Consider the following 72,089-nt stretch of genomic DNA (forward strand, 5'->3'; position numbering starts at 1 on the left):
TTGCAACCTTCTCTAATACGAGCGACGTTGACGGTGGTATATATTGTGCAGACAGGATATTTATTGGACAATATATATATAGAGTGTCTTTTTTTCTGACTCTGAATCACGAATGTAACCTGTCCTTTGTAAAAGAAGGGGATACCCTTTGAAACGCGTGATAATAAACTCATTGTATATTCCTGTAATGATCGTGACTCGAAGTTTTAGCCGGAGAATTGATTTTATAGAATTAAATCGACAAAATTGATTAACGGCAGGCATATGCGAGAAGCTAATTTGTCAATGTGAATTCGTTCTTCTTTCTCGGTTATAATAATGGTAAGGCAATATCACATTTCGCCACGAGGCGCGCAACACCGCCACTAAATTAATATGATTGGAAGTATAATGGCGCAAATCGTCAATCTGAAAGCGCCTACATTTGTGCGCGTTGTAAACGCCACACGATAACATTTGAACATATGTAACATTAAAAGTTAATCGATTATTCCTGGCGAGATGAGAGACTTGTGATTGAGTGCCTCCAATCTCACGCGATATGCCGTTTACCGAGCGTCTCCGATCCATCCGTCCTTTGATACATCGATTGATTCGTTCTAACTCTGATTAGACGTAGCGATTTAGCACGGAATTTATTGTCGCTGATAGACTCGCTCTCTCGCCATAACGGAATATTTCTTCTTATAACCTACAGTCTGTTCAACAAGAAAGTGACCGCCATAATCTGGAAACAATAACAATTTAGATTAAATTTTTTTTTAATTGAAGTACACATTATTAGCTATTGCGCAATTACCTAATATTTCGTCCAATCACCTCCATTACTGATTATAGCTGCACACCTTTTTTCCATGCTTTCGACGAGGTTTTCTGCATATTCATTTGGCAAAGATCGCCATATCTTCTTAATTTGAAATGACAGCTGCTTCACCGTGTACACTGGCTTTCCTTTGAGCTTCATTTTCATGTACGACCACACATTTTCAATTGGATTAACATCTGGGGACATTGCCGGCCATTCCATCGTAGTGACGTTATTTTGTTGTTTCCACGCACTGCACAGTTTGCTGCGATGTTTAGGGTCATTGTCTTCTTGCAGCACCCAATTTGTTCTGTCAAAACCAAAAAACTTTTCAGCAGACTTCAGCAAGTATTTCTGGTAGATAGTGCGGTCTGGTAGAACAAGTTGGGTGCTGCAAGAAAACAATGACCCTAAACATCGCAGCAAACTGTGCAGTGCGTGGAAACAAAATAACGTCACTACGATGGAATGGCCGGCAATGTCCCCAGATGTTAATCCAATTGAAAATGTGTGGTCGTACATGAAAATGAAGCTCAAAGGAAAGCCAGTGTACACGGTGAAGCAGCTGTCATTTCAAATTAAGAAGATATGGCGATCTTTGCCAAATGAATATGCAGAAAACCTCGTCGAAAGCATGGAAAAAAGGTGTGCAGCTATAATCAGTAATGGAGGTGATTGGACGAAATATTAGGTAATTGCGCAATAGCTAATAATGTGTACTTCAATAAAAAAAAAAATTTAATCTAAATTGTTATTGTTTCCAGATTATGGCGGTCACTTTCTTGTTAAACAAACTGTACTCAGCGAGCCTGCGAACGCAATTTACACGTACTATACCGTATGTGCTTTTAATAATAAAATAGAGTGCTTCGTAAGCATATTGTTAATTAAGATATTATTACATTTAAAAAGAAATCTCTGTAAATAAACTTAAATAGATCAATCAACTTTACAAATAGAGCTATTTGTTGCGTAATATAATACTAATGCAGCACACATTCAGAGCAAGTCTATACCGAATTCGTTATATAGCTGCGTGTTCGATGAGCATGCTGTCAGCGCTATTACATCATTCTATCCTTGTTTTACATATCATAAATAATAAAGATAGAATAAGGCCATAGCGCTGATGCATATTCCTTGAACTCTGAGTCCGAATCTACAATGGATATCATAAGCTTTAAGCCGTACGCAAATAACCAATCAGTCGATAATTTTTTAAATAATCCATTGAGCTTGGTTACTTACGGCTTACGGCTAATATTTGTACTTCGAAGAAATCGTTTATCCAACGGTACATTTGAAAAACTATTTTAAAAAAACAAAACCTTATAATTTAACTATAAGTGTAAACCTCTATAAACCATATACTTATACATTATTATAGTTTTTTAAATTTATTTCTTATATATAATATATTAATATATGTATATAGTGTATTGAAATAACAACTCTTCTTTTGTCGACATACCTGACAATTTATTAATCTTCAAAAACACAAACGTTTCGATCAGTATTTTGGTCCTCTTCAAGTGTGAATAAGAATAATACAATGTCTTTTTCTAAAATAAACAATAAAAAATAAAAATAAAAATCAATAATAAACGCAGATAATATCAGATCGTCGACAGAAACCGAGCAAGATTTGCGCACGCGGAATCTATACGGCAGATTGGCAACAGAAACCGAGCAAGATCTGCGCGCGCGGAATCTAACGGCAGATTGGCAGCAGAAACCGAACAGGATCTGCAGCTTTTGACACTATTCAACTTTACACGGCTAGGAATATGCGTTTTCGCTCCGCACCGCTATGCGGTGCACACGTCGAGTTCTTACTCGACGTTAAGATTTAGCCTGACAGTTATATAAGACAGTTATATGATTGCTCGCATTTTGTTTGCTGGGTAAACGACTCATTTTCATTGCACGACAAAAACCTGAATTTAAGCGTATTCTTAATAAAAATATTATTATATTACATTTAAAAAGGAATCTCTAATCAATTTAAATATATCAATCAGTTTAGCGAATAATGTTGAAGAAATTTGAGACTCAGAAATTTGCTGATAATTGCCATCTATTAATTAATCGTCTACAAATTCACACAATAATTTTTGATCCATTATCTGCATTATATGAGAAAAAAGTATCTCTTATTTATTTTGCGTTGCATACATCCAGTTGGTTTCCATCCATTCCTTCAGAAAGGATACATTTTCGTTTAGCATTCTTTCAAAACTCTTTAACCTTTTCATGACTTTTCTTGTCCACTTTCCAAGAGAGATTTTATTGTTTTTCGATAGAGAGAAGAATTGAAGAAACATAGGTCAACGTAATCTACAAACCAACGAATGCTCTTATTCTGGGTCCTCCCGAGGGAGGGAACGGACAGCGAAGAGAAAGAAGGCGGACCGGAGGGCGGGGAGGTGGAGCGGGGGGAGGGACAGGGAACCGCACGGGGGTGGGAGCGAAAGCGAGAGCCAGACGTATTAATTAAACGACTCATTTTCATCGCACGACAAAAACGTGAGTTTAACGCCCATCGTCGACTAATGCGTCGCCCCACTGCAGCCCCTACGTGCTTAGCAGTACCGTGATAGCCGCAACCGCGCTCAGTTACGACAATGGTCTCAATCGCAGTGCAACAGACCAATCGGATGCTAGCTTTCATGCGGCACGCCTACCTTAGCGCGCGACACTGCTAAGCCACGCCCAGCGTTGATTTCCTACTCCTACTACGCGTGCGGTGCCTTGCTACCTCCGCGAGATATCCTGCTGGTGGGGCATTGGCCTAACGTCGGTCTCTACAGGCAGGTTCCCCTACCATGCCTCGTTTAGCGTGTAATTTGCTCAAACACTAGCAAGCTCTCGAGGCGGAAACATCAGAGCTGGTGGTCAGTATTCGCTCTTGCCATCGTGGGTTGAATCCCGCAAAACGTGCCTGACGTGGGTCCTTTTCGACGTTGCATGGACCACGACCGTTCTACTGTACCGTTTTCTCTCGTCGAAATTGCAAACGTGTCGCGAACAGGTCAATGGAAAGTGTCGAACATGACGTACGAGTGAGTGTCGTGAGACTTCAGCCAGTGTGACGGCGTTCGTGATTACGATTGAATCAACGAAGGTTCAATCGGATTGAAGGTTCAATACTTGGTGATCCAAGAACATCTATTGGACGACCAATATGGACCAATGGAATATGGACCAATCGCTTTAGTGATGCGTGAATAAGGTGCCGGGACGTGTCTATTGATTGTCTATTGTGACTGTCGAGGCTACCTGTACCGTTCCAACATATTATCGTGTGACGAATTTTATTGATGCGATCGAGAAAAAGTGATTATATCAATTTACTCAAAGAATTACTTTGAAGAATATCTGCAGACAATTGAGAATCGAAGAAGGGAACTCCATATAGATATATATCGATATCTGACATCGATCCAAGTGACGAGTGTTTATTGGTGGGACGAGAGTTAGTGTGTTCCAGTGATAATCTAAGAGTGTTTATTGAGAGTATAAAGATTCCACTACTGACGGAACTCGATCTAGAGAGAAGCCAGTTTCGAGGAGGCCGCGACGATGCTGCAGACCTAATTTCGACGATTTAGCGCCCGTAGACCCACGTCGATCTCGCCAAAGTGGGTTGCCCATCCAAGAAGCGTACGATAATCGTACGATGATGCCGCTCGCGCCGACGCCAATTGTCCCGGTGCCGTCGAAGCCGAAAATCGGCTTTAGTATCGATTCGATCGTCGGCGGCGGTGGCCAACCCGGTCGTGAAGCGGACCGCTTGGATCGGCTTGAGCGAGTCGAAATCGAGCGTGATGGCAGCCCGATGGAGATAGTCGAGGATTCGTCGTCGCCACGAGCACGTCGGGCAAGAACACCCGGTGCTCACTCCGAAGGCTCCGATCGGCCCATTTCCCGTAGTTCTTCAGTTGAATCATATCCGAATTCGCGAAGGACTCCGCACGCTGGCGGCGGTGGCGGTCAACTTTCTTACCGTCATCACAGTCATCATAATCCACTTCCTCATCATAACTTATCAACGACAAATCTGGACTTTGGCCGGACGATTCTGCACAGTCACAGCGACGGTTCTACTCCCAACAACAGTCCCAGTCCACCGCATAGGATACCACATGGGGACTCACCAGTTGGCGCGCACCCTCAACCGCCCCCGGGAGTGGTCAGGCCTAGCCCAAACTACCTCGCACCGCCGCCCAGCGCCGCGACGGCCGCGGCCGTCGCCGCGGAACAGCTCAAGTCCTTGTATGGACTGCCGGGTCATAGCCCAGCAGGCCCGCAAACCGGTCAGAATGAATATCATACGCAGCAGTTGGCCCTAGCTGCGAATTTGGCTGCAGCCCAACACTTCCAAGCGGCGAATCTTGCAGTGGCGCTCCAAGCGCATCACGGCGCGTCACCCCATGGACCGCCACATGGGCCTTACCCACATGGAGGAGCCCCTGGCGGGCCCCACCCTCCACCCCATCCTCATCAGCCGCCCAGAGACAGCTATCCTCTGTATCCCTGGTTACTTTCGAGACACGGCAGGATTTTTCCGCACAGATTTCCCGGTGGTACGTTGCTCTGATGTTCGTTTAATAGTTATAATAAACTTACTGCTAAATGTTTGAGAATTGATATGCAATGTATAAAAAGAATGTAACAATACAAAGTGTTGTAGCAGAATTAAAATGTGGGAAACAGCCTTGATCAGGCTTCGAAAGTATCCATATAGTATATTTGCTGGAATTTCAAGCTAATAATGCTTTCACGTTAACTAGACGATAATATGAAATGATTCGAAGTTAGACATGGAAATTGTTTTTTTTGTTGTTATATACAGACCTGGGAAGTAATAAAATTTGCACTTGACGTTGCGTAATTTCAGCAGAAATTATAGAGTAGAATCGCGGATTGCTGCGTGGTATATTTTATTTGCGAATAAATTCTTCTCGAATGATTCATTTGTAATTTATCGGATTTACGAGATTTACGCATGTTGGCAAGTGTTAATCATCATTAAAATTTACTTAGTAACAGGATTTATTGAATAGGATTAGTTGAATAGGAAACATGATTTTTTTATTGAAAAATGTTTATATTTAAGAGTTGATCTTTGAACGAAAACAATTTAGACAAACTATTTAGGAAATTTACGTCATTTTAATTATTATTTTTAACTAGATCTACTAGATTTCTGAAGATTTCGGTAATGTTTTTAATGAGGCTAGATGTAGCTACCGGGTTATCTCGTAGTAATTTATTTACAGAAACTAACATTTGCTCTCGTTATCATAAAACGTATGACATCATTGGTAATATATGGGAAACAACAATCTCCATGTTGAAATGCGATTTGTGTTTAGAATACTTTTATTCCCGTACATGTTATGATAACGTTAAACATTATGCAACTATCTGTCTATGTTGTTAGATCACAACTCTTTACATACCGAGGACGTAGAAAGTTTGAATCGCAGTTATAGTGTCACTATATACGATAATGTAAATATATCTATCAGTTACAAAACATCATACCGAGATGTAAACTGTCATCGGCTATCACAGCCGAGCGAGTCGAGCAACCGATTGACGTAGTCGAGAAAACGCAATTGCGCGCTCGATTTGCGATAACAACAATTATTCCCATTTTGTTCCCGCGCATCATCATGTTACGCAAATGTTTCATAATTAGGATTTTGTAATATCGTTGTCTCCGACGCGATTGTCCCTTATCGCACTGTTACTATTGCCGCATCAAGTAAAATAAGTGTCAGAGTTTTTCCGCGCGCGTTACGGAGTAATTAATTTATTTATCGTTGATATCACGTCAGTCCAATTACGCGCTTATCGCCGTTCGTCAGACTAGTTAATGGGAAACAGAAGAAATATCATTGCTCTCGAGAGCTCCTCTCGTGCGGCTCCCCGCGGTTCAATCGCTCCGTTCGCGCGAACCTGAAGCACGCATGCACAACTTTATGATGAATAACGCAGCTTATCGGTATACGCCGAGATAGCGATTTCTGTCGTTCGATATGTATTACTGGACAATCTGACGATACCCCGAAAAGACATTTAATGTTTGTGATGCGAAGGGACGTGACGTCGTTGGGAAATTAATTTGAGTTTTATTAAAGGTTCGATGGAAGATCAATAGTAATACCATCGACGTCTTATCCGTAGCTATTCGATAAATACTTATTGATCGATCAGTGTTGGATATCCGCTGCCGGTGGATAATAATTTAGTCAGTGATTTTAAATACGATGTTTATCTACGTTATTGTAGTTGGCTGTTATTTAAATTATGGTAGTTTGTTGTTCGGAGCGTGACTGGAAAGTAAAGAGAGTGGGTCGAGGCTCAGAAAAGCAATAGCCTTGGAAAAAATCATTCTAAATAGGCAACGATACTTATTATTTATGATTAGGCGTTGTTTTACCTTTGTATTATATATTTCATATTTAACGTGAACTTTGCAGAGATTATATATTTTTTCCTGCTCTACCAAGGCTCAATTGTCAATTATCTGACGTAGTACGATCTTATACTCGACTCCAAGTTCGTCGAACCGTTTCCGTGGTAGCTCGAATATTGCCAGTAACAAGATCGTTTGTTTTTGTGGACTTTCTGCAAACCCAAGAGCTTAAAATGCCAGCCGGCGATCAGACAACACGGGTCTCGTTTAAAGTTACTTACGGGGTCGAGCAGGCACACGAGAGGCAGGCAAGCCGGAGAAGATAGAGCATCCCCGGCAGGTAGAAAAGACGATTATCATAAATTTACCGCAATCGGCACGTATACGGATGAGGCGTGCCACCCGGTAGAGAAATATACGCGCGAGGATGCCGCGAAACTAGTTTCTTCTGAAAAAAGCGCTCCAACGGACGCCATATTAGTCCTCGACATCTCGAATATTTTTCTGTAGCACTTTTTTCTTCTTTGCATTGGTGAACTATTTAAAGGAAATAATGCTACCAGAAATGCCATTGTTATTTCAAAACTGTGTTCATTATTATGCAAAACGTGCAACTGTACACTTTATTGAAAACAAATATTTTATTTATTATATTATTTATTTATTAAATTATTTAGATAAATAAAATATAATAAATAAAATATCTCAAAATGTAAAGTATGACTTTTGGAAGAAAAAGGAATCAGATAATGGAACACAGTTAATGGAAGAAGACACATGACCGAGAACTTTAGCAAAATTTAATTATAAATTTGACAATAGATTTTAAAGTATTAACCTGCAAATTATTTCTGACAGATCAATTAGGAACATACGAAAACATACTCACGATGCAAATCAGAGGAAGTAGAAGTAGCATCATAAGTTATAAAAGATTTAAGGACAACGCGCCGTATAGACGAGAATCCAGTTGCGAACATGACAAGTTAGCAATAAGAAGTATTAAAAAGCTAACAGGCCAAGGATTGAGCCTTGAGAAACGCCGGAAGGGAATGGGTAGGAGGAGGTAGCGGTTGGTAAAGAATTGTAGACAGAGAACCTACTAAGGCCCAGTTCCACAACTTACTTTAACCAGAGTTTAACTCGTTAATGGAGAATTAACACTGCGTCACGTGTAAAATCTCTATAGAAAACAAACTCTCCTGTTGGATTGAATGTCATACATCGGACATCGGACGTAGTATGAATTCTTCATTAACGAGTTAAACTTCGGTTAAAGTAAATTGTGGAACTGAGCCTAAGAATTACACTGAGAGCGACGTGAAAATGGTAAACTGTCCTTTATGTATAGGAAATTTCTATATTTTCCAAAAGAATGTACGCATTGAAGAATTAAGCGATCAGAAAGACCTGGAAGATTTTGAAATGTCTCACATCGATCTTTCGATTGGTAGCAGTCATCCGTAACCCGGAACATTGAAACGGCGATACGCAAGCTGGATGCGGAGCTACATTACGCGCACAATATTGTAGGGATCATCTCTTATACTGGAAATTGTGCGAGATCTCGCGCGCCGATCGCGTTTCACTGCAACAAGAGCAGTGAGACGTAGACCGGCGATGTGGCCGATCGGAGGTTCAGTCACGTAGAAGGGGCAGCCGCTTATCTAGCAATTAGTCGGTATCGGTAATTACTGTTGAGAAGAGCGAGAGAGAACCTACCTGTGCTCGGTAGTACACGCGTATGAACGTACGTACATACTGGCTGGATGCACGCGCACGTGTTTGTGAAGCCGTCTCGATAAGCGAGCCTCTGATTATTTTCTTTAGCCTATTTCACCTTACTCTCTTTGCCTGCCAGCATCCTTAAAGGCTCTTAATGGCGCAAAGGGAACTTCCTTCTCGTCCGTGAGTTCCAGTATCGCCTCACTACGTTGACGGACACTACCGCAACAGTTAATTGCTGGCCGGCGTTTTTGCCGCCTCGCTCTTCGGCGATTCAGGATTTCAGAGCTTGTACCGACACTACCAAGCGTTTTTTATTGTTAGTAATAAAGGTTCTACTTTGTTTAATCGATCCTACGAACAAATGGGAAAACGCGATTGTCGGTGTGTATATGTTTCAATTTTTAGATCCTGATTTAGATCCTGAAGATTTAGAATCTTTTTTAGCAGATGAAGAAGAGTAAAGGCAAAATTTGTATTTTAGAGCTAACAGAGAAAAAGGGAAATGAATGCGAGGAAGGAAATAAAAGCACGAATTGTGCCTGCGAGACTTTGCAATGCGTATATTAGTGTAAACGTGTGAGCAACATCCAGGAATGACATTGAGTATTATTGCACATAATGCGGCATTATCATAATTGAGTGATAATCTCAAGATTGATCATCCTTTTTCTTTTTGTGACGGGATGAACAGCGACAGCTGTAGCTCGATAGCGATATTTCATATATCGTCGATAAATCGCACAAATGTATTACCTTGAATTCCTCCACTCAGACTGTTCCTAAGCTTTTCCCATCGAAGGGAAGTTGTTCATAAACGATAGTTAGAGCGCGACAACGTCCTTTTTTTCCTCGAAAAAGAAACAATGTAATCTCAATTAATTTGCGGTTAATTCGCATTAATCTCGAGCCTCTTTTTTTCCTTGCCTAGTCAGCGGCTAAATACGGCAAGCGTTTTGCTATCGATGCCGGCGGGCATTACGTCGCAATTACATCCGAGATCTTCCCGATAGCAGGTAGCCTCTCATCCTTGAAAGGAGTTTAATCGCCGGCGATGCGAAGACAATGCTATATTTATCGGCGCGTCTAGTCGACGCAATGCGATTGCAAATCCGTCCGACGCGCGCTAAATATCGGTTAGCAAAAAGTTTCGCACGCAAGTGTCGGTCTCATCTATCATCCTAATGACGATACGTGGCTGGAGGAAACGACTCTTCCTCCGATCCGAGGAGGATCCACCGCTGCTACAGGTTTTTTTCCGCACATCGCGGGCGCGGAGATTGAGGAAATCGTTTGGTTTTTCGCGCGAATCGTTATCCTGGATTTGCATCTGCAACCTTTCATTGGTGCTAATTGCCACTAATGACAACTTGCATAAGGGGCCTGCTCGTTGCGTTGGCTCTCGCGAAATTCGATTCGCGCGATCTTAATGATCCTCCGCGGCAACGGAATGATCGCCGGGATGTGATCATGGTGGCAATCTCTAATTACACGCAATAAAGATCCACGGACTGGGATACGCGTGTTGAATTCAGCGAATACCACGCTCGCTTGCTCGCGTCAATAACTCGCTTGCGGAAAATTGATATTAGCAGCGGAGAGTCACTTCTCTCTCGTGGCTGTTCCGAGATTGATCTCTCCGTGGCTTGTTAAGTAGTCTGCCACTGTTTTTGCTTTTTTCGCGAAAGCCGGGAATGTTGCACTTATAACACGAGCGGGGAAAAAAAATCATTCTGATGGGGCGCGTTCGCGGAACGAATCCCGATGTGTGCGAATTAGGATCCGTCATTATCGTTAACGGCGTTGTGTAATCTGGTTCTCATGCGGATAACTGGAATAATACGGGATATTAATACTTACATGTTGAGCAAAGGTATCATAATTGTACGAATTAGGACTTGATGGAAAGAAAGCTTCAGGCTAGCAAAACCGCGTTCCACTTGCGCGCGATATAATCTTGCAGTTATTAGAGGTGAGATTTAGTTTTGAGGTTTTTTTTTAGTTTTTTTGCACAAAATGCATTTATGTAAATAAGATAATGAATAAATGCATTAATCAAAATATTTTCCTTCGGTTTCTATGACTTTTTCCCATTTTTCTCTTTTCAATCTTTTTTCAAGAGATGGATTCTGCGACGATAAAAAGACTTTTCTTTTGAGTTGATCCATTCAGCGAATTTTCGCACTTCTTCGAAGTTATAAAAGTGTGTATTTTCTAAAGCGTGTTGCATCACCCGGAATAAGTGATAATCGAATGGAGAGTACGCGGGATGCAATAAGACTTTCCATTCGAACTCTAATAGTGTTTGTTTAACTGATAATGCAACGTGAGGTCGACCGTCATGAAGAAGAATCATCGCAATTCGTGGTCGTTTTTTATCCAACGCTCACTTCAAATTATACAATTGTTATTGATAACAATCAGCCGTGTCAATCTATTCAGATTTCACAGATTTCATAGCGCAACACCTTCTTGATTCCACCAAATACAGAGCATTACTTCTGACCATGAATATTGTGTCTCGGAGTAGATGTTGATGATTGGTCTGGGTCCACTCATGATTTTGATGACATCGAAATCACTACTTTTTTCGTCTATCACAAAACCAATATTGATATATTATGTCTTAATTGATGGGGTAGTATCACCATAAGAATTTTACAAGAATTTTATAATCCTCAGCTGCAGTTTTTTTCTGATTAAAAAACAAAAATAATGAATGTCGAAAATATTCTTTTAGAATCTCTATTTTTTGAAAATGGTATAAACACGACTTTTATTGCGTTTATTATTGTAAAATTATCAGTAAATGACTAAATATCATGGATTAATGTCAAAACTTTAAGAAACAACAGCTGTCATTGAAATGTCTGTTTTTATCATATACTCCTATATTGCTAGCGTTGTATCTTGCCCTATAAGCGGAGCGGGTGAAAAAAAAGAGAGATAGACATAGTGAAATAGTATACTCGCTTTTGTTATATAGTTATTATATAAATAGCACTTTTGACCTATTTTTCACATGAAATGTAATTCACTATAAAGAAAGAAAAGCAACGTTGTATTTTTCGTAATGTTCCGTAAATATAAATTTTAGATTTGACAGCAATTTCCAACGTATGCAGAAACGTGCCAATGTATACTAATTATGAAAGAGGAGGATATTGTCTGCACCGTAATGTTTTCATCCGTTTTCGCCCAATGTTAGCAATATAGGAGCATTACATATATGTGCGCTATACAGATGCAATCAAGTTTTAGAGTCTACGCATTGGAATGTCTTCGAAAACACTAACTAGAGCCTTTTCTTGCAAAACTCTCGCAAAACCTCAAAACTAAATCACACCACTAGTAGATAATTGCATTAAAAGCTGCGTTAAAAATAATCGAATGAATATCAAATATATGCCTTGCCACGTATTTCTCATGGTATGATAGTTTCATCTGGCACACATCTGGCTTTTTTTAAAACATCAGGTTTGTAAATCTTATGCTTACTTGAGATCGAGATAGTTACCTGTCCCTTCCTGGAAATGTAATAGGTAAATGATTTTGACACAAATGACTACCTTTACCTGACGAACACGTATAAAGTACAATGCTCAGTTCTTCGTTGAAAAGCCATCGACACGCAGGCACAATGGTAACTTAATCAGTATTATTAAAACGCCATTTATCCCCGCAACTTGTCTCGCTACGGGATGTCCAGTGGACAATGTGAGCAGTCCCTCGCCTCTTTTTTCGATGGTGGTTTTTACGATTCCTGTCGCGTTCATCTTTTGTGATCTCCTGCTCTTTTTTCCTCGAAGGGCAGCAATGTTCGATAAAAACATTCATTGACATTATTCTCAATCTCGTCAAGCTTTCGAGCCTCCTAGTTCGATTACTTTGTCAACCGAAGTGTTGTAACGTCAACTTGGCCGATTAATCGTGTCACTCTGATCAGTTCTTGATTAGAAATAAGAATATTTCAATCGATACATCGTTGTTGGCTTGTCTAGCGTCGTGCATGTTCTCACAATGACGATTGTTTCGTTCATCGACAATCCACCGATTTTTTTGCGTGACAAGGCAAGATTATGAGCGCCCAAGTGATCGAGCAGCTACCTGTGCATTGTGTATCTCAATAAGAGTGTATACGAGTATACGAATGCGTAAATCGGCGGGGATCGATGATGGTGATCGCACACTGTCTGCGGCTACTAGTGTTTGCGGTTGCACAGCATCGACATATTATAATATAGATTATTTTAGCATAAGCAGATGGATCCAAAATTGATGAGAGTTTTGTGCAGTCAAGATTAATGCATGAATCTCGTAGTGATATGTAAATCTTAAAATTCTTTATATAAAAAATAATTGATATTATAAATATATTATTACAGAAGTTGTTCGAAATAGTTTGATAATTATTCAAAGAATTAGCTTTGAGATTGCGGTCGGTAACGAGCTTTTATTCTTATTACGAAAAACAGTTTATGATGTAAGATCTAAGGCATACATACATTAATATAAATTATTGATTAAAAATTGAAAATTTTAATTGAAATTGAAAATTAATACTTTAAAAACCGACAGAGATGTGCAGTAGATCTTATTACAAGGATAATTAAATATAATAAAAATATAAGAGAAATATATGTAAACACGAACTATTCCTTTAAAGAATTTTCCAAACGATTTCCAATAACATTTAAAACATCAGGATAATTAATACGTTATGATTTTATCAAAGAGTTCATTGTCCGTAACAAACGTAAATAGTGCAACTGCACTCCCGACAAATGTATAGCTATAATATGTATTAAAACATATCTTATAATTAAAATTCTTGTAATTTCAGTTATAACATAATCTTCATGAGATTGTTATGGTTCATGATTGAAAAAAATTATTTTCCATGGTTCACGCACTATATCTATATTTATATTTTATTGTTATATCTATATTTTATTGCGAAAACTAGGGAGAAAGAGGAAGAAAGATCCACGAAAGAGACCAGCGAGAATATTTCGCGGCGCTCCCTCCGGAGCGGCAAATCTTTTACTCGTTTGCGAAACGGTGCCGGATCATTTTCATTTACGGACTTCGCGGGCTTAATTGACCGTTATCACGAACTGGCGGGTTAATGCAAGCGACAAGATAGCCTAAGTGCGCCTGAGCGTTAAATAATAATAGATTCCTGCGACTCTCTCGCGCTCTCGCGTGATTTCTCGCCGACGTAAAAGCCACTTTCTGCTAACGATCCTTAACCAACGGTTTTATAATACGATTCACGTGGAAACGCGATACGATACGTCAACAATTGGCGTGAATCGCGCGGGTTAATTACGCGCGCCTTTCGCGATTCCGCGCTCGTCGCGCGAGAAATCACTGATATCCGGTACCGTGCTAGGCAACGATCACTCGAGCTCTGCCGTAATTAAATTGCAATCATTCATTTACCGGCGCTTCTCGTTATTGTGCATACGCGCGGAACCGCAACCGATTTTTTGCGCTTCTCGGATGATCGGTCAAGCGGAATGCTTGGATCTACTCGCCGTTCACGGACCCGAATTCTTATATTTCTGCGACTTTATGCAAAGCGAAAAATTGTATCGACAATATTTCAGGTTCTGCATTATTGTTGTTTACGAGCAAAAACGCAAACGCCGTTAATTTATTTAAGTAACAGTCGCGGATAATTTCCAAAGATTTAAGACTTTAAAATTCGACTTTAAAATTAGGTGTTTGCGTATCGGCGTTAACATCGTATTAAGCAAGAAAAGAAAAGGAAGATTGCAACGGACAGGTTCCTGGAAGGTTAATGGGATCCCATCCTCCGCTTCTCTTCGCGAGCGAGCGAACTTGTGAGCAGGCTTCATGCGGCAATTCGAGATGATCGTTCTTGTGGTTGGGCTGTTGAAGTAATTCTAATATTCGCGATATCGAACTGGATTACGCGGGAAAAACACTCGATCGATTAATTGATCATTGGAGTGCAATTAATCAAAATCGCTTGAGGAAGCGGAGGAAGATCGCTTCAAATTACATCGTATAGGTACACGATTATTTACGCTTGTTATTGCATCGATATCCAGGAAGTTATGAGCGCCATTTACATTGCAAATCGGCAGCGCCCACGCCTTTTACAACGCGAGTTAGGAACAAGTTAGTGTCCATATTATCGCGGCGATATCTGCGTAATCGCGCGGCCTATAATACATAGCGGGGTATTTTATGCGAGTACTTTGTGGTGCGCGAAACCTTTGTGAATATGGAGCTGCACGACGCGACGGAGCAGTCTATTTCCGTTGTGACGCAGTGTATATGTTAATTGTCATTCTCGGTGATTATCGTCTTTTTATTTACGCAGTTACATATAGCGAAAATGACGCGCGCAGAAGTGCAAAACGGCCAGTCATTTACGTTTTCAGCAGTGTAATAGCTGCATTACCATTATTTTTATCGGGCAATTGCGTACAAACTGTTTGTTGACTATTCTTGCTGTTACTGTGCATAAGATAACGATCGCTAAAAATATACTAGGCTTATAATTGTTTAAAGAGTATATTATTATTGCACAAATATAATTATTTAAAATATACAAATGACGTTAGATTCAGGTATTTTTCGATATCTTTCATGGAGGCAGAGAATTTTAAAGTGTTTCTAATTATGCGTTACATAGAACGGAGAACCATTTAGATTTTTATCTTCACACTTTACGAAACCGGGCTTTGGGATATCGTTATCGATCTGCTGCGAGATTCGCACGTGCACACACTGGCGCTATTAATCGCCATTAGCGAATTCGATTATGCTTTAAATAGTCACTCTCGTAAAACCGGTCGCGGCCGTTTGCATCGAGGCAGACTTTACGGCTACGACGTGCCAATCACCCCTTTTGTCGCGGGGGAAATGGGATTTTCTCGCGTCGTTTCTATTCCGCTCGCAAATTACCGGTAGCGAAATCAAAGGACCGCATCGCCGCCTAATCGATCGTGGACTATTAAAATCATTAAACGACTCCAGCTTCAGCAACCGGAAGGTGTCGTTTCATAATTGCCGTGCGAGTCGAATATTTTATTAACTTGCCTCTTTATTCGGCTCCTTACGCTTTACGGTCTCGTGGAATATGACGAAGATAAAGCCGCGCACTGTTATTATGATAAAGTTACTTATTGTTAGTTTCGCTTAATGATACATGTAATGGAATTACAACATTTTATAATATTTTGTCACGATATTGGACGATTAGTTGCTTCTGCATACGGATATTGAATATAAAAAACACTTTACTTTGCGTTATATTATAATATGTACAAGAATACATGATGCTACGAGGGATTTCATTTCAGTTTCAAACTTCGAAACCACCTGAACCTTCAATTGATTATAGATTTAACTTTTAATTAATTCTCCATCACGTGCGAGATTAACTCTTTCTCTACGCGTGCTTCTCGATTCATGCTTATGACCAGTTGCCCTTTGAAATTATCCAAAGACAAACGAAATTAAATAGATAGATCTAAGTGACAGTACGGAATAAGTGACAGTAGCGGAGCATAATAAAGTTGAACAATCAATAAAGCAGAGCGATGTCGACCTATAATTCTTCCGCAATCATCGACTTGTTTCCAAAAAATAAAGATGAACATGATATTCAACGTAAACAACAATAATGCAGAACCTGAAATATTGTCGATACAATTCGTTCAACGTTGTTCTTGTTCGAGTCTGCAATTTTTTCAGACTTATTGTCAGCCTTCTCTTCTTCGTGTACATGTACAAGACGAAAGAACTTTTGAGCTACCAAAGAGGGGTAGTTAAAGCTCGCTTTCTCGACGGATGCAATAATTCGAATTATCGAACGAGCCGTGCATCCACCTCCCCTTATTTGCATTTTCACCTGTTTCTCGTGGCTGCGCCAGTGCACCATGCGATCACGCCGGTCGTCATTAGATTTCGCGTGCGATCGTCGACGTCTCGTCGCACGCTTAACGACAATTAAAAACACATTAGTGCGATGTGCCGAGCGCGCGGGAGCGACTTTTATCGATAAAATGCAGTACTGTAGATAGAAGAGAGAGAGAGAGAGAAAAGAGAAAAAGAGCGAACATATAGAGGAATACATGGAGGTTGTCTCACGAAGTAACGGCGAAAGACAGAGAAAAGAGAAAGAGAGAGAAAGAAAGAGAGAGCCCGAAGGAAGCTCGGCGAAGAGATAAGGGGACAGCGGGAAGGGGATATAATTTGATACGTTTACCATTTGGTCTTATTTTTGAGTAATTTCGAGTCGCTCTGGGCGTCTCAGCTGCGAAAGCCGCAGCACAAGCTACCCGTAATTACAGGCCGTCCGACTCGCTTCTCCGTTCCTCCTCGGCGTCGCATCTTCTTCGTCCTCTTCCGCGCACGGCTATGTCCTCGTCGTCGTCGTGATTTCTTCCTCTCTTCTGCTGTTTCACCGTCTTTCCTCCCCTTGGCTGCTTCGGCAGAGAAGGAGCCGGTGCTCTAGGCGATATCTAGGAAGCTCCTAGGAAACCGCGCTAACGACGAAACCACGCAAGGCCTATCCGTTCCGATCGATCTCGCCACGGGATCGATAGGATCACGAGGATCGATCACTTAAGGAAATGGGGAATCTTCCTCGCAGTTGCGGGTTTTTCTGCTCCCCAAGAATTTAATGTGCTCAAGAACTTAAAGGGAGTTGATGAATAATTAGGACCAAGATTGTAAAATTTGTCTTACAAAGAATAAGATTTGGTGTGAAATATATAAATACCCAAAATATTCTCGAAAATATGCTATCATGTGTTCTTCAAAATATGCGGTACAATAATAATTAATATCTTTTCTGTAATTTTCGGTTTTCGATTATCGATTGCAAACTGTAGAAGCTACGGCATAGTAATTACTTATCGTGCGCGCGCATACATTTCGCATTTTTCTCGTGTCGTTAAATACGCATACGGTGCTAACCGTCTAGCAAACTGATTAATTATTGGCGAAACGCTTTTGTTACCTCATAGTAGCGGACCATGGCTGCGGTATGCGACATATGTTGTGCATTCAGAGTTGCAGTAAGAATCATCGCATTATTATTCATTACCCGCATAAACAGCGATCGGTTTACGCACGAGCGCGCTGCTAATGATCCTTTATTCCGTCGCTGTAATTATCGTGTACCTGCGGAGAATCGCCCGCTCGTGCAACTCGATACCATTTATCCGCTACGCTGTAGTTGTTGCATCTCGTTACGAAAAATGACAGGAGGGAAAATATTTGATAATAATTTATCGCGACAAGATATCTAAGATATCGCGTGTTACCCGGCTCGGTTGGCATCAACCGCGATCGAAATGACACATTACATTTGAGTGTTACGTGAACAATTTGTGAGAATTACGCAAGACGCGAGCAGTCACAGGGATATCCAGGACGCGCGTGTTTTTCTAATTTTCTTCACGAGTGGTTTATGCGAATTACGGCGATTTATACGCGGAGATCACGGAAGCGGCTGGCGTTTTCGCCACCTCGGAATAGCGCTGATTAATGCGTCTATTCACACGCGAGGCACTCTGGTCCCGTCAAGGATCCAACCTTCGCCGATCCGGCTCGCGCGAGTCACAAGAATGCGCTCGCGCGTAGATGCGCGAGGAGTGCATTCTACTTAAGCAGCACACGCCCGCGTACGCGACGTGCTCATTAACGCCGCCGTTTCACAATCCTCCTGCGAAAACGCGATTCTGAAGGCGGATAACGCCGTCATTGAGTGAAACATGAACGGCGGCACGAATGATTGTCAGATATAATCCGAGCAAGCAGTCTGTGCAAGAGACGTACTGCTTAATTAATTGCATTGAAAGATTCTGAATCGCTCCCTTCTCTTATGGCTCTCCAAGAAAAATTCAACGAGCCAAACGGGTTTTGTATTAACCACTCTCACGCGTTTCCGTTTGTTTCGCAACACATTGTATACGGACATACCCGTATCTCTGTATCTCGAACGATGCAGATGTTTCGTGGCATGGTGTTGTTGTAGCTGATATTGCAGATCAAGCCTTTGACCTGTAACTACAAATTCTTTCAAGGCTTTTCAAGCAAAAGAATGAATTTTTGCATCGATACATGTGTAAATCAGCGTTTCCATTAAAAATCCCCAGAGATAAAACTCGGGAAATGTAATCTCGGTGTTAAAGTAATGTGTTAAAATGAGAGGGTTGCGATCGGCACCTGCACTACGACGAAAGGTCATCTGGAATGATATGACTATACAACCGAGACTTGGTCGGGAAGATTAAACGCGAGCTCTTTCGTGATGCGGATCAGGTAGTCAAATAGCGGTTGTCGGTGTACGAATAGGGTAATCTGCGTGCCTATATCCGGCTACGAACATATGCAGCCGTTACCAGCCAAATTTACTGGTACTTCACCGTATTGATAGCGCTAAATGAAATGATTCATCTGGAATATCGATCGCGATATACACGCCGTGCGGTCGATGCGTTTAACCTACTTTCAGATCGCTTTGTCAGCTGCTTCGTAACGCTGCCATTAAGAGCCTCACCGTCGGCAAAAATATGGGAATCGTACAGATGGCCAAAGGGTATAGCAGTCGTTCGACTATCCAGCTATTAACTTGTCAGTTTCAGTCGCGAGGATCTTGGCGAGGATGAGTTTTTCGCAATGCAAATCATACGATTCACCGTTGCAGCCAGTCGCGTGTATCGCCACACCGGTTACTAGCTGTGTAACCTACTGCGCGTGACTTATTTAGATCATTTTGCGCGCTGACGCTGTAATTTAGAATCCGCAATAAATAATAACGCGGAGGGCGCATGCAGACGCTAATTGATGTCGGGGATCGTCGCGTGGGAAAAACGACGAGCCAGAATATCGTTGCTTCATTATGAATATTTATTCCGCAGTTGCACGACTTCTTTTTTTATTCATATTTGCTGAAGTTTTTGGATTATAAATTGCAAGAATTGAATACTCATCGCCAAGGATTGTTATGCAACGGTCACACACATATCGCACTCTTATTTCAAAAGTGTCACCAACTCAAAACTTACAACTTTTCACAAAGCGCAGAAAACTGTTTTTAAACATACTAACATATTATTAACTGCTATCACTAAAAACTATATAACTTAAAATACTACAGTTTTAAACTTCCCAACAACGACCTGTTAACCATAAGATATACAACACAACTAATAACACTATTGTTACTGGCAAGGCAGTCTCACTCGAAATGTTAAGAGAGACATAACTGCCCTTTGACGGCAATCTAATGGCGAATTCGATTGGATGCACTAGTGCGCACTGAGTGCATACTAAGGCTTGGTTACAATCAATTTTTATAAGAAGAAACATAAGAATATAAATATAAAAATTGACTGTAAACAAGCCTTGGTGTGCACTCAGTGCGCACTAGTGCATCCAATCGAATTCGCCATAAGAATAAAAAACAAATGCACTTTAGATGATCGGTCGAGTAGGGTTTTTGGAATCGTTTCATAGTATAAACTCGAAATTCGAAATTTTTGAGTTGTGACACTTTTGAAGCAAGTGTGCGATATGCGTATGACTTCGTAAATACTTGCATTTGCGTGCAATTTTTTAATTCCGTCGATGCTTCCCATCAATCTTGAGCCAATCTGACGTTTTGATGTTTTGATCGCACTCCCGCAACAAATGTCCTCGTGGACGATTTCATCGCCGATTGCCAGGAATCGGATTAACGCTCTGGCGTAATAGTATCTCGGGGGGTATAGTCACGCATCCGAGGGAAACCGTGAGGGCGACGTGGCGATTTATCGTACCGAGCTTTCCGCTAAAGCATCTCGGCTGACTTCCGGCAGAGCTGGCTATCGGCCGATCGACATGGCTGTTTCGTAGTAGAATACTCAATTACCCCGGCTTCCCGGCCTCCGTATACCTTCTCAAGTACGTTTCTCTTCTTTTTTCCCCTCTTTATTTCAACAGCACGCATGGCCTTACAGTTCGCGAATGAATTGGTGGTTTGCGCGGGCTTGCGTGTCGATTATTTATTTCTAAGGCAGGGGTGCACGCGGACACCGTCGGACGACGCGTCGTGGCGTTTAACAATTAATTAATCGTTAATAAATCGCACGGACTTTGTTCCCCCATCCGCTTATGCTAACCGACTGTCTGATTACGAGGAAACTTGATACGGACAGCGCCTCGTGTAATTTAATTGCCGTTTTAATTTGTCGGCGCGGAGAATTACTGCGTTCTTGCCATCGCTGATCCATATCTAATTCATTCATTATCTGGATTCAATATTTTCTTGCCCCCTTAATGATATCCTCTCCATCGACTTGATGGTAATTGTACATTTTCCTTCTTATACACTTTCATGTAATTTCTTAGATCTTAATAATAGCAACATCATGATGGCTATCTGGCTTCAATATGTCAGATTAATATAAAGTAAAATTTATATGAGATAATTTGCAAGCGAAATTTTTAGTTTGGAAAAATGCTAAAAATTTTGTTACATTTGTTCATCACTCAGGTCCGGATATACCCGGCTTCCTACTTCAACCCTTCAGGAAACCGAAACGAATAAGGACAGCCTTCAGCCCGAGCCAGCTACTGAAACTGGAACACGCCTTCGAGAAAAATCACTACGTTGTCGGCGCGGAGAGGAAGCAGTTGGCGCAGGCGTTGTCGCTGACGGAAACGCAGGTAAGCATCGATAGAAAACCCTCAAGAAGAAGTTTCCCACATGTTAAAACAAAAGAAGAAAATTTACCGGAAATATACATAGTCAAGAGACAGAAACCACGTTTGCAAAAACTTATCAACGCATAACAAGAAAATTATAGTGAACCCAAGTGGCTATTGAATTATTGCTTTTTTGTCTCTCTTTACTGCAATTTCTGGATTCATCATTTGTAAAAGATAAGTGAATTTCGGTGAATCTAGTGTTGGTAGATTAGGATTTATAAGTTTACGCTCTCTTGAGTGCTATGTGGATTTATTGCTTCTAGATAAGATCAAACTGTAGACATACAATTTTCATTACATAAATACGAATTTTCATCTCTTTACGCAAAAGAAAGATTTACGGATTGGGTTAGGAGTTAGGTTAGATTAGGTTAGGTTAGATTTTTGCTGTGAGGGGCGAAGCCTCTTCTTTGTCCTCATTTCTACTGTTCATATCTACTCGATAAAATTACCTTTTTAAAAAAAAGTAAAAAAAGGCGCCAAGTATTTTTGTTACTTTCGCCCACAAGTAGATCTCGTCAAATTGAATTAAAAAGTCCTGTATTACTTTGCAAACAATCACGTAAAATTTTAAGATAATAATAAAAGAAGATTAACGAATCAATACATTAGCGCGGCTCGTGCAGCGAGGCCGTCGGTAGGAGGGCCGAGTGCTTGTTATTGGTTATGGCGTAGGGAGGCGCGATGGAGGCAGTGAAGCCAGAAAGCGTGCTTTATAGCATGCGGTGGGGATGGAGTGGGAATGGTTTCGCGAATCGTCGCATGCTTGAGGCCCTCACCCTCTCCACTCACATCAGTGATGCTAGAAAGCGTGCGACGATTCGCGAGATCATTCCCACTCCATCCCCACCGCATGCTATAAAGCACGCTTTCTGGCTTCACTGCCTCCATCGCGCCTCCCTACGCCATAACCAATAACGAGCACTCGGCCCTCCTACCGACGGCCTCGCTGCACGAGCCGCTCTAACGTGCGTACTGATTCATTAATCTACTTTTATTACTATCTCAAAATTTTACGTGATTGTTTGCAAAGTGGTACAGGACTGTTTAATTCAATTTGACGAGATTTACATGTGAGCGAAAGGTTTTTACTCTTATGTGAAACACCCTGTATAAAATGACAAGATTATCATCAACTGAACAAAAAAGTCTATTCTTAATAATTTAAAATAACAGTGTAAAATAATGTGCAAATGTGTAAAATAATGTGCAAATGTGTAAAATAAAGTGCAAATGTGCAAAATAATGTGCAAATGTGCAAAATAATGTGCAAATGTGTAAAATAATGTGCAAATGTGCAAAATAATGTGCAAATGTGCAATTAAAATAATAAGGAGGGTCTTAATTCTACTGTCTAGCGACTCGCCCTTAAACATCTTCACTGTGTTTCAAAAATAATCGAAATCGAAATCGAAATCTGTTGTGAACGCGAAGAATTTCAAGTATCGACTATCTTGTTAGTTGTCACCGCATTGTTAAATTTTATTTAATAAAGTCGGAATCGATTAATAATTAATCGTTTCGCATAATCGAGATTGATAATTAGATTAAGATTATCTGATGTAAACGTGTTTTTCTATCACCGTGAGTGCTGCATGATGCAAATAGCATACAGAATTAATAAAGCAATGTCAGTGGCGACTTGACATTAGCACTCTCGGGACGTGTTGAGCAAGATTGATATTTTTTACAAGGATTGCCGTGAGAAGAACGGATTGCGGTCTTGCGCGGAGATACACTCGCGTGACGCAGCGCTCCTCATTGTTTTCTCCATTCATTTCGTGGCAATAATCGCCTCATTTGCACCTCGCTCGCGCGCTGATCTGCACGCTGATACGCTCTTGATTCATAAAAAAGGCAATTATCGTCGCGGCGATGCATTGGGCCAGACTCTTCGCCGAGAAATCAGACGTGCGAAACTGGTATATAATGTAAATATACATATAATATATATAATGTAAAAAAGGTAAAATGTGTAAATGTAAAACAATGTGTAAATGTAAATGTAAAATAATGTGTAAATGTAAAAAATACCATCTGGCGAACAACTTTTGTTTGCGCAATAATTAAATTAGAGACAAACAATTGTGATTAGATGGAACTATTTCGTTACACCCATTTTCTGACACTGTGATGATAAAGTCTCCACTTGGTGCGTGTCCTTGCTGCGCCCATAATTTTCGCATTGAGAAATACAGCACCGAATGCGAACTTACATTCCGTTTAACATACGCGTGATCTTTTTTCTTCATATATTATTATGAAAATATTAAGTAAGTTCGCATTCGGTGCTATATTTCTCAATGCGAAAATTATGGGCGCAGCACGGACACACACCAAGTGGAGACTTTATCATCACAGTGTCAGAAAATGGGTGTAATGAAATAGTTCCATCTTCGAAAATGGGCGTAAGGCGCTTCAATCAGTCTAGTAAAACGGCGGCCTGGCCGCTCTCAGGTTCCTCTCTGACGACCGCAAGACTCTTTGTCCCAATCCGCGAGCGACTTTGTCCCTCACTTTGTCCTGCGCGGTACCAAATCGTACGACAAGGAGTTAACATTGATCGATACTAATTAAATCATTTCTACATTGGATTATTCCTACGTCCTAGAGGGACTGATAGATGGACGTATTGATGAGCTCATTCAAAAGATTTACTTATAAATATTCTGATTACATGTTAATATATATTCAGCGCTGATGTCGCGCGCGTATTTCAGAGGGATTAATGCAGCAGTAGAATATCGCATGACAGCCATATAACGTCGGCTCTTACTCAGTACTGTCGACAGATTAATGCAATCCACCGGTGATATTTATTAGCGGCATCATTGACATTTATTATCACCGAGCCTAAGGATGTCGGATTAAGTTAATCCATCATTCATGTCGATAGAGTCGTCGTAAAGATTAGAATCCATATATTGAATCGAACTCTTCTACATCTATATAAACTGCAACAAAGTGGTGCGGAATATTAAAAGCAATTGCTTTAGAGCCCGGACAAGCATGTGCTTTAGAATTTTCAATTAGCTCGAATTCGCATAAATCATAAATTGGGCCGTTTTAAACTCTACGATTTACTACGTGGACGTTGGGGACGTTAAGCAGAACTCGCGATCGAAGGCAACAATGGCTATGTACTCGCGTGAACCTTAATGGCGCGGATCAAGCGACAAGGGGTGGGCGCGAGTCGAAGGGACTGCCGGGACCGTATAACGAGGGGATTGATATGCTAATCCGTGACTGAGGGGTGGTTGTGTGTTTCTCGGCGGTGTTTCAATACCGTTTCGTGCACATACGCACATACTCATGCACGCACACGCGCATCGGCGAGGACAAACGCGAATCGCGCATGGTGCGCCATCCAGATGCGCTCTACTTGCGTATATCACGCGCGCGCGTTGCGCGTTACGTATTCCATGGGCGTAACGCACACCAAAAAAGGGTGACATGGCAAAAGGGATGGTTGACGGTATCGGGAATTAAGCCGAGAGAGAGAAAAAGAAAACAGGGAACCACAGGGCGTACGGACGCCATCTTGGATCGGCCACTGTTGCCGTCACCGGGATGCTCTAAACAGGCTTTAGCCGCGAGTTCTCCATTTCCTCTCCCTGCATTACGACTATCTCGCGCAGAAAATATCATTGTGAAACTAGACGGCAATTGTGCTCCTTCAGGTATACTCTGCGTGCTTTGTCAAAGGAATTCAGATGGCACTCGGGCAGGTCTCCGAAATTTACCCTTCATTTCGTTTGCCATATTGGAAATTGAATTCTGCAGATTATAATGCTACTTTATTTTGCTAAAATACTGGTTCTATTTGAATAACAAAAGTATTAAAAGAATTAATAAGAGTATTTTGTTTTTTTTGCCTCTAGTTGAAGTGATGTCAGTAAGTTAAACGCGCTTTCCATGATAAGTATACTGGGCTTAACTTTAATATACTACCCCCTTTCGATTTTGATGAAATTTTACATGTATGTAGTACTGAGTGAATGTTGTCGAAATCACAAGTACGGAGTTGCGGAAATATCTAGTTTTGGAGAAATTGAAATTTGCATTATTCGGCTAAATCAACGGCCGAAGGCGAAGCCCCTCCACCTGCATTACCCGCCCCACGCAAACACTGTCCAGTTATCGGTACGATTCCACATGAATTCAAAGAGGTCTATGTTTTCGACTTTTCACGCGAAGCAAAGTCCGGGGATATTACAATTTCCGGAGCGCCAAGTTTTGACCGTGGATTTTTCATCTACAGAAAAATGTGAATATTATATACCATGTCAAGCACATGCTATGCTTTTACCTATGATACGTCCTACCTTGCGTAGGGGCCTTGCTAATCGTTTCTGTATCCGTTTTTAATATATTATAGACTCATCTATTTAGTAAGGCGAAGATTTAATAGATATACTTATAATATGTCCCACTTTGCGTAGGGACCTTGCTAATCTTTTCAGTATCCGTTTTTAGTATATTGTAGACTCATCTATTTATTGGGTTGCTGCGAAAGTAATTTCGGTTCGGCAACTGTATGTAAAATCTACCAATCAAATGTACGTGGTATATTTTGGTGGTGGAGATACTTAAGTCCATTCGTTAGTTTCATAACTACGTGCTAGTATAGTGCTCAACCAGTGACTATGAGTTTTGCAGCGTCTTCAACCAAGCCCCTCGTACGCAACTGTTTATTATACGACTTCAAATTGGGACTGAAAGCAACAGAATCAAGTCGTCGCATTAATGCCGCATTTGGCGAAGGTACCGTTAATGAACGCACGGCGCAACTTTGATTCAGTCGTTTCCGCAATGGCGATTTCGACCTCGAAGATCAGCCCCACTCACGACCCTCGATCATTAATCGGGATCAGCTGCAAGAGCTGGTCGAAGCGAATCCACATCTGACTGAGCGTGAGATTGCAGACAGACTTGGAGTACACGTTGTAGCAACGTGCACGCACTAGATGATGTATCAAAGCTGAACCAATGGGTACCCCACGCTCTGTCAATTAACGACCGCCGGTGCCGTTCGGAAGCTGCCACTTCGTTGCTGTCCTATCCAAAAGGTCGTGGACAAAAAAAGACGGACAGCCACAGCACCAGCCAAAACGAGAACTGCACCCGCAGAAGATCATGCTCTGCGTTTGGTGGGATTCGCTGGGCATCATCTACTTTGAGCTGCTACCGCAAGGCACCAGTGTTACGGTCGAGCTGTACTGCAAGCAACTTCAACGCGTCGCTGAAAAATTACAGAAACCGGCCCTCGGCGAAATTAAGTTCGATTTCTGCACGACAATGCGCGACCACACGTTGCTCGGGCGACTCGACAAAAATTACTCGAGCTTGGTTGGGAAATCTTGCCCCACCCGCCATATAGCCCCGACCTTGCGCCAACGGATTACCATCTTTTCCGAGCACTAAGCAACACCCTACAAGGACAGAAGTTTAACAAAGAAGCGGAGTTCTATCAGTGGATAGAGAATTTTTTCGCATCGAAGCCAGCGACGTTCTACAAAGCCGGGATCGACGAGTTACCTGAAGATTGGCAGAAGGTCATCGTTGCCGATGGGGCATATTTCGTTTAAAGTTGTTCAACATCTTCAAGAAAAATAAAGAATAAAAACTGACAAAAAAAACGACATTACTTTCGCAACAACCCAATAGTAAGGCGAAGATATATATATATATACACATATATATATATACATATATATATACATATATATATACATATATATAATATATATATACATATATATAATATATATATACATATATATACATAATATATATACATAGGTAAAAAAGCGTTTTTGTCGATTTCTCAAATTGTAACTGAAAACCTCCGTATCTCATAAAATAAACCAAATAGCTACTTCACCACTCCTTAAGTTTTGTTTGTAATGACCTGTAAATGAAGAATCCACGGTCAAAATTTGGCGCTCCGGAAATCGTAGTCTTGCCCAAAGTCCACACCCTCCCGCCTCCCCCCCTCGTGCTTATGGCCCCAAACGAAATCTATATTACTCTAGCATGTCGTGATATATAGTACGTAATTATTTAGGTTAAGAAACTTGAGTTTTTAAATTATTTTTTATATCAAACTATTAAAAAATGTTGATTTAAAGTCTCTTCACACATATCCGTGACGTGTCAGTACCGTATCAGTGCCGTGTTGATTCGCATATGTTACTACGCCGGCATGTATAAATACTAGTATAAAAACATGTATGTATAAAACTGAGCGAATACGGCACTGACACGTCACGGATATGTGTGAAGAGGCCTTAAGGCGAATAATTCAAATTTAAATTTCTCGGAAACTTGACATTTCCGCAACTTCGCACTCCGGTTTTCGACAACATTCAGTTAGCATAACATACCTGTACAATTTCATCAAAATCGAAGGGGGATAGTATACTAAAGTCTTACCGTATACTGGGTATAAGTAAAGTGTTCATATCCTCTTTCATATTTAAAATTGATCGATTTAAGTATTCGAGCAAGTAATGTAAAGAAACATAAGTACGAGGTAAAGAAGATATAGACAAGTAACAACGACGCCATTGAACTGTAAAAACACATGATAGTGTAGGTTTGGTAATGCAGATTGTCTTTCGCATCGTGAATAAGATAAGCCGAGCGATATGGAAAATTCATTAAGTTGGCGGCTTTGTGTTCCCCACAAAAATAAGGCCAACTTATTTTACTCCGTTTACTCGCTAATCCATAAATATTCATTCTTATGTGCGCATGCATATTTGTCGGGAGAAAACATGATTCGTGAATAAGTAATTACGTATAATTCGCCGATTTCGTAACTAAAACATGGCAAAATGCGGCTACAAATAAATAATAGCACACAGTCCCATCGACTTTATCATTAAATATTGTTTTGCATGAGAAAGCATGATCGCGAGAATGAACGGTTAGCGCGAGGCCTTTTTTTCTTTCTAGCGGGGGTTTACTCCACCGTGGGCGTCACGCGTTAACAAGCTGCGCGAACGCGTCGGTCAGTCGACCGGCGGAATTCCACGCTTCCAGGCAAACGCACGCCTACAGTTCGACAATCTTTCTCCGCCGCTACACATTTCTCTCCCACGTCACCCCGACGAGATCCGCTCGAAGACGCTCGAGGAAACCGCGCCTCGAGGACCATTAACTGTACTTTATTACGTGCCGCGCGTGCGCCATCACGGGGACCGCTCGTCGTCCCGCGCCTCGACGACGTGCGTCGTTAATAAGGCGCGAATATCCGCGTGGAATTCCGACGATGGGCCCGATGGGGCCTCCTTGCGTGACTCGGGCCCCGCGGATTATCCGCCAACAGAGTTTTCGCGCGCGGCACGTACGCGCCGACGGCGCGTGAAGCCGCGTTCATCTCGTGCACGCACAGTTGCGACGAATTAAGATGTTCGGAGATGTTCCTTTTAGGTGGGAACAGATAATCGGGCTCTCTTACATACCTGAGGTAATGCCAAAATTTTAAAGTGAAGAAACTGTGCAAGGAATTTATGCATAGTTAAGTATCAATAATTTTTCATTACTTTTAAGCCGAAAATCAAAGAAACCGCTGCGCACTTAGAATATTGCAACGTGGTGTCCGGTGAGATTGCGCATGTGCCGACGCGATGCGACACGAGTTACGTATGCGACTTTAAGGGGGAACTTAGTTTACAGGATCGAAAATTGTGATTTTTTGGCTTTAATCGATAGTAATGCTCTCAGAGAATATATTTGTAAAGTTTTATGATCTGGCGCCTCACTTTCGAATTTACTTAAACATTTGAAAACACTTTAATTCCGGTCTAAAAATTATTGAAATCGCCACCTTTAATATTACATGCCTTCAACGAAAGATATTCTGCTATTTTACAAATAATGCAGTTGCTACAAATAAATATTGGCCAACAATGTAAAATATCCGCCGCAAATACGACGCACAGCGAATTACGAGACAAGAGCGGTGCCGACAAAGCAACACGAAAAAGAGTCGTAGGTTTGAATAAATTCATCAAAACGAATTTTATGAGGAAGCGGAAGGCTTGCTACATGGGTCTGATATAGCAGATTAGCTTTAGAGTGCTATAAGGTACCAATAACTATTACTTTTCTGTACCTTAAATTTTAAATGCGATTTTTTGGAACTACTTTTCCAAACTGGCAGGATAGAGAAAAAACTATTCGACCGCTCGACTCATTCCAAGAGTTTTTAGTTAAATAATTATCAACTATTCTATATAAACTAAGAATATTTTAAAAATTAGTTTAAACAATTTGTTGCCACAACTAAGCCAAAATTTTTTGGCCAAAATCGTTACTTTTCTTTAAAGTATCATAATTTTCACAATTTTATATATTTTTCTTATTTGGTTTAGTTCATCGACTATAAAATCATATGAAAATTAAAAATATGTTTAGTTTTTTTTATTCAGGCAAGAATTAAAGGCTCCACGTTGCCCGCCAATTCACTTACGCTCATAACTCTAAAAAACAATAAAGAAATTATTTTATATTGTTTAGATATATAATAAAATTACCCTGAAAGTTTCAGAAAGATCGGCTTTATTTTCTGTTCACAAAAAAATCCTAAACATTCGCCTTTTTTAGCGTTATAAACCAGGTTTCCCCCCTTAAGTTTGCCCGTTTTTAAGTTGAATGCACTCGGACACGAGAGCGAAACTACGACGTGATACGGCGCGGCGCGACGCGACGCCAGCCTGATCACGATTCGGCGACCGATAATGTATTCCCGGATAATTGCAGGAGTAATCGCGTGCAATTAGAACTCTAATGAGGGCCACCGGGTCGCGTGTAACGCGCGCTCGCCTTATGAATCTTAACAAGCGCGAGAACAACCGATGTATGCGTGTGCGCACGCGCACGTATGCATACGCGTGCGCGCTCACTCGCATCGTTTCTCGCGCGTTCTGTACGCACGGTACATACGCACGAAACCCGAAGGATATAATGTAACTGCTAATTACGCGCCTCTCGCGACGCTGATTGGCTTCCGCGGAAAAGGACGAGCTGGAGGGTACCGCTAATGGCATATCATCTCGATTTGCATAACTGCAGTCGCCCAAGGGACCGTTCCAAACGGAACGAACGGACTGCATGGGGAGGGGACGGAGGAGGACTGAATTAAATATCCTGGCAGAATACGGAAACTCGCTATCGCGTCAATTTTAATATTTCATCATATCGTGCAACTAGGATTCCGACATTATAGTATTATAATACTCACATTTTTCTATGTAAAGCGATCTTGATGCGATATTTGCATTTGTTCAGATCGACAATCTATTCAAATCGCTCTTTTTTTTCATGGCTTATTTTTAGCGTTTAAGCGATCGAGACAAATCGCTTGCGATTGCGCGAGTGCTGAATTACGCGCACACGACGCGAACGGCGAGAGATAAGAGCGTGCTTTTACGACTGGACCATGCGAGCGGATTTCCGCGCCGCAATTAGCAGTTAAGCGGCGTGCAGCGAGAGTAATTGCGTTGCGCAATCAAAAGTATAGATGGGGGTGGGTGGCCGGGAGAAGGCGCGACGTCAGGTCAAACAAAGGATGCAAATTGGAAGATAGCGGCGTGTTGAATGCGAACAGGTCTGGCAGGTGGACAATGGCGGGCAGTGACCGCATTCTCCTAGCTGCTCTTTCTCTCAATTTTCATCATCTTCTTCATTCATCTTCGTTTTCTTTCTTTCTTTACAGCATTCTCCAAACTTACAGCAATACATTAAAATAACAGGATGCTTTAATACGCGCTTTATCACTCTTTGCATTCACCTATGAGCTGTCCATACGAATCCTTCATGTATTTCTCTATCTCTCTCTCTCTCTCTCTCTCTCTCTCTCTCTCTCTCTCTCTCTCTTTCAAAAATTAAACTGCAGGCTTCGTTTATTTACGCATGCGATTATTGCGATGTAATATTCGTGATTTTCGTGGCGCCGGCTTTCTCCGTATTTGCAATAATGTCTGTGCATGACGTTAATTACCGTGCGCGAGAATTTATTAGAGAAAGCACATTGTAACTCGCGGGATACCTTCGATGACTCGTTATTAATTTATTGCCGATTACGACGACGCCGTTATTATGGCGACGCTGGCGTTAATCATGCGCGCGGCCTATCGTCGAGATCGACTTCGTGGATTTATCATTCCCCCGATGAAACGGTGATTAATTATTGGGATTGCCCCATCGGCATGCGAACGGCGAAGAGGAGCCTCGGCTCTATTTAAGACTCATCCGGATCATTAATCTCGCCATTATCTCTGCGATTTTTTGGCTGATTGTCTTCGTCGATCGTATTTTTCCGTGAGCGGACATGTTCATTCAAGTTTGACGGCGTTTTCTTTAATCGTCTTAGTGACTTTCATCTTTTAATATGCAACACTGGTTTGATCTTTTTATAGAAATTACTTAGCCGCCTTACTCGATTTCGCTTCTGACACGTAGAGATAATTTCTGGAAACGTAAAATATGTAAAATAGCAGATTCAAACAGTGGGAGAGATAATTATTTTGTTACCGCAACAAGAATCGCGGATGGCGGAACGCTCGAGTTGTTTTCTTTCACACGTGTTCTCACACTTAATGAGCGGCTGCATTAGAGTATCAGCCGCGTATAAGAGCCGTACTTACACGGCGATTGCGCTATCGCGGAAAATTGACGCCAATCAACCCATCGACATCCCGTCGATCCGGCTAACGATCTCTCAATACGTGCACGGCAAACTGACGTATTATATTAATTACATCGATACTTCCTACCGAAAAATTCAGCGATTCGGCGCCTCATTATCAGTCGCAATCAGACGACATTTATAATCCAAATTAATTACCCTCACGAACGATCGCGCGGAGTGTCCGATGATTAATGATCGTCAAACCGAGGAGTTCAACTGTGACGATCAATAGCGAGAGATGTGGATTAATAGTGAAACTATCCCGGCGCGGTTACGTTACGTCTTGATACTTTCCCGTAGTAATTTATGCGAAAGTTTCAGCTTTTCATCTTCCTCACCGCAACGTCCATCGGGAAATACCGCGTGCGCCTCATCGGTTACGACGACATTGTCTCGACGGAAAATCCACGAATGCGTTTAAGTAGTCGATAAATAAGTGGTGTTTACGAAATGCAGTAAGTCTGCAGTAAGTTCCCCTCGTGGAAAAGGATCGTTACACCATCGTTATCCGCTTCGTCGGCAAGCGCGAAGAGAGGGTACTATTAACGGCGGCAATTAACGACGCATTGGACATGATGCAAAAAGAAGGTCAACAATAAATCAGTCGTTGCTACATGATGACATCCCCGCGTCCGTCATTTACAAAATAATCGTGGCCGGTGAGCAGCAATCAGTCAACTCTGTAAATCGTGCCTTTAATTGCTCCTTATCGGCATGTTCGGCTGAACGCGGACGCTCTTTCGCGCGCTGTCGAAAATCCGTCGATAGACGATCGGTCAATCGGCCGGTTGTGCGGCTTCGAGACGACCTGACGGATCGTTTCGTCGCTTCCGAGTATGCCGATAACTGGTTAACCACTGTGAACGTTCTTTTTTCCATGTCGCGCGGCTTCGAGGAATAACCCACATTTATATACATATCTCGTAAAAGCGGGAATACGCGGTATTCTCTTTAGCGATTTTCCAAATGGTGTTTGCTCGGCAAATTTGTCCGAGTCTGAATTTTAAATATCTCGTGCATAGCATACCTATATCACGTGTCAAAAAGAAAAAGAAAGAGAGAGATATATATAAATAGGAGATGCTTCAGAATAAAAATTTTTGTGACACTGTGTCACTGCGTTGCGACGATTATCACAAGAATGATTATAATCGCAATGGATGATTACGTGAAGCAATGCTTGCGGCGTTGTGGTAACATTAGCGTTTCCGCTATCGGAGTGAGCTCGCGGGATTGTCGAGAAGTGGAGTAGGACAAGTATCCTACGCTATTCCGACTTGTCGAAAGCCTCGAGCCTCGCGCCGAGGAAATAAACGGCGCCGTATATTTACGTGGCGCAAATGCCCGGTGATACTCGCCACGACGTTATTAGCATGCCGCGCTGTATATTGCCGAGATAATTTGCATCGTCGTCCGTGTTGGTGGGCGACGCTGCTACGTGTCCCGTTAACGGGCTTTTTAGTACAGATGCTATCACGCATGTGATAACGTAAATCGCTGTTCGGAGTACGAGAAATCATGATTCGCTGTTCGTTCCTTTGCTCATCGATCATTTTGTCGAACTCTCCAATATTCCCGGTGCACACGAAAGAGGAACGTCTACCCCAGTGCGTCCTCCCTTTCCCCCCTCTCCCCCCCAATTAAGTTCGTGATCTTGTAGCACAGTTGTGAGACGCGCGGATACGTTTGCGTAACGAATTTACGACTCGGTTAATTTCACATCCGATTTGAGAGTTATTATTAATCTTAAGTTACTCTCCTACCCTTCCACTCGGCCAATGCGCGTCCTCGTCGGCGAGTTGTACATCGTAAACTCGCGCGCGCGCGTGTGCGGAAATCGTAAGTGGTTTTATCACGCGGACAAGCGGAGCGCGTTCTCAAGAGTTCACTGTTTCCGCGAAGTTCAAGGAAATGTCTTTAATGACCGACGGTGGACGTAAAAGTGAGTCGATTATTGGTTTTGGACAACTTGCTGGGTTTTTTTTTCTTGTTATAGAGCGAAATTAATACGCTAATGCGCTGAATTCGTGACGATTTATGGTAGACGCGGAGACTGTTTGGTTTAACGATTCAACATCGATGTTCATTTAAGAACGATTTGGATTCACGTGTAATCGGAATTATTTAACGTTGACGCGTTCACATATATGCGACCTGCTCGCCTCGCGACAGTCGCGACACCAGAAAGAAGAAGTGACGCTCACGCATCAAGCCAGATATATCGGATGACAGCGCATGCTTTATTGTTAGTCCGACGACGACACGCCTCATTATGCATAGAGAATCCGTATGCGGCCTGCATAATATGCAAAACTTCTTCCATTACCGTCTGCGACGAGCGTAATACACCGGCTCACGATTGGCCGGAAATATAATATAACGCGGCCGCATCATTATATTATAATTATATGTTGTTTTACGCTTTTTCCTTCTCATTATACCCCGCGGATTTCGAGGAACATAACGGAACCCGTACGATTTATCGGTATATCAAGGATGACTTACAATTAGTGATGAAAATGAAGTCAGAACGTCGCGAGTAGGATCGGTACACGGAAAAAAAGTAACTGCCATAGCTAAAAACTGTGCGTGTGATAACTAAATTCAGTCGTAATATATGGACAGCTAAATTTTAGCTGTAATACCTATTTTATTAGATAAGGTTCCTAATTCATTAGCTGCAAGAGCAAACAGTTTGCTGTAGTTTAGAAATTTATAGCTACGGCAGCAAACATTTTTTAGCAAATCATGATTAGTTACGGTAGCAAAACTTTTTCTTTCTGTGTACCACTCGAGTTCTCGAGAGCGCAAAATGTAGTGTCACTTATGGAAAATTGTTTATTGAATGATCGTAATATTATACGTCATAATATCAAAGTTACATCATGTATTCATGTATCGCAATATCAATCGTTATATTTAAGGATGTGATTCAGTGATTTTTAAGGATTGTTTTAGATTTTCTTTCCCAAATCACGTGATACAAAATCAAGTGTTAAGTTAAGAGAAGAAGTGTTAACAATATCGCAGATTTTGGTAGTTGTCGCTTTTTCCTTCATAGGAGAGAGAACGAAAGAAATTTCATTCTTGATAGATGTACTTGTATGTTTCATGCTTGGCATTCTTATTGGCACAACCTTCTTTTGCTCGGTATACATTTTTCGCTCTTTCTTGTGCTTCTTGTTAATGTTACTTTGCCATTTGCCACCGCCAATGTTTTGCAATTGACTTTGCTTTTGTTTCCTGCCTCGACATTGTCACCTACAAATGTAAGAGCAACAATAGTGCCAATAGATATGATTTCTAATTATATGTAATTAATGAAATTGTAATTAATGCAAAATGGATAGAAAGAAATCAGTCACTATCCGAGCGCCGAGCGACACACATACACGTTTCTTCATTGTGTGCGCGTGTGGCAGCGAGTCAAGTCTGACACCATTGATGCCAGCCAAGCTGGTCGCATGACCTCTCTCTCCTAGAGGCTCTCTAGGTTCGCTAGAGGATGTCTTGCACGCGTTACTTAGTATACGTTGTATTTGTGAGTGTTTCAATAAAGAGTATACCAAAGACACAATAATTCTTCTATTCAGATTTGTCAATCCATAACAGGAACTACTGCGATTGTTTCTTCTTCTTCTTTCTCTCCCGTGAAGGCCACCGTAGCATATTAGAAAGCAGAACACATTAGAAAATGTAAAAAGCAGAATTAAAAAACTGAAATTATATATACTTAAAAACAGTCGACAAATGCCAAAGTAGTATAATATGTAATAAAGAAATAATATGTCACAGAATGGTGCAAGACAACATTTACTTACCAAATATTTAGTATTTTAAAAACTATTTGACTTGCAGTAACATCCTTGAAGCTCTGCCTGATATAATAATCATATATGTAATACTTATATATGGCCAGTCCCCGTAAGTGGAAGTGAGAGAAACGTCTCCGATGAAGTGAGGAATAAGAAGTTACTTTAGTCGTTCTGCGCAAGCGGTTAAATATGAAACAGAATTATACAACTGTTGTGGATAAAAGAGTAGGATACAACATGTAAATATTGTGTATTTTAATAATATAAAAATTGTCTTACATTTACACTTCTTTTTATCTTCCGAGTTCTTTAATTTCCACACAGTGACAGGTGGGTTAGCATCTTCACTTTTTCTTATAGAATTTTCGCGCATATGCATTGAGAAAGTCCTCTGCAGCAGAAAGAAAGATATCATCCGCGATGTTTTCGCCTTTGTTTCAGCTCGATTGACCATAATTAGTAGTATTACATATATGCATTTAAGATCGTAAGTAATTAAGTGTATCTTCAGATATTCCATAGTCAATGAAATGATCTACACAGCATCTGCAGATAAACTTAAGACGGTCTAAAGGTCGTTTTACATTAGTCGCAAGTGATTGATCACACGTCCCTATTATCGCACGAGTCACATAAGTCGTACGAGTCTAGCGAATCAGCTTACGAGATTGCTGTTTGTGAGGAGTTTGCGACCGGAACTGCGTTCGATCGTTAATTAATAACATATTTAATTTTTTATTATTTATTTAGATCCTAGATGCTGTATATTACGCGCGCGCGCGCGCGCGTGTGTGTGTGTGTGTGTGTGTGTACAGGGTGACAAAAGGCGAAAAACCTCTCGCCCATAGGTAGATCTCGTCAAACTGAATTAAAAAGTCCCGTATCATTTTACAAACAACCACGTAAAATTTCGAGTAATTAATTATTAAGTAAAGAAAGTTCGCTAATTCAGCGAACGCGATTGGCAGCGAGGAAAGTAGGCATGAATGACATAAGAAACGGCTAGCCGCGCGCGACGCGATAACAGCGAGTATCGGATTACAGAGGCAGGCGAGACGACGCGTGGACAATAATTTCTCAGCGTTTCATTCATGCGCTCGTGTTGCCGAGAAAGTGTTGTCCACGCGTCGTCTCGCCTGCCACTTTAATCCTATACTCGCTGTTATCGCGTCACGCGCGCTGCTAGCCATTTCTTACGTCATTCATGCCTACTTCCCTCGCTGCTAATCGCGTCCGCTGAATTAGCGAACTTTCTTTACTTAATTACTCGAAATTTTACGTGGTTGTTTTGCAAAATAGTACAGGACTTTTTAATTCAATTTGACAAGATCGACCTGTGGGCGAGAGGTTTTTCACCGTATGTTAGACACCCTGTATATTACATGAACATAACTATTCTTGATCACAAATTAAATATAAAATGTGAAATACCATTAGAATTATAGAATTATTATAGAATTATACTATTAGAATTATATTACAAATTACAGACACGTGCTTTGTGTGTTGCGAGGTTTACAATATGTTCTATGTTTTCAAGTTTCACATTTTTCAACCAAGACAAACGTCGAGCAACATCTTTTGGAAATAGGTGCACAGGGGTTCGTGTATTTGATGTACAACCCGGCACAACACATGCTTCATGGTTACTAATCTGCTTTACATGTAGCCTAAACAGGGCCGCATTTATACTTTTAGAGGTCCTAGGCGTAACATCATTATGAGGCCTCAAAAGAACAAGTCTATTTCAGTTAATTAAAGTCATATGTAGTTTATTGAAAATAAAAGTTGACATTTCCATAATAACTTTTTTTAATAAAAGAAAACTAACATAGCACAATTGAGTATACATATAATTGCATTTAACAAAGTATAAAAATAAATCAGTTCAAATTTAAATTAAACAAAATTAATAATTAAAAGTTTTTTTTCTGGCTTTGGTTTTAGCAAATATATCTATGTCATCATAATTAATCGAGTCCATTACATCTGATTCAATGCATAATAACGACAGGTCATTTGTTTCATTTTGGTGTAAGTTACTTCTTAAATAATTTTTTATTCGTTTCAACACTGAAAATGAGCTAATAATTTAGCGGCATGTATCTTGTTTATTAGCGTCCGGCACCTCGTTTCTAAGATACGCGCGGCAAGAGGGGAACAGTGGGAGTTGACAACGAAATCGGCCAGAAATGTGCAACTAAATCCCGGCACTGCTATATAGTATATATAGCATATATTAAATGGATGTGCCGTGAAACTGACACAAGATCGCGGTTTATTATATCTATTACATAAAGCGAAGCTAACTTCGATTGGGTATGGCTATGTGATAGAACCTTAGAAAATAAGGAATAGCGATAAGCTAAAAAAACATCCACAGTTCTATTTCTATTTTCATTCTTCTATAGTTGTGAAATATGTAGATGTAGGAAACAAAATAGCTATTACTCAAATAGCTTTTTGCCTCGTTGGTGATATGCTCACGTATATGAATTTTATGGAATATAGCAGTTTCTGTTAGTTTTATATTTTAAGGAAAGAACAATGTATTTCAAATGGAGGTCGAAGGTCACACAAATTTTTCAGCAGCCTCTAGTTTTTATATTATGAATTTTATATTTAAAAATAAATATTTTATTTTGCAACTATATAACTAAGTTGGTTTTTATTTGTGAGAAGGTAAGGTTTTAAAATGTGGCTCCATAGGGAGTGAGGCCCCAGCTTGCGCCTGATGCGCCTTATAGTAAATGCGGCCCTGAGCCTAAATGTCTAATATCTCACAAACATTTAAAAGATATCCGATCACTCCTTTACCAGGAAAACATAAAACATATTGTAAGCCTCGTAAAACAAAACACAAAGCACGTGTCTGCTACAAACATTTTTCCGAAAATGATTATATTTATTCCATACATAGATGTAAATTAGAATTATTAACATAATGCTATTCCAGAGGCAGCGAAGGTAAACCGGAAAAGTATGAAACTCGAAATTGTTACCCTGTACAAAGCAAGAAAGTTTTGGATACTATGAAGAAAAAATGCTGAAATAATACTAGGGATTAAACACTTATGTGTATATGTATGATTTTGCAACACTTTTACTTAATACTTACAGGAGATTACATTCAGAGAGCACAAGATGATTTTGTAAGCACTGGTCTGTTTCCTTGTAGCCTAAATGTAATATCTTCAGATATTAAGATATCTGTAAGATGTCCTTTAGGCCGGATCTGCAATAAGTGTAGTAAGCTTAAGCCGTAAGAAATTAACCAATCTCAGTGGAATATGAGGAGAAAGATCGATTGTGATTGGTCAATTTCTTACGGCTTGAGGCTTACTACACCTATTGTAGATCCGGACTTATACGTTTCTTCTTCTTTTCTATATCCTTCAGGTGTTTCTAAAATGTATTCTCATTTTTATCATCAATGTATCATTATTTATGTCAAACCACGATCAATTTGCTCAGAAATTATTTCGATTTACAATAATTACCTAGTAATGGAGTAATACAAACAAAAACCTATACAACTGCAACAATTCGTACCACTGTTTGCATCGACAGCCGTTTAAATCGAATCCAGGCGCGCTCGAGCGCGGCCACTTTACCGGGGGCCCCCTTATCGTAGCCCGGGCATAAGAATAAAATTACGCGAACAAGTCTTATATCTTATAAAATAATCTATATGTCTTCATACTGTTGTAGAAAGCTTGTAGAAGCTTATAGAAGACGAATAAGTAAATGGCTCCACGATCGCGAATCGCTGAGTAATAAAATCATAAGTTTACATGTGACAGTAATGAGTCACAAGTCTTTTTCTTTAATACAGTAATTGTGGGTACGGTCAAAGTCACGCTGCGAAGCTCTTCTAGACACTTTCTATCCTTTTTCTTCTGTTAAATGAGAAGAAGGATAGAAAGTGTCTAGAAGCGCTTCGCAGCGTAACTTTGACCGTACCCACAATCAGGTATTTACTCACGCACTTGATTGATTTAAAAATCGCCAGAATGATGATCGATCGGCTTGTTCTGCCCCTTTTAAGGTAAATGTTCATTGTGTCGCTCGTCGCTCATTTTTAGCGACAAAAACAGGTCACGTGATTAAAATTAACGCTGGACAATGGTCAATTTTGATCACGTGATCTGTTTTGACGCTAAACATGAGCGACGAGTGACAGCATGAAATCGCACCTTTATCCTCCTTCAAAGTGTTTGTTTCTTGCGGGAGATATTGTTCCCAAATCTCCCTCTATCGGATATTGTTCGAATTGTCACATCTTTCTCGTGGTTGTTTGTCACTTCTTCTTTCTAGTGGCTGGCTGCCTTTCGGTAGGCGTCAAGTCGCTACATGAATCAATCGGTTTATTATTCACTACCGATTAATTATTCGGCAACTGAGAATTACTCGACGAAAAAAACACATTACGCACAATCACAGTATTCACTACCGAGGCATTTGCGAACGAATCTATTATTTCATCACTATTCACAGTAAGCACCTCCGATTAATTATTAAAATCACTTGAAAAAAGAAACGCGTTACATACACCGCACACTTACACGAGCGGAGACTGCTCGACGGCAATAGTCAATAAAGTAATGGTCAGGGCTGACTAACTGCCGTGTATTTTTCAGTACCACTGTTTGTAGCGCCTGTATATTACCACGTGCTTACAAGGAAAACCAATATGGCTCCCTACCCACGTGATTCATACAAAACTTTTATATTACTTAATTTATTGCATTAGCATTCGTATGCACTTGTACTAATTCGTACTTTCGCTCACAGTGACTCACAATGGCTCACTCACTTGATTTTCATACACGTTGACTTACACATTCACTTTTAGTTCATCCTTTTCATCATAGTTCATCTCCTTTGTAGTAAAGTAAATAGCACTGCAAACACTGGCAACGAAAAGCCCATAAGAGTAAGGGTCACCGCACAAGCTTTTCCGTAATACGTTACATTATGTTAAGTACTGACCTAAAACTTAGGCCCGTAAACTTGAGAGAGAAAGAGAGTTGCTCTTTAACAGATTTCACAAAACTTAGAATTAATGTTAACAGATGCATGAATAGTAAGTATATTCTAGATTTGAATAAAAAAGCTGGGAGTACCCAAGCTCCAAATAGAGACAGTTTTGAAACTTATATTCTATGATTAATAACAATAGATAATACTTGAAAATAAACATGATCTGCTAATAATCTGCTTATACGATACAATATACTATCTTATATGAGAATGTCTTCGAAAATACTGACGCCAGACTAGGTTTCTTGCAAAATCTTCAAAACTAAATTACATCTCTAATAAAAGTATTTATTTCTTCCTCGAGTTCAAGTGATGTTCCCATTACATCCGGACGTAGGCCAAGTTCGTCGCTGAAAATCAGAGAATTAAAGTTAAGTTCCTCCTGCGGCAAAGCATCATCTTATAAATTGATCATCGACCGAGGCGTAGCAGAATAACTCAATATTGGCGACATGGCGGAACGCGACGATAATTTGAAGCGCGAGGCACCGTCACGGCAGCGCTTGACATGCAAAGCGCACAATCTCGCGTCGGCGCTGTCAAGATAGCACAACAAACAAACAGATTATCGGCCGTAATCGGCGCGCTGCCGTTTAATCGATCCTATCGACAGCCGTTTAAATCGAATCCAGGCGCGCTCGAGCGCGGCCACTTTACCGGGGGCCCCCCTTATCGTAGCCCGGGCATGAGAATAAAATTATGCCAACAATATTGCGCTTGTCCCATTTTTATGCGCGTTACATCTCCGACTGGTTGACGCGAACAATAGCTAATTAAAATGAAGAAATTTAGAGGCTCATTAATTTAGCTTTTAAGGGACACGACGTTGCGACAGTATTACCCCCTTCTCCTTTCTTCCCGTTCTTGCCTCCCACGGCGCGACTTATCGCTCATCTAATTGCGCGCGCTCGTATTTCACGGTTGGCTAGATATTTATCAATTACTTTCTACGAATTACGGGACGATCCATACCATTGCAATTCGATCTGATATCAAAGTCGAACGATATTTAGATCGCGCGAGACTCACGATATATCCCCGTAAGTTGACGTTAACTTTAATGGTATCCTCTGAAGACGATAGAAAATCCTACGTCGGTATTGTTTTATTATCCAGATAGTCGACTGTTTCCATAAGTGACTTTAACGTGCGCGTGTTACAAAGTAATACGCGCACAAAGTAATAATAATCGTATAAAAGTGATGGAACTAACGATCCCCATATTTGTGCATTTCTACGTCGAACACGCATTCCTGCTTTCGCAATGGTTACGCGCTTTATTCTCTTGGTACGCAGATTGCCGACTGATCACTAAAACGTCGTTCGTGTTATCGAAGCTACGATTAAACGAACGTACGTTCTCGCCGCGCGACAGGAATCCTCTCGCGCATGCACATTTCATGCGGCTTCCGGGAAAAGCATCGACAGAAACTTGCAACTCAGATCGCAACGCGCTGAGGGATCCACAAAGGGAGCCCGCAGCTCAAAGGATTCCGAAACATGGAAACGCGAATAATGGCGAGCCGAACGATCGCCGTAAACGATAGTCGCCGGCGTGTCCGCGCTTTCGATTCTCCCTCGTCACCTCTTCCAACCGGATAGCGTAGCAGATAGCGGCTCCTCCTCGGTTTTCTCGTCACGATCCCGGCATGTCACTGTCATGCATGTTGTCAGACTTCGTGTGCATACTCATCGATACTCAAGGAAGTCCCGCGAGCCGACACGAAGTCGGCCGATCGTTATTAACGTCAATGTTATCGGCTCGTCAACGTAATAACGTAGGTATTCGTTGCGGTCGATTTTTCATTTCTGGTACGATAGTTTTAATTATGGTGCTTCGAGCTATTTATTCGTGTCTCGCACATGCTGTTGCAAATCATCTTTCCAAAGATAGCTCGTTCGCTTTATGCAAGCACGGAACAGAGGTCGGTGTCTTTTATTAAAAACAAAATTGGACATTGTTTGTTATCTCAGACGTGTCGAGCGACAATGACAGTTAGACTTCTCCCCGACAAAGCGTGTGATTGTTAAATTTCTTTGTATTTCCTACTTTTGCGTTCGTCACGGTCGGCGATTACCCTCCGGACAGCTTAAACGCACCGACAGCAGCAACAATAGCGCGTCGCAATCGAAAAAAGAGAAATGAAAAAAAGGAGAGAACAAGAAAAAACTTTGCGCCGCGAATATGGCGGGCGAAGAGATGCGTATCCGAGGAGAAATTGGCGTCCCCTCACGCGAGATCACGCTCAATTTCGTCCTAACAAAACACACGCCGCTCTTCATCCTGTAATCCACACCCACGAACGCGCCTGCGACGGCTTTTCCGTGCGCGAGCGCGCGCACGCGCGCTCTTGTACACGCGTGCGCGCTTTTGTATTTTCCAGGCCGGAACCGTGGAATCGGGGGGAGGGGGACCGTCTCTGTTTCTCTCCCTCTCGTCCATCCGTCCTTTCCCTCTGTCTCTTTTACTTTCTCTCTATCTCGCTCTCGCGTGATGTGTACGCTCGCGACGATTGAAAAATAATATCGCCGGGTTTATTTAGCCTGACGCGTCTCGCGCAATAGCGAGGGGTGGATTGTCGCGATCGTATGGGGGATTAAAAATAATGTTTCGAGCGTGACCGCCGAGCCCCCGGGGGATTAAGGGGCGACTAGCTCTCGCGCCGGCGATTGGTTACTATCCAGAGCTGGAGATTTTATTTGAGGGCTGGCCCGTGTACATATTACAGGCGGTTCTGCCTCCCTCTCTCGCTTTCTCGTTCTCTCATCTTCTCCCCCTCACCCCTCTCTGTCGGTGAAAAAAGCAGACACGACGAAAAAAAATCGTTCTGTGCACGTTGTGTTGTCAAGCTGCCGTTTGGCACGGCACGGCTTCGCCAATTATAAATCGCCGGCACGACCGGATTTGTAAAGCGCGCTTGGGCGCGCGCGCTCGCGCGCAGCCGGATAAAAAAGCGCTGATTGAAATCGGATACGCGTACGGCACACGGTGGGCAGGTAATTAAGTAGACGGGTAATAAACGAAGAATTCACCGGGCGAGTAAGGGACGCGGTATCCCGCGCTCGTAACGTAGTAATTAATCAAAATTAAATTTTCATTCTCGATCCAGCTCAAACATTCTTGTTTAATTTTGATCCAATTGAAAGCAATCCCTGCTGGTGTATTACCTCTTAACGATATTTTCAGACGTAACTTTCCAGAAAGATTCACCACTATTTCCCTGTTGTAGCGAAGATACGCGGCAAGATGCGCATGGACGAAGCAGAACGAAAAGTTCGAAACTGATCGCGGCATTAATTTTCATTAACGAATATCCAATTTGTCGTGGGAGCAAGAATGACCAATCAGCGAACCCAACCACGATGAACGTAATTATATTTAACGGGGGACATAAAGGCTTCGATAGATTAGACCCCTCCTTTCCCCGCGCCGATCCTTGACTCACTCTCCTCCCGAAGCGCGTTTCTAGTCACGATTCATTTATGCGACCGCGACGTAACGCGATCACCGGACGCGCGCGATCCGGCTTGCGTAATTAGAATATCAATTAATAATCCGGATTAATTAAGTCCACGATTACCGATGCGTATCATGACACGACGTGAGTTCTCGTCTGTGTGTGTATGTCCACATGCGCGAACACGCGTTACACCGAAGATGGAGATAGACAGATTAGCTCGCGCGGATGTGCATGGCTCATGTCACTCTTCTGTCCTTGATGAGTCCAACGACATTCGCCGCGTGCGTTTATTACATCGTCTCGTCGTCGTTGCATTAATTATCCTCCTGGCCGGCGTATTGTGCGTGCCGACCGATCTGGTCGCAATTGATTCTGCGGTAATTTCCTTTTCAGACGACAGACGTCACGATGGACTTAATTCGCTGCATTCTGCGAGAGCGCAATTCTCTCATAGACCGGACGACTATTTTTATCGAAGTGTCCATTCCTCGGAGCTTAGAAAATAGCGCGCGTGAAACACAGAACTCGCTCGAGCGGCGATGATGATGTTCCCGGTAATTCACGATTCGCCACAAATGTCTAGCGCTAGATTATGCACGATTCGTAATTCACGATTCGTGATTCGTGATGTGCAGAGATTCATTGGACATTCGGGAAAATTCGTTATTCGTTCGCCAGTGTAAAGCTTTCACACTATTCGCGATTCGCAGTATATCATTCAATTCGTATGAATTGATTCGTAATGACTCGCGTCCTTCGTCGAAAAACCGCTCAGCTAGGGAATTAATGCGAATGGTGAATCACACATGACGAATCGACGAAGTTTTCCTCTACATTATTCACAAATATATACGAATCGTGAATTATGAATCGCGCCTAGCTTGGCGCTAGCTTAAAAGCGAAGAGAATTCTAGTTGGGACGCTCGGTTAGTATTTTATTTGTACTCGAAAAATGTTAAGTTCTTCGTAAATGGTTGAAATTTAGAAGTTGCGTTTGACGCATCGATTATATCCATAATGTTTTAATCAAGGACGAGGTTTAAAACTTGCCGAGGTGAGGGATCTCTTCGCGCGCGAAGCGAGAGTGTTCGACGAGCGCGTATCTTCGCAGAAGATGAGCGGAGAAGCATTCTCGTCGATCTCGCGGAGATAACGAGTGTACGCACTCGCGTATATGCGCACGGATATACGAGCGTGTACCAGCTGCTTGCGTTAACTTACCTCCTCGTTTATTTGGTTGACTAAAGGCAGGATAAAGGCACACACTCTCTCTTTCTCTCTCTCTTTTGCTGGTACCTTCCAGGCGCGTAATTGAAGCTGCTCCCGGAATAACGTGCCTAAGTGACAGGTGAACACCATATACGCGACGCGCGGACCAGCGACGACCAGTCGTACGGACATACATGGCGCATTCGTCCGATGCTCGACACATCGCTTTAAAGAAACGAGATATAAAAACGGGGTACGAGGTAAAGGGAATGAAATGTGCGACCCTGGCGGCACGCAATGAGAGATGATGACCAGAAAAAACAACTAATCAGCGGAATACGAATATGATTAGAGATAACGATACGGATAGAACGTATATAAAAGTAAAAAATATACAGCTTCGCTCTACAAGTACTGTTTTAACGTTAGGATTCTGTCCGAAACGAGAGAGAGAGAGCAAGAGATCGGTACAAGAGATGATCCTTGGTACATCTTAGAAAGATAAATGATTTGATGATGGCGGCCGTTGTGGCTAGAGTTCTACGTATCCAACTATCTCCCCATCTCCCCTTTCTTTTTTGTACAGTTTCATCTATTAACGGTGAATTAAGTTTCGCGTGCCGCGAGATTTCCGTGTTGGAGATGCGAGATAACGCGCGCGCAGGGCGCGAGAAATCCAGCTGACGCCGGCGTCAGGCCATTTCCCGTTGATCCCCGCTCACCTCCTCGTGTCGCGCGTACGCTCGATGGCAAATTCCCAATCGCGCGTTACCGCCGTGCATTAAACTTCGCCGGGTAATATATCAGGAAATAAATCGTCGAACGTGTTGGAAGCTTTTATAGGATTTTTACAATGCGTGCGTCCGTGAAATACTGGCGTCGATGGAGGGCGAGAGAAAGAGAGGCGGGGGTTAACGAGGGGTGAGGAGCGGTTAAACTGAGTGTAAATCCAGGTGCCGTTGGTGCGAGGTCGAGAGAGGCAGAGAAAGAGAGGACGCGAGAGAAAGAGAGAGACAGATGAGGGGATGAAGCCCGTTCTACTCATCCTACGGGATGCACCATGCGGAGGGGGATGCCCGGGTTTTCGCGTGCGTGCGGATCCGCCAATAGGATTTCGGGACCGCCCGCGATCACCATGGCAACCCCGGGGGTTGACGGGAGGCGATTACGAAACGGGGGGTAACTCGATTAAGCGCGCGAGCGACGCCGCTCGCTCTCGGAGGCGACGTTTGGGGATGCGGGCACGTAACGTGGTGGCTTTCGGGGATAGGCCCGAAAGTATAGTCGTGCCCGAAAGGGGTCGCTCTGTCTATTTGCCCTCTTAATCACCCGTTAAGTGCCGCGACCCCGATGCGGTTCCCCTGGGTGTGTAGCGACGACGTCCCTATTTGCCCGTCTTTCGATTGGCCAGAGGCCATGAATAACAACCTTGAGACGGTTTCGAGGGGCGAGATGTACTTAATTTAAAGATTAAGGATTAAAGATGAAGTATTTTTCAGAACGCTCTGCATATATTGTTCGGTTTGATAAATGGAATGTAGCGCAAGTTATCCAATTAGATGGACAATTATTAATTTGATGCAGTTCTTAAAGAACTTGAAAGACTCGAATCTGCTCGGGACTAAGTTAACTTAACATATTAGTTGAAATTTTTGCGGCTTTTTGTTGGGCATTACCAATATATCTCTTGAATGCGCTAAATTTTTACAAGTTCTTGCGAATTCTACGATCCGTAGTGTGCCTTTTTTGGTTTTTTTTGTGTGAGTATCGATGTTTAATCATTTATTTAATGCGATATTTATATACTGTATCTTTATTGTAACAGGATTTATGGATTAAAAGTTTTTACCACATTGAGAATGGTCCAATGCTGTGACCGAAACGTCTGATATATTGATTTATATTTTGGAGAAGTAATAAATAAGCAATTTACATCCAGCTACGCTCGGTGCCGTTATTTACTCTACAGAAATTGACGAGCTCTTTACGACTTAATTACCAATATATTTTCGATTATGGGCTTGAAATCATGAAATCATGCGCTACGTTCCGACTCGTCGCGGAAGTTCATCACGGAGGTTAATCCAGGTTTTGTCAAAACCGCGCGGCATCCGAGACATTGGGCAAACATCCCCTGTCTGACACAATCTGCCGCATTTGCCGCGCGCATGTGTATATCGTTCTCTTCTTTTCTCTGTCGTGTTACAATGCTGATTTTCCGCGTAGATAGTTTCCAAATGGAGCCCATTCAACCCTTTTCTCACGAGCGCCGCTAGTATATCTAACAGTCAATTCGAGGACAATGCTCGATCGAGTTTACTCGTGGTCCCTCTTTCCACGGGAGCATCATCCCCCTTTTTGTCGGGCTGTTCCATGCCAGCGACACGTACCATTGTAACCGGATACTCCCGTTTAAGGGTGGCTGCCTGATACATCGGAGTTGACCGAGCCAAGCTTATAACTAGTTGCCACTTAATTTGGCAAGCCTGGCAAGAACGAGGGTTCGATTTGGTCTCCCTGTCCCTTCCTACCCTCTTGTCTGTCGGCGAGGGATTGGCCCGCCGAGATCGATTGGCGGATACATCGGTATTCGCTGGGGACGGCCACACTCGAATTACCTCTCGCTGAACATCGCGTATCTTCTGCCTCCATCGGGTTCTTCGACGAGTTATCTTTCAAGGCGCCGAGTTCCCTCCACCAAAACGATCGGAAATCCTTAGCCATGTTGCCCTCTAAACGCTCCAGTTTATCATGAAACAGGCATCTCGGGATATCCGAGTTTATCCCATAATGATCGCGAAATCAACGATGCTTTTTTGACTTCTCGTGCTGTTTCGTGATCGCATGATCCGATCCTTTTTCTTTCGAGGTTCCTTTTCTCAACGATGAAATGTGGTTGAGCATGGTCCTACATTCATTTATTATATCTACAATTTCATATAATTCTTCGTGAAGATGGAGATGAGTGATTATTTTCTCTTGAAATGCAGGGAAGCTAACTAATGTCTCCAAAAAAAGGACCGCTTGAAACACAAAAACAGTTTATCATATTAGAAATACTATAATGACTATATTTCTAAGTCGCTATCTATCATAACTAAATATCTGAAAAATTACCAATGGCAGAATTATTGATGTTTTAGGTAAAAGTGTGGTTCCAAAACCGACGGACGAAGCACAAGCGGATGCAGCAGGAGGAGGAAGCGAAAGCCCAACAACAATCGGGCGGAGGTGGTGGCGGCGGCGGTGGTGGCGGCGGTGGTGGCGGCGGCGGTGGTGGCAATGGTAACACCAACAACAACAGCAACAACAAGAACACTCACCACGTCAGCAAGTGGCAACAGGAGACCGGTGACTATCATCATGAGGAAGAGGAAGAGGAGGATGAGCACATCGACCCGGAGGCCGAAGAGTGCACGAGCGACTCCGAGGCGTAGCTAGACGTTCTCTGCCTGGATTAGGATCCAGGATCGAGTGCAAAATATCCTGAATAGATTCAGAGAGAATCCGATCGAGACGGGGGTAACCGTCCGAAGAACGAATCGAGTTTGCTCCGAACGAGGCTGTCAGTCGCTGTTCGTGTGCGTGGCACGAAGTTAACAGCAGTGAGTGAATTCCTATAGTAGTATTATCGGGTCCTCACGATATCGATCACAGTCGAGGTTGCTCAGCTGCGATACAACAGGAAGATTGACAATTGGGGTCTTGAAGATTTGTTCAAAAGCGCTTCGCAGCTAGAGATGTGCAATTTTCTTTTCTTGAATCGCAATGTGATATACAATTGGATATTTATCGCAAAATCGCGCCTGCGCTTCAAAATAAAAATATAATTTTTCGTAAAGATATTCTTTTTCTGAAAACGTATTCCGAATCTCGTTAGAGATTTTCCAATGTTACATTATACGTGAAAACGAGTGTTTGTTATAGCAGTTTGTTTTTGACTATATGATCAGATATCGCTGCTTGCGACTCATGAAAAACTGATTGATACAAAAAGCCATATGTAATTTAAAATTATATATGATTAAAAATTGAGTTTGCGATATAAAATCGCACCCTATTCAAAATCGCAGTTGCGATGTGAAATCGCGTGCGATTTAAAATCGCATTTGCGATACAAAATTGTTGATGCGATATATCACATTCATCGCGAATTTCATAAATCGCACAAATCGCAACTTGAAGGTTGCGGATATCACGAGATAGAAGTGATTGGATGATCAGGACGAGACCTGAATTTTGATATGTCCGATCAATCCGTCAGATCAATCGGTAGCCTGCGGGTGAGATCATCAGTTTATTGAACTTACGTATTTTACGTATTTCAAGGTACGAAATTAAATTAATTAAAAAACATGACATTTTTCGCAGTGAATGTAATTTATTCATATTGATTCTAATTTAGTGAGATTGCTTTCTGGCAAAAAGAATAATAACTGTGTTTTAAAGTCTAACAAATCTCGTTGGCGCGCAGTTGCTTAAGTTAGAAAGTTTTATAGCATCTCACACGACTATTTGAACATCAAGATTATTGCTAGGTTTGATCGACTAATCACTAAAATATGAGCAATTTTAATGATTTACTGGCTAATTAATAATTTCTATAATAATTAATTAAAAAATGTCATTTATACTTATTTTTTTAAATAATTACGAATGAACGCAACGATTCTTCTACTACGTAAAATATGTTGGTTTTAAAAAGTGATGGGGACCTTATACTGTGTACAGTCCGCAGTCCAAGGATACGCCATATTTAAAAACATTTCTTTTAAAAGAGAATTTATTCATAGTAATTTATATTTCATCCTATGTTTCATTAAAATTATGGATTGCACTATCTTTTCGTCGCGAACCGCAGTCAGCGTCAATGGACGATAATGAGAGCGGAAGTGTCTTTTATTGTTCATTTTCTTTTCTTGATAGAATTGCGACGTCGTTTCTCAGTATCTCCGTTCCACGGTGTGGCCGGAGGCCACCGGAAATCGCGGAGATCCGTAAATATCCTCGAGACTAGGATGAGGCGTCCTCAGGATAAACTACCTTATAACGAATCCGGAAAAAGCGATGGAGAAACCGAAGGCGTCCATCGGAAATCGGTTAATGGAGGCATTGTCTGCGGGAGACGACCAAGTTAAATGGACGCTCATCCGCCGGAAGGCTACGATGTTCAGTGTATCGAGAATGGTCGACGCTAACTTTTGGCGGATATTTTTTGATCGTTCGCCTGTGTTGTTGAAACCTCGAGATTTTTGTCAGTTTTGTCAGTGAGTCAAGGTTCATATCCGTTACACTCGATTTAATTCTATTTTGCTAAACAAGACTTCGACTCGCGTATGACGACCGTGACGGTTTCCAAAGTGACTGTTGAAACCTAAAAAATGATCCAGTGCATCGATCGTTCGCGATTCGTCTGGATGCGCGTAGATCGCCACCGGAGATCGCGAATGGTTTACACTCATCTTGCCATAAAAAATTCGCCATAAAGACTAATTTTCATCGGATGGTGTAAATAAAATATAGGAGGATAGAAGGATAGATTGCAGCTTCTTGGATCTTATTCGGGCGCATCCCGATGTTTCTCTTTCGATTTGAGGCTTGAGAGTGTGAAAAGGGACACGAGTGTATATAGATAGTTATCGAGAGGCACGCGAGATGCAATGTATGCATGAGCATATGTACATGCGAACACGTAAGTAAACCGAATCTTAAAAGTGAGTGCCAAACTTCGTATTATTAGAGAATGGTTCCAGTATAAGCGAATTGTATTTGCGATTGTATTTAAGTCGTTGTTCTACGCGGGCGAACAGTATTCTTTTCGTCAATCGATGTTTCAAAATATGTACTGACAATTTAAATTATTATTGTTAATGTTAGTTAGGGATGCGCTGCGCCAAGACGGAGCTGTTGTTCTTGTAAATGTAAAATACCTTCAAACTGCAATTTCGAAATTGTGATGTCATTATGTCAAAATTAACATTATCAAGTAACGTGTCGCGATTGATAAATATTATTGATTACACGAAGAAAAATTGTTCTCTCAATCGTTCCGCGTGAAACTCGCACGTTCCTATTCGCTCGAGCACTCGCTCGATCGTGGCGCAGGGCCCCCCCGCCTGTAAATATTTCTGTAAATAGCAAATTGTGATTTTACTTGACGTACAGAACTATAAAATTATACGATGATCAATTCTGTTCTTTAGCAATATAGTGAAATAAATTATATCATCTAAATCTAATGTCTCTGCTTTTCTCTTGCCCGCTCCAATGACCTCCAAATTCTCAAGAAAATGTTGCGAAAGATGTAGAACATGAAGACAGCGAGAAAGTAGAAAATGCAACACCCGTTTTTTAATGAAACGAGATATTAAAAGAAAAAACTTTGTGCAAATATTATGGAGGCATTTTCGGTCGTTGCACATGGTAATAACTCTCCTTAATAAGCCTCACATTAACGATATCCAGATGGCAAACTTAATGCGAACGCACATAGCCTCGAGTTCATAATTTCGATAATAAACACGTATACACACGTGCGTGCGCGCACGCGCACATACACACATAAACATACGTACATACAAGCTCGGTCAGAAATTGTTTGTTTTCCGTGCACGGTAATTTCTCGCGTAGTGTGTTATTTCGGAGGCAATACGGTATACGAAAAATTGAATAATTTCCGCCGTGCCAGACAGTTGCAATAAGACTCGCGCGTCGGCGATTCTTAAGCACGCGACATTATTGCAATGACCGACCATAATTATCGGTGAGTACAGAGGGGTTGTCTTCACGCCGCCAAATTATTTCTCGCGAACACATCGTCGACAACGTGGAGCTACGACGAGGATCCGCGAAGAGCGATCCTTGTCGATAATCGCTTTATAATCGCCGCTTTCAAAAGGAATAATTTACCACGTTGAACTCGTGGAATTCTCTCCTTCTCTCCTCTCTCTCTCTCTCTCTCTTCCTCTCTCTCCTGTTCCCCCGTAATTAAACACGCCAGATCTCTCCCTTCGTGCCCGGAACAACGAACGCGATAGATCGTACTCGGAGATTTGTCATCATCAACCCTCGTTATTTTTGTGGACGCGGATATCTTATGGCGAATTCGGTTGATGTGTACTCACTCCGTGCCAGTGGCAACTTTTTGTTACTAGGTGCACGTGCTCGGGATGCATATAGTTTTGAGTGCTATTATTTGCACTGACCTATGACCTAGGAGCAATTACTTAACTGACCCAACATAGAAGTAGCACTAAATTAGGCTAGTGCAATCTAATCGAATACATTTTTATTAGCACACGTTTTCAGTGCACTACCAACCGAACACTAAATACTGAAGGCGGCACACTCAGTGCGCACTAGTGCATCCAATCGAATTCGCCATTAGCTCCGAAAAACTTCACGGACAAAGCGAATGGAAATGCCATTTTTTTCATGGCACACACACACACATATTTTCCTACATTCACGTTTATTCCGGTAAATCTTACCGTGAGAATATCACGTTTGCGGGCAATTAAAATTGAGAATGTAAAGATCCTCACGAGCTAAGTTTGGAATCAGCTTTCACGTTTGCGACGCGACGTTCGGACACGTGATGTTGTAAAGCGGGACTCGTAATTTACCCGATGGAAATTAATAGCACAGTGGTAACGCGACTTGTACGCGATTATCGACGTATTAATCAGTTCATGCTAATGAATTTGTAAATTGAAAGTATCCGCAATTATATACGGCTTGTAAACCCGTACAGGATGAAATAGGATTTCTCATCGGGGCAAGAGAAACAAGACCCACGTAACACGGATAATTAGCTCAAGCAAAATCCCACGTGCATTTTTAGAGATGTAACTTTTTAGGTTCCACTACGAAGAGAGAAAGAGAGAGAGAAAGAGAGAAAGAAAGAGAGAGGGGTGTATAATACAGTTTTATTTCTTTTATTAGAGAAATGTCCCGGAGTGGGGAGCTATTTGAACCAAAATCTGCATATACTCTCGCTTGAGTTATCATTCGATGAACGTATCTACGCTGCAATGAATAAATGCAGCTACAAATATCTGCTCGTGTCGTTTCAGCGCCAGCGTTTAACAAAGTTTTAACGAGACACGCCTCACTAATTTATTCCTAATGTATTCATCCGGATACTTTTTTCCAGATTGCACGCTACTCCCGCGGCTATTCATCATTGATTGTCTCATTGCGTATTCGACGCGGACTCATTCGTCGCGCCGATTCGGAAAAAACCGCGGCCGATCGCCAGAATTACTCGAACCATTTCCACGTCGCGCGCATGCTCGCGCAAGCGTTTATCGATCGATCAATTAAGCGGCCAAATTAATCAGCATGCGCGTCGCAGTCGTCGCGGAAACGCGATACGGATAACAGGAGGGGGATGCACGGCGCTAATGAAGCGCATTAATTGGAATGTTGACCGGGACCTTCGTTAATTAAACGGCTCGCGGCAATTGCCGTCGTCAGGCGCGACACGCCGCGACGATCAATCGATCGACATTACTGATAATTAATAGATCTCATTGTTCGTCGGTGTACTTCCACCTATGCTCGTTTCGCCCGGATGATTCAACTTCGTTATCGCGGGCGCGCCATAATCGTTTATCCGCCAATTAGCAAAGAGATCGCGCGCACCGGTCGCGCGCTACGAGAGCGATTTTTCGACATGCTCGTTAAACGCGAATTTATGTCGCGCATATCGATCGTGGCTATAAGTGTCGCTCCCGCGATCTTACACGGCCCTTAAAAACGTCCGACAACTGAGATTTTCGCGTGAACGCTCTTTACGATAAGCGACGGTGATAATCCGACATGAGGAAACTCGAGATCGGAGACGCGGTATGATTAAGTTGGATCGATAATAAAGCCGATTCCGCACAAATATAAACGCACCCGGAGTATCGCCGCCGTCTCTCTCTCTTTCTCTCCCTTTTTCTCTTTTGCGCGCGCACGCCGCGCAGCGTCGCACTCGGGGCGATCTTAATTGTGCTGGTACGTCGTTGCGATAATGGCGCGGTTAAAAATTATCGAGCGGAGCTATCACACGAGAGAGGGAGCCCCCAGACGTAAGCCTTATCGTATTTCGCGTGCCGGTAAATGAGTTAAAATAATACGTTTCATTAAGTCCCGCGGGATTAGTTTCACTGTTACGAGCGTAGCGGCAGGCAGATAAGCGGTTGGATTACACGCGCACGGGGCGCAAGTGCACGAAGAGGATATGCCGCATTCTTGCGCGAGAGTTGAGTTGTTCGCATGCACAAATTGTTGTTTACCGCGGAGTCACGCGTCAATTTAGCGCCGCCGTGAGTTTCAGCGCGAGTTTACCTCGGGTGCGAGCATTACACGGCCGATATCAAGTTACTCCGCGATCAGCCGCTCGAATATGAAGGGAACGAAAACCCCGTAGGGCAAGACGTATCAATTTGTTATTCCTCTATGCATTTGTCGCACTTTTCTTCTCGATCGTCTCGTTTTGCGAGATACACTCGTTCGGATTGAACGATGTCGACGCGTTGTTCGTGCATGCGTGAAATTCGCTTCATTTCAAAGTACGATAGTACGGGCATACAGCTCATCGCAATTTTCCGTCGAGATTGCGATCGGCAGACCCCGAAGATCTACGAGAGTCCTACGATCGAGGATACCGGAACGACTTAAGCTACATCTCGCAGAATGAGGTTGCAATTGATCCCTCGTTTGCCTCTCTGATGGGGTAACGCCTACGCCAATGCGCGAGGGTAAAACAGAGACGTGTCGGTTTGTTAGGCGAGGAGCACACCACGTAAGGCCCGCGGCCAAGCAAGGTGGTGCGGAACGAGAAGTAGAAGGGGGCAGCAGACAAGCAGCGGAGGAGGCGAAGGTGGTGGGAGAGGGGCCGAGGGCGGAGGGGAAGCGGAGATCGGAAGGGGTTGGGAGAGAGAGAGAAGGGGGGACGTCCGAGGGTTCAGAACTGCTAATTATGTAAATTGCCGGTGTTGCAAATTACCCTCACAGTTTGCGTTCATTCTGCACACAATCCACACGGTCTCCACACACCTCGCACGGAATCCATCCACTTGGATACTGTTACTTCCTCCGAGGCGAGGAGGTGGGGAAGGAGAGGGAGATGGTAGTGGTGGTGGTGGTGTAGCAGAAGGAGGAGACGAGAGAAGATGGCAGCGGATAGAGCGAGATGGATGATCTCCCCGAGGACCGAACGAGAGCCCCTCTCGAACGTTGCCATGCCTCCTTCTTACCTCTCATTCATCATCAGCGGTACTCGACGATGCGCGGATACCAGTATCCGCTAACAGATACCGATGTCGGACTGCTCACAGCGAGCGATCGCCAACGTTTTCATCTCGGGTGTCGCGTCGCTGCGAAATGAAAATGCCAGGCAATCGAGGAGAAAACCGGATCGGAATCACCATCATCTTGGTGATGGATCAAACTGTGCATCTGTCTGGCAAAAAAAGAAATAAAATAATATTAACTCAATTTTTTATATTTAATGATGTACATTAATTGATGTACATGCAAAAGTGATACGAATACAACTAATTAAATTTTGGAAAGATATTGCTCTCAGTCATGCGACTTTTAATTTCGTCGATCCATTTATTATCACGAATGAGTTTTGCCTTTAAAATTGACCGCAAATTAAGCGAAATAAAGTTTATTTGTATATGGCAAAGAAGATACAAAAATGCCGACACTGCGAAAGACATTTTTGACACTTACTTTGTTTTGCATTTTTCAGGCTGCAATTTGTCCTGTTAGTCGTAAACGGTGGATAACAAGACTGATCCGCAGAATACATGTCACAACGTTGCGACTGTCACAAACGGACATGTACGTTTTCGTTGGGCCAGATGTGCGAAATGCATGCAAATTCATACTGTGAAACGCGGTGAGAAGGAACAGAGAAGAATAATAAATTGAGGCGAAGGTGCAGGAAGGGACGAAAGAAAACGAGTACCTCTCGTGGCCTTTCCCTTCCCTCTGGCCCCTTGGTCGTGCTGCCTCGTCAAGAACTGGTACTCAACGAGGCGCGGATGCGCGCAGTTCATCATGGAAGGACAACTATCGGAGAAGCTAGCGAAATGACTGTTTTCATTTGTGCGACTTGCAGATGACACCAATCGGATTGCACAGGACGTGATGTAAGCACGGGGATTGGCGAAGCGAACGCAAGTTGCAATCGCGTGACCACGACGAGTTTCTCCGTTTCGTGCTGCAGGTGACGCGAACGCGGTTGCATATCACAAGAAACGGATGGATACCTGGAACGGGGTACTCGGAACGCGGGAATACGATGACGCGAAGGATATGCGCACGAGGAGGTATCATTCGAAGTAATTGTGCACGTGGAACACGCCCAATCGTAATTAACGTATGTCAATGAGCACATTAACAAGGTGCTTATTGCACGATGCGATACGAGATATGAAGCGCTATCATATTCATGGGGCGCATCGTTGAGAAAACAAGAAGGAGCGCGCGCGGTCACGTGCACCAGCATCATGGAATTTATAGCTTCGGCGAATCTGAAGCGAGCGCACCGGACTGAACCACGAAGATAGGTTCTCCTAAATCGCAGGGCGATTAATTGCGGTTACCAGCAGAGCCTCGCGTTCGGCACGGCGCGGGCGCGGGGAGAGCTGCCGCGTGATGTGGACGGACATATTGTCATTCAAATTTGGCGCAGGCCGCAGGAGGTGTTTAACGACACGAAACGTCGTTCAGCAGTGCTGAACGAAACAAGCTACGTAAATTAGGGAAGATAAGTGGCCACGCAGACCACGGAATGAAGAAGTTCGGACACGCAGGTCTTTTACCGCTGCAGGAAGTATTTGATGCCCCGGGATAATTGAAGAGCCACGTATCCCGTGTCTGTCCAACCGCCCTCGACCCATTAACTCGTTTTGCTAATTCACGTTCGTCGACATTTTTCCACGGACACGACGAATAAGGGAAGGAAGATAGTATTATAAGTAATGAGCGGCGATAACAATGTAAAGCATTAACATGTGAAAGAATATTTTGATGTCGACTCAATATTAGTTTTCTCTTTTTCTAAATATCTAAATCTTTATAGATTAATAAGTTTCAAAATAACGAAGAAAAGTGTCTTCGATAAATCCCACAAGTCTGCTTCCGTGTTGCTTAACCGAGTGTAACTCGACGTTTTACGATAATTACGTTCCGTAATAGCTGTTTGTCCGCATGAGATTATCGCGATTGAACGTTTAGCATATCGAGAGAGAAAGAGGAGGAGAGAGGGAGACAGGCCTGAATTTTTACATCGCGCGACGTCAAGCCAACGTAACATTAAATATCACGTAGGAGACGTCGGCCAATAAAGTAGAACGTGCACACGAACAAATCGTTTAATCCAACTCGGGGCCGATCGAGGTAATGATGGCCATAAACTGCAGCGCCGAACAGCGAGAGCTCCAAGGTTCCTGGACCTAAACGGAATTGGGCCTGACAGGCGAAATGGGCCTACAGTCCCGAGGCATGTATACTTGGGCCCCTGCCTCGCTCCTCTTGCTCCGTTACTTGTTTCACGCGACTGTGCCCTCTCGCTTCCTCCTGGGCCCATCGGACCCACGACTCAGATGCCACAAGCCTGGGATCCCAGATGGAGGATTCGGTTCCAGGAACCGAACGTGTAAAACACCAGTTAAAGCCGTGCTTTCCAAGCCGGAATCGATGGGAAAACAATGGCTCGACAGGTCTTAAAGTGTCTGACAAATGTTCCACGCGTGTCGCGGAGCCCGTCCGGAGCCCCGAGTGCACTTGCGGACCGGCCCGCGTTTCAAATTTTTCTTTCTCGCCTGCGCGAAACTTTGTATCCCGGTATCAGCATCGTAATTGTATCGATTAAGCGCTTTTTCGGGAATATAAGGAACATAGCTGGACATAAATACACGCGACACCGTAAGCGCGCGGTGATCTTGATTTTTTTTAAATATATCCTAACGAATAAGATGGTAAAAAATATAACGACAGCGAATCACGAAAGAACAAGATTGTCCAGTCTGTACGACTGTGCGTTCAATTGGTACTTGTAAACGCATATCACTTTCAATTGGAACGGTACGTAATACACATTGGATCCTTAAAATCCCTCGAATAAATGTCACTCGACACTGCAACAGTTTTTCTCTCTCTCTCTTTCTTTCTCTACGAGCGAAGGATCTGTAATCCGTGGCACTAATAAGTCACCCGGACCGATCTTTCCTCGAGTGCTGTATACATTTGAATAACACGCGAACGACACGATCCTTTTCCACGGATGTGTGCCACGGAATAAATAAATTCGCCAGGCGTGAAGACGGGCACGGTGAGGAGGCGACCGGACCACCGAGCCAAACAGGTAACGACGCTCGTAAAGTCCAAATTAAAGTTGAATTAAGCGACCGCGGCAAGATCCGCCGATCGATCGTCGCTCGCCATCAAGCGTCCGGTTCATCGGATCTCCTCCTGTTGTGTTCCCGTCGAATCTCGGCTTCTCCTCGTTCATTCGCCTCGTTATACGATGTCGAAGCCCGGGTCGCCCCTTCATCGTCGATCGTGATCGATCGATCGATCGCGAGCGTATACGGTACCGATTAAACGAGTCGCGCGCCATTCGCAAATTAAGCGTGTAAGACGAGCGAGCAGTATGGCTGTCGGTATACGTCGAGCACGTTCAATTTCCTTGCAAATTAATCGCCGCACTATTAGCAGTCATGCCGGGTTACTTTGTCGTGCGTATTAATTTCGCGACGTGCCGCGATACATTGATGCGCGACGACGACGGTTGCGTCAGATCGCGAAAAGAGATCGAGGAGAGATCAATTTCATGAAAAATAAATTGTTTCACTCTCTGTTTTGTACGCTCTGTTTAAGTAATAAAAACCTGACACAGTGGTGTGTAATCGGAGATATGGCCTGTACGAAAAAGTACCGTGCGATTTCTTACTTATATCACCGCAACCAAATATGGTCGCATCGACCGGTCTAGTATTCCAACTAACTCTCATCAAGAATGCATCCGTAATCGGAAGAATGAAAGGCGCTTGTCGATCCGTTTGTAGCCTTCCCGGGCATTATCCTGGATCATTTCGTGTCATTCGTCTTGAGCATTCGCGGAAAGTGAGGTCAAATATTACGGAGTTACGACATGAGGAGTAGCTTCGCGAGATCAATCGTTCGGCGTGGATTCCACACGATGTTGCAGAATAAATGCGCATGTCTAGCTGGAAGAGATATTATTAGTATAATTAGGAGCGACGATTCTGGACAATCGATCGATATAATCGATGCGAAGAAATGATGAAGAGAATGAAAAACATCCAACAATTATATTTTGCGCATCATAATTTACGGAATTATTCTCCAAGTTAGACAAGTTTTATTTAATGAAACAAAGATAAGATTGAGGTACGAAAACTGAACTCTCTCAAAGGATACCGAAAAGAAGCGTGAACGAGGACCGTGAAACGAAAGGAAGGAGAAGTGAAAGAAGAGGAACAAGGGCAGAAGAAGGACGAAAGAAAAATGTAGGAACAGAGGGGAAGGCGACGGAGAAGGCGATGTGTGTGGGTTCAGCGCAGGAGTGTCGGGTTACCAATGAAATAGTGGTACCATTTTGTTTACATTATTGTCGGGGGTGCGCACCGGCCGGCTGTGTGTTAGGGCGGCAAAAGGAAGACGCATGTATTACGCACACCGATTGCAACAGCGTGTAGCGTGTCCGAGGTGAAGAATCACGCGTGCACGATCAACCGCAAGAATTATCCTGGATCCTTGGCTCGGCTCGACCAAGTGGTTCTTGATTGGACTGATCTCTCCACGAAAGTATCTTTCCCAACGTTTCGGCGTTGTGAGACCAGATGGCCGACGAGGGTGTCGAGTGCTCTTCACCTCGAACGGATGACACGCGTAAGACCATGCGCGTAATTTCCTTCCCTTTCGCTGGCCTCGCGAGGAGGGATTCGACCAGCGGATCACAGTTTGGGTTTCGTATCTCCAAATTACGCTGGCACCTCTTCGTCGCTCATTATCTCGTCAACTTCTTGTTGGGGTGAGTGACGCTTGTCACGTGTATGACAGCTACGGATCGTTAGAGCTCAAGCTAACAGCTGAAAAGAAGACACAGTCTCGAAGCGATGCAACTAATATTGTCGAATCCGAATTCGCGCCGAGCAATTCACCGAACACCGCTGCCGGAACAGAGACGGCGGGACTTGTAGAAATGCAAATTCTGGGAGGGAATCTAGGGTGGTGATGGCGCTGTAAAGTTTGTGGTGGCGAGGTGAAGTGAAGTAAGGGAGGCGAGCAAGAAGAGGAAGAGGAAGAGTCGGGGAGATAAAAGGAGTAAGAAGGAGAGCCGAAGAGGTTGGCTGGGCAAACATGTGGTTACGCCGAGGTTGGCCCAGGTTATGATAGGTTCGCGTGGTTGGCCCACATTAGACAGATCCACGGATCGAGATCTCGAATCGTAGAAACTCCTCTTTCTTCCCCTGTCCGGATGATACTCGGTTATTAGACGTTACGCGCGGCAGTACCTCACGGGTAGCCCCGTCCCTCTTCCTCCTCCACAGCTCATGCCAGGGACTCGCGATCAACGATGCGACCTCGATGGTCCCTCGACCGGCGACCTATCGATGGGATACTCCCCCCATGCACGAGGGGGACCAGGGAATCGTGCGGCAAATCGTGGAATTCCATTCCTCGATTCTACGATTCCGCCGTGGCGCAAATCAGACGTGGAAAATCGCGGGACGCTTATATGCGATGTGAAGCTTGTCTTCCGGATCGAGACGGTTCTCAGATACGGGAACCAAGGTACCGAGACCGTTCTTGTCCCGTGAGAGTATCGAGACCGTTTCTGTTCCGATATCGCCCGGTATTGTCTTGGGTAATCATTGGCAAGTCAACCGTTCGATTGTATGATGATGGACGTCGGCAGTACATACGTCGGTCGATGTGCTTCGCTCCAAGATTCCAAGAATAAATTGTATCGATATATCCTTTCTCAAATTTATTAACGTTCCACTCTCATTGTAAAGTCTCAAGAGACTGAATACTGTGACGTGTACATATCGAGCTAAAATGACGTTGAAACGAAGTCGGTTTGGAGTCGATAAATTAAATTTATTTATTTGCGTCTCGCGATTATTTATTTCCTAGATTCTTGCCGGAAATGCGCCGGATGAATGTAAGGGTTGTAAAGGGACCCATTCAAAACGACAATCACATGGGGAATTTCGCGGGTCACGTGTGCCGTATCCCTTCGATCGACTCGATTCAGTTTATTCGATCATCAACGGACTCGCGCGAGCTTGGCACACCTACGGATCGACTGTTCGCCGATCAGACGGGTTACGAACTGCCATAAAAACTCGTGTACCCGGTCAACGACTAGAGGACGCCGTACCGGATGACGTTCTCCCTCCGCGCCGCGCACGGCGATATAAATGGTACTGAATCGATTATTTTACAATCGACAGGGCTCGGAGAACGTCCAAGCTGTACAAGCAGTGTGTCTTCGAGCGCTGAGTAATGTAATTTGTAACGATAAATTTTACTTGATAAAAGTCTTGAATATGTACACTCATTCTCAAAATTAAGGAAAAATCCTTAAATGCGAGATGATCAGTTTGGAAGCGTTGCGTGTTTAAGCCGCCTCAATTTAAAGCGTTCTTCTTACCGCTGATCATTGTGATTTGGCTTTAATTTTAGGAATCCTGAGCTCTCTCTCTCTCTCTCTCTCTCTCTCTCGGTCCTTGATGAGTAACGCGCGAATTGAGTTAAGATTCTCCGTCTCTCTTCTCGTTCCCTCTCTTTCCCGTCTCTCTTCCCCTCTCTATGAAACCTGAATCCGAGCGCGTCGGTGTGCCCGTTCGCATAGATGTGTGTGTGCGTGAACCCGTGGCTACGAGCCTCACCGTAATTACGCGGGGCGACTATTCATTAAACTGATTACACCTTATTCCTTCTGCACTCGCTGTTTTCCCTCCCCACTTTCCCTACCGCCTCCCTCGTGCCCCGTGCATCTCTCTTCTACTGGTATCCCTCTCACAGTCGAGGAGGGCTCGACAACGCGTCGTTTCGTTTCTGTTGATAGATGCAACGTGGCTGGCGCTTCATCTCGCCGCGCGAACTCGGTCGTTCTCCCTAACTGCATCGTGACTGCGCGCCACTGCGTTAGTATGCGTGGCCGGTGCTGCATACAGGTATACGTATATCGCATAGCGGGCTACGGGTGTACCGCGCACAGTGCTAACAGGAATGCAAACAGGCACGTTGTTAGGGTGGATTTTTGCGTAGTGCCTCTATCGCTCCTAAACGATTGTCTGCACGAGCAGCTCGACGCTGCTTCGCGAAGCCGCTAACATTTTAGATTCTCGTCGTAATTTATGTCGGTGTGCACAATGTGCACAAATGTGTGCGTAACTAAATATATACGTGTGTGTTTGTGTGCACGCGAAACACCGGGGTGTATCTTAGCTGTTTCGTAGCAGTGGCGGGCTTAATCGATTGATGCGATCGTGCATCGCCGTGAGGAGTCTGAAGGCGCGATTTCACCGAGCACCGGATTCCGAGCTACGTTTGTAGAAAGGCAGACAGAGAGAGAGAGAGAGAGAGAGAGAGAGGGGGAAGGGGAGAGCGGAAGAGAGAATCGCGCTAGAGATGATTCTGGTCTTCGCGAAGTGAAGTTACCTGTACCATCGGAGACGGGTAAATCCACTTCCAGACCCGTACGGAGGCTGCAAGCAACAGATTATGTCACCTTATTCAGTCTCTATTAACTCTCCTCTCTCTACCTGTCGCTTGCCGTACGGTTGTCGATCTCGAGTTAAAGAACCTCTAATCTGGACGACACACATTGGTCTGCCGTTAGTTGATCGATCGATTCATTGTGAGGTATCCTGGCCGATCGCGAGCAGCGTTTGTCAGCCGTTAACATTATCAATAACGGCGCATTTGCGGTACGCGCGATACACGGGCGTTACTATTATTACGGCATTGCGATATTGCTTCTCGTGGATAGACGAATAGCCCGCGCGACGCTGAAAGTATTCGCGCGAGCGTGATTTCCTCGAGGATTGTAGGTATTATCGCGTGGGTGTGCGGGTATACACGCGTGCATACACGCACGCACACATACGAGCATGGGGAGACACGCACACGCTGTCCTAGAGAAGATATACTTGCCGCCATTAACATTATTATGTGCGGCCGTACGAGCGCGAAGCGACTCGTCAGAGGGGATAAGTGAACGCGCGCGCGGCTTATTAAATTGCTGGTGTAACATTACGATTTACAGGGCAATAAGAGAGTTATCCACAACCGGTAGGGGAGGGTAACGGGGCAAGCGTGATGTACGTGTACATACGTATCTACGTACACGCGCGCGAACGTGGCGGCTTTCCGTCGCGCGCGTTGCTCCTCACGCGGCTGGATTGCTTTCCTTTTCTCCTTCTCACTTCTCTTTTTTTTCTTCTCTGAACAATTATATGCGCGTTAGTGCGTTTTATAGCCGCTAGGATTTATGGGATACGGTATTAAAACGCGAGTTCGACCAGCCGCGACGCGGTAAATTGGAATCGCGTGCTCCACGAGAAACGCGAGCGAATCTCCGCGGCGCGGCGTTAAGTTGGACGCTTTATCTGGTTCGGCTTCGATAAGGATGTAGGACTGAATCGCAGTCGAGTGTGACTAAGCTACGTTATCGAAAAATCGTTTCGGGTTGAATACCGTTCTACAATTTGGGAGATTAAAACGATTATACATCTGGCACTGCCGTAAAATAGTAAAATAGTCGGATTAATAGTTATTAATCAGTAATTAAATAACATTTTAGTGAAAAAATTCAATGTTAATATTTTTTGGATTTTTAAGCAAAACAAAACAATTAAAATAATGCAAAATCGTAATGTTTTAGGACGTTTCTGATCAAAAGGACGTTGCGTAAAGAACGCTGGTGTATCCGAGATGTATCGGTTCGACTTACAACCGAGAACGAGGATGCGCTTTCGAGGAGCGCGACGTGGCCGCGGGGAGAGGAAGCGGGAAAAGTAGAGACAGGCAGAAATAAAAGGCCAAAAGGGTTCGTGGGGCCGTAGGGCCTCGGAGGTTGCAGTGACTGCGCCAGAGCTGCTCGTCTAAAAGGAGTCCTAGGCAGGTTATCGCTCGGTAGAGGTCCAACAACGTAGCAATTATCAGCCATTCCTCGCAAATAGCTGATGGTTAGTGATAATTATCTGCCGAGAACGCCACGCCATTGGGCCAGCATCGCGTACAGCCGATCTATATACCGGGTGCCTAGAGCGAAACGTTCCTCGCGAGTTTCTTTCTTCTCTTTCCTTCTGTTGCCTCATTCTCTCTCTTTCTCTCTGTTTCTCCCGTGATCTTTCTCTCTTTGTCTTTCTTGCCCGTTCGCTCCCGATTACCGACTATTCCTCGTCTCGAGCGTCTCACTTAAAATTGGCAGTAACGTTATGATAATTCCCGTTCTTCGACCGCGGATAAGATCGTTCCGTGGAATTCCGATTTCTTTCGAGTCGCAATCGTCCCGTCGATCCAGATCTGGCATTATCCGCTGCTCCCGGGTAATTTCCATACTCGCGCAAAGTGTCCTCTCACGAGTAATTATGAATATCGGATGCAAATTCGCGCGGTTATTAGCGATACCGCGGATATAAACTTTCGTGGAATAGGTACTCGCGCAAGTCGAACGACGCCGTTCCAATTGCCGTCGTGTCGTTATCGGTCGTTAGAGGCGATAATTTCGCTCCTAGTCGTCATTTAGGTCGGAGAATCGGTTAACATACGCAGCACGTGGCGATGGGGCAAAAAAGCGCGCAAACGGCGCTGGTGCGGTGCTCGCATCCGCCAATTCGAATTCGTCACGGATAAAACGGGACACCCGGTCGTTGGCACAGCAAATAAACGACGAATATGTGCGGGCAACAGTGTGTTAAGTACTGGTATTAGGGTAATAAGCATGCAAAGAGAGCGCTCTCGGCCTATCGGTGTCGAGATACACCAGAAGTAGGTGCGCGCCACCACCTACGGCTGGGATCCTCTCTTTCTTCCTTCCTTTTTTCCCACCTCCTCATTCCCCCTCATTTCCCCCTGTTTCTCTCTCTTTCTTTCTGGCTGCCTCCCATCGTCTCGCATCCTCCGTCCCGCGCACTTGTGCACGACTGCATTTCTCCCGTATCTCGCTTACCGGCTTTGCGAAATCGCGGGGAAAATTCTTCGAATGCGCGCGTTTAACGGAGGGTAAAGATCGACGAATGGCAGAGTAGCGGGATGCGCGCACGATAATTCGCGCTAGATTGTGGGAACTTTTCGAAAGTGCGACTCGGCACGAAGTTGCACCAACGGGAGGAGCGGTTACCAAATTACCCTGTTTGCCGAGCAAGTGTCAAGCAAAATCGAAATAAATCATTCCTTAACTCATTCCTTATATCTTAAATTACGTCTTGTTCTCTTATTAAATATTTGAATATAGATTGCAATATGCATTATATATACCAAATATATCAATGTGTTATTATTACTTCTATACACACACTTTTTAGTTACATATTTCTTTGCACCATGTTGATCGCTGATACGCTTAAATCTTTTCATCGCGCTGGTACTGGTCCAATGCTCGTGCGGGTACGACCTTAAAATCTCGAAGTGCTCACAAGCACTCGGCCAGCGATTTCGGTCCGCGCCGGAGAAGGCACAGATAGCATCTGGACGACCAAATTGTTTCGGATTGTTGGTTAATTGGATGCTCGTTTTGGTCGTATACCTTACGCGAGAGGCGGGGGCTATCGGATACAACCGAGAGGAAGATAAAGGAGCGAAGGAAGATAAAACGAAGCAAAAAGAGAGAACGAGAGAGAGAGAGAGAAAGAGGGAGGGAGGGGGAGAAAAATAAACGGAGAGAGAAAGAACTCGAGAACGGGCGCGGGTGGATACTGTTGGATGCCGTCTGCAAATGCTGCCTCCAGCCTCGCCCACCAACCCCGTGTCTAACCAATAATCGAAGCTCGATAGCGATGCAACCTCGCGTTATCCAATCGTGGACCTCGTTGCCACGCAATTGACAAGCTCGTTCCCGGCGTCAGGGTGAGGAGGAGGAGGCGGGGGTCTCCCAGGTGTGTCCGAATCTCTGTGCACGTTTCTGCCACGTATGTCGTCGCACGCCGAACTGGAACACTAGCCTCTCTTCTTTCTACGTGTAAAAATGAAACGACACCCACGCGTACGCATAAATCTCCCGTAAACGCCGCCATTTGTTGTGCCGCCGTGAAAAATGACGGCGGCACGATGCACTGCGGCCGCGTCACCGAGACTTTTACGGTTTTCGCGTGAAACGCGAGTTCCTCGCGCCTACCACACGCGGCTCGAATTATACTGGCCAGCTGAAGTACCGACACGCTCCGCTAGACACAATTCCGTTGCACTTGATATTCGCAGAGACACTCGGTAGGAAAGCATAATAACCGATCAAATATCTTTGGGAGATACGTAAAAGTTTCGTTACACCGGGTAGCTATTGGGAGCGCGAAAAGATGTTATTATAGATAATAATAATACTCGCTCGCGAGTTACACGTCTAGAGTGTCCCGAAATGAAATCCCCATCAAATTGCGCGTGGTATTACATATTAATACTCGCATAAAGATTGTATTTACAGTCAATCATTCTACGGAATCATTGCGATCTAAAGCCGCTCGGCATTGGCTCGTAGGCCGCCTTTTGAAATTTAGCATCCCGCATAAACACCTGTGCAATTAGAGGCCGGCGATTAAGAACTCCCATTGCCGCTATCAAGACGTATCAAGCGATCTGTGTAATTACCGCGGAAATGTTGCTTCGATATGCGGCTATCGCCTCGCGCGATCTCCTTCGTATCGGTCGACACGTATTAAGTATCCACAAAATCGCGCTATCGCGGCGATCGTTATTTCCGCGGCGCGATCCGGGGTGGATCGAACGGCTCCGTTAATCGACCCAGAAACGCATTTCGCTCACCTCGGCCGGCCAGATAACGCGCAGCTTCAGTGAGCTTCCTAGCCTTTGTAACACTCGAATGCACCTGTAATTTCCTGTAAAAAACAACAACCAAGCGGAATCCACCGCTCCAGAATCGCAAATTACGTGACCGATCGATCGTACCGGTCCGCGGATCGCGCACGCGGAAGATTAAGCGCATCGGCCACATCCTAGTTCAGCGATGCCACGTTGCAGCCGCGGCTCACGGCTCACCGTAGAGGGAATGACGCACACAAGCCGGAACCGCCTTCGTGTGCACTCAGCGCTTCGCTGAGTGGTTCGTACGCAGTTCTCGTTTGTGTGTGTCATTTCCTCCACTACGGCGAGCCGTAAGGCGCGATCTCGCTGCTTGCTCGCATGTGTGAGTATGAGTATGTGTGTGCGCATGTTCACTGGTAACGTTATACTATTACGCGCCGTTAATTGCGCCGGTGCCGCGATTTTTCGTGCCGCTCACGTGCATATTATTTCACGCGATAATGTGCACGCAGGATGATCACCACGTGACCACCCAAGCGACTTCCTGCTTGGCCGATCATGTCTGATTGCCACGTAATAAGAATAGAATTTGACTCGCGCCCAATCGTCGTCCCGATCGCGCGCGACGCTTCTTCACGCGGCGTTTTCAAATTCCGGATCCAACGACGACGCGCAGACTCGCGTGGATTAATGCGTGGCGTGCCGATTGATCCGCGCGTCTGACGCGCGGCCGAACAAGCGAGTATCACGATGCATTAGTGCATGCGATCGTGCAACCATTTTATTCGCGTGAGGAGCCCCATCACGCGTCATTGATCGCGCGGCGACATATTATTTAGTAGTATCCAGCTGTGTTCAGCGCAACTGCCGACCTGCAATCAATTTATACTGACCTAATTGCCATTAAATAATGAATCGGGAGCCGGTCGCATGTTATTAATGGCGCGTTTAACGGTACATCTAATTTCCGGAACCCGATCAAGCGCGTATACGCGTACTGCTCTTATTCGTTCCAGAGCCGCTTTCCGCAAATCCCATCCCTGTCTCGCAATGCGAATCTACTTCACCTTTCTCGGCTGCAATTGCACTTTGAGATAATAATAATAATGCATTTATCGAAAATTTAACGTAGATATCTGTCAAATAACGATTAAATAGAATTTATTAATTCTCTTGGACTTTTAATTTCGTTTTCAGATTAACTTCATGCGTCGAGTAATTAATGTCTTGCTGATTTTTATTATGTGTTCGGAAGATTTCAGACACGTATGTAGTATATTCGCTTCCATGATATCTTTTTTGTTTTATCTAATCTCTCACCCAAATTCCTGTGCGGCAGTATGCGAATCCGATCGCGATGTACGTTCGTTCGAGCGAATCCGCGGAACGTAGATCGATAAATCGCGATTTAGATCGCACGATGCTCGATAAACGCGATGCGCTCTCGCTGGTGCACGCAAGCAGAAAAATAAAAATGCGTAATTATCGGCAAGAGAGAGGCGCGTTCGAGTTCTCCGAGGCGACGCGCGTAGCAGATAAAACGCATTTAAGAGCGCTCGATAAAATCGATCGGTTAGCTCGCGACGAGTTAGCTCGCCTATCTCCAATCGCGCTCTGCGCCCGTTCGATTGCCCCCCTGGGCCAGCCCTATCTGTCCCAAATTATCTGTTTTTTGCGTTTCGAAAGGTACGCCATTGTTGAAATCGCGCGTCGTGGAAAGGCAGAAAGAGATGTGGACAATCATTATCCTTCGGTGCGAATCGATGGGCGTGAGGCGGAGAGTCGATAATTTATAACAGCTTACACGTGTCCGCCGGTGTAACGGCAAGATAACGAGGCGACTCGCTGTAATTGTCCTTTGTCTAATTACAGTCGCCAGGTTGGCTGACTAATTGTTTCATCGAGCGAAAATAATGGCTCGGCGTCACGCGCGCGATGCGTCCACACGGGCTGCCTTTAAGCGGCGTTCACGCTGTTCGCGGGAAAACCACTTCGAGCAAGATCTGATTCTGACAATCTGGGATTTATATCTTCCCGCAAGGGAGAATTCACACGCTTGATATTTCGTGCTCCAATATTAAATATTTTGCGAAACAGATTGAGTTTCGTATACAATCGAGTCCTTTTTAGTACTTTTGCGAAAATGTAGAGATTCGGAAACGCGATTTTTCGTGAGGCAGAAGTCTGAAAGGAGTCTAGTAAGCTTCCCAAATGTTTCGCCCCTCGCGCTTTCTCGTCTTGCGCTCCCTAATTCCGGCGAAATATGGATTTTCGCTTGCGTACGCGAAAGGATGCCGCTTTTTACGAGCAATAACCGCGAGCGAACGGAGTTCGTCGGCGCTGCGCGATTGGCCAGGATTGTTGACTTAACCGTCGAGTGCGATTTTAGCCGGCGAAACTGCCTCGGAGATGGTTAAGTGTCCGGAGTTACGAGCGAGCGTCTCTCCTCTCCTCTTCTTTCTCTTCTCCCTCTTTCTTCGTCGCCTTCCTTTTCGTTCTCTCCGTTCACTTGTCGTAGTCTCTTTATTTCTCTCTTCCTTGCAAGTTCTCGCAGTATCGATCTCTCGTGCGCTTTCGCTGTCTCTCGCTGCATCGATCTCTGCTTCCCCCCCCCCTCTCTACTTCTCGACCGTCCTCGACTTTTTTCACCGCCCTCCTTCTCCGGTTTGCTTCTCTGGACTCCTTCTCTTTCTGGTAGTCATTACCTCCTTATTACTAGTTATCTCGTTACGTGCTATCCGTTCGCTCGACGGTCGATCCTCTTACGGGCCAATCGGGTGCACGCAAGCATGCTGACGCGCACTTTTTTAGTTGGCGAATGGACGCGGTGAGTTACGTTAATCGCGCGTAAAAGCCGACGTTCTCGAGGATGTTTGATTTATCTCTAATGTGGCAGGTGGTCGCGATCTCGCTTGTTTTATTTAATAATTACGTAGTGTAAGAGTTTGTAGTCAATTGCGCGCGCGCTCGCATCCGACTATTAAAATGTGTGAGTTAAAACGCACACGAACATATCTCTTAAAATTCTCTAGCTGACCTGGATTTTTTTCATATATATTTTTTCTTCATTTAATCGACGAAAATTGCAGACAATGTTAATTTGTAGAACGTCGAATCGCATTCGCATTTCTCAATTGTGTTAATCCCAACTCGCCGTGTCCGTCGACTGACTTCGAGATCGCTACCGTTACCTCGCTCTCTCTACGTGTCCTCCACGTGTCTATAAATAGCTAATTAATTCCTGTCATTTGTATCACTTCCTCGTAACAACTCTCGATTTTCCGCCCACCTCCGCGCATTCACTTCCTTCGACGAAACGAAACACGATCGCGGTCGAAGGAAAGAACCGCGTGTTATCGATGTCTATCCACGACGACCGGTGAGACCGGTCGATGAATTAGATCGATGGACGTCGAGCGCACACCGTAGGCACCGGAATGCACCTGCAATATTCATGGTTACTCGGTTGGGAACCTCTTTATCCCCGGTGCACACACATAAACACGCAGAGTAAACCGTGGAGCGAGTATGGTCGTCAGTGATAATGTTGATGAATCGGCTCGCTTACACCCGCCTCTGCGTATCTGGATTTACACACCATGTATGCGTACTCAAGTATAGGCCGACGTATAGCACAGGGCATTAATGCTCGTCGCGGATCATGCGTGATCGTGGTGTTGGTAGCACGCGTGCACACACGATCGCTCGCTTCCAGGTGAATTCGAGCAAATGCTTGCTCGCACGAGCAGATTTGATGCGGATTCAGAAGCTGGGGGCTAAGGCCGCTTTCATGCCGATCGTGGCAATGAGACTGTTGACCGCTTCGGAAATTGTTAACAGATCGTTCACATGGTTCGGCTTTTTGACCGTATTGGTAATTTTGCCGGCCTCAATCATAAAAGAACTGAATCGTCTAAATGCCTCCACTATGATATATGCACCACTAACAACTAGGTTCTTTATCGATTCGGCAAACCTACCGATCTAAAAACCGAACTGTGTGAACGATCTCTGTAAGGAGGAAATATTTCTCTTCGAACAAATTTGTATGGAAGGAAGCGATCGCTTGCTTAAGGATGTACATGATGGACTGTCTGTACGAAAAGTTAGTCAAAATTAGAGGTTTATAATATGTTGT

General features: G+C 43.5%; 1 protein-coding gene and 1 non-coding gene across 3 annotated transcripts; one reads left to right on the forward strand and one right to left on the reverse strand.

Moving 5' to 3' along the window:
• The first annotated feature begins 3,617 nt into the window (after positions 1 to 3,617).
• Positions 3,618 to 52,164, forward strand: LOC105275400 (homeotic protein empty spiracles). 2 transcript variants are annotated; one of them, XR_893230.3, is made up of 4 exons: positions 3,618 to 5,391; positions 21,484 to 21,656; positions 49,069 to 49,530; positions 50,852 to 52,164. XR_893230.3 is itself a non-coding variant. In XM_011332204.3 (3 exons), the coding sequence occupies exons 1-3, from the start codon at positions 4,485 to 4,487 to the stop codon at positions 49,360 to 49,362; spliced, it is 1,374 nt and encodes a 457-aa protein (XP_011330506.1). In that variant the 5' UTR covers positions 3,618 to 4,484; the 3' UTR covers positions 49,363 to 52,164. The 2 variants fall into 2 exon arrangements, 1 of the variants encoding a protein (XP_011330506.1); XM_011332204.3 differs by having other exon boundaries at positions 49,069 to 52,164.
• LOC113561531 lies at positions 25,987 to 26,091 on the reverse strand. Its single transcript, XR_003406247.1, has one exon. It is a non-coding gene; the product is annotated as a U6 spliceosomal RNA (small nuclear RNA).
• Positions 52,165 to 72,089: the final 19,925 nt, after the last annotated feature.

This window comes from Ooceraea biroi, chromosome 2 (genome assembly GCF_003672135.1).
Source record: "Ooceraea biroi isolate clonal line C1 chromosome 2, Obir_v5.4, whole genome shotgun sequence".
Lineage (NCBI taxonomy): Eukaryota > Metazoa > Arthropoda > Insecta > Hymenoptera > Formicidae > Ooceraea > Ooceraea biroi.

Bases quoted from the DNA above. Each gene is read 5' to 3' on its own strand.
- LOC105275400 (XM_011332204.3), top strand. From the start codon at position 4,485: ATGATGCCGCTCGCGCCGACGCCAATTGTCCCGGTGCCGTCGAAGCCG. The intron at 5,392-21,483 runs GTACGTTGCTCT...TTCATCACTCAG, and splicing joins TCCGCACAGATTTCCCGGTG to GTCCGGATATACCCGGCTTC. The intron at 21,657-49,068 runs GTAAGCATCGAT...TTGATGTTTTAG, and splicing joins TGTCGCTGACGGAAACGCAG to GTAAAAGTGTGGTTCCAAAA.